At 27.3% G+C, this 72,089-nt stretch overlaps 10 protein-coding genes and 1 non-coding gene across 12 annotated transcripts in view; 6 read left to right on the forward strand and 5 right to left on the reverse strand.

Moving 5' to 3' along the window:
• Positions 1-4,700: 4,700 nt before the first annotated feature.
• Positions 4,701-6,133, reverse strand: LOC128953480 (uncharacterized). Its single transcript, XM_054298962.1, has 5 exons — positions 5,976-6,133; positions 5,584-5,652; positions 5,311-5,463; positions 4,986-5,177; positions 4,701-4,887 (listed from the first exon to the last, which is right to left on the reverse strand). Exons 1-5 carry the CDS (start codon positions 6,104-6,106, stop codon positions 4,701-4,703), a joined length of 732 nt encoding a protein of 243 aa, XP_054154937.1. The 5' UTR covers positions 6,107-6,133.
• Positions 6,134-6,892: 759 nt separating this feature from the next.
• Positions 6,893-11,675, reverse strand: LOC128953567 (serine/threonine-protein kinase ULK1-like). Its single transcript, XM_054299056.1, has 7 exons — positions 11,544-11,675; positions 9,483-10,431; positions 9,236-9,386; positions 8,965-9,118; positions 8,219-8,496; positions 7,981-8,134; positions 6,893-7,544 (listed from the first exon to the last, which is right to left on the reverse strand). Exons 2-7 carry the CDS (start codon positions 9,921-9,923, stop codon positions 7,049-7,051), a joined length of 1,674 nt encoding a protein of 557 aa, XP_054155031.1. The 5' UTR covers positions 9,924-10,431; positions 11,544-11,675; the 3' UTR covers positions 6,893-7,048.
• A 3,153-nt stretch (positions 11,676-14,828) lies between these two features.
• LOC128953565 (uncharacterized) lies at positions 14,829-21,482 on the reverse strand. The gene is made up of 7 exons (XM_054299055.1): positions 21,429-21,482; positions 21,189-21,260; positions 19,880-20,056; positions 18,444-18,614; positions 16,006-16,865; positions 15,783-15,936; positions 14,829-15,392 (listed from the first exon to the last, which is right to left on the reverse strand). Exons 3-7 carry the CDS (start codon positions 20,032-20,034, stop codon positions 14,831-14,833), a joined length of 1,902 nt encoding a protein of 633 aa, XP_054155030.1. The 5' UTR covers positions 20,035-20,056; positions 21,189-21,260; positions 21,429-21,482; the 3' UTR covers positions 14,829-14,830.
• A 1,876-nt stretch (positions 21,483-23,358) lies between these two features.
• On the forward strand, positions 23,359-29,491 carry LOC128953553 (serine/threonine-protein kinase ULK2-like). The gene is made up of 7 exons (XM_054299042.1): positions 23,359-24,543; positions 25,979-26,129; positions 26,230-26,380; positions 26,795-28,358; positions 28,465-28,603; positions 28,887-29,077; positions 29,159-29,491. Exons 1-7 carry the CDS (start codon positions 24,130-24,132, stop codon positions 29,330-29,332), a joined length of 2,784 nt encoding a protein of 927 aa, XP_054155017.1. The 5' UTR covers positions 23,359-24,129; the 3' UTR covers positions 29,333-29,491.
• An 11,248-nt stretch (positions 29,492-40,739) lies between these two features.
• LOC128953540 (uncharacterized) lies at positions 40,740-42,662 on the forward strand. Its single transcript, XM_054299028.1, has 2 exons — positions 40,740-41,335; positions 41,964-42,662. Exons 1-2 carry the CDS (start codon positions 40,781-40,783, stop codon positions 42,630-42,632), a joined length of 1,224 nt encoding a protein of 407 aa, XP_054155003.1. The 5' UTR covers positions 40,740-40,780; the 3' UTR covers positions 42,633-42,662.
• Positions 42,663-45,621: 2,959 nt separating this feature from the next.
• Positions 45,622-50,010, forward strand: LOC128953529 (serine-rich adhesin for platelets-like). 2 transcript variants are annotated; one of them, XM_054299015.1, is made up of 4 exons: positions 45,622-45,668; positions 45,796-45,920; positions 47,187-48,879; positions 49,492-50,010. In XM_054299015.1, exons 3-4 carry the CDS (start codon positions 47,220-47,222, stop codon positions 49,959-49,961), a joined length of 2,130 nt encoding a protein of 709 aa, XP_054154990.1. In that variant the 5' UTR covers positions 45,622-45,668; positions 45,796-45,920; positions 47,187-47,219; the 3' UTR covers positions 49,962-50,010. The 2 variants fall into 2 exon arrangements, with proteins under 2 accessions (XP_054154990.1, XP_054154991.1); XM_054299016.1 differs by lacking the exon at positions 49,492-50,010 and adding an exon at positions 49,183-49,260.
• Positions 50,011-55,485: 5,475 nt separating this feature from the next.
• LOC128953481 (uncharacterized) lies at positions 55,486-56,408 on the reverse strand. The gene is made up of 3 exons (XM_054298963.1): positions 56,024-56,408; positions 55,644-55,956; positions 55,486-55,565 (listed from the first exon to the last, which is right to left on the reverse strand). The coding sequence occupies exons 1-3, from the start codon at positions 56,159-56,161 to the stop codon at positions 55,486-55,488; spliced, it is 531 nt and encodes a 176-aa protein (XP_054154938.1). The 5' UTR covers positions 56,162-56,408.
• Positions 56,409-56,491: 83 nt separating this feature from the next.
• LOC128953532 (tRNA (guanine-N(7)-)-methyltransferase-like) lies at positions 56,492-57,658 on the forward strand. Its single transcript, XM_054299019.1, has one exon. It carries the CDS (start codon positions 56,709-56,711, stop codon positions 57,630-57,632), a length of 924 nt encoding a protein of 307 aa, XP_054154994.1. The 5' UTR covers positions 56,492-56,708; the 3' UTR covers positions 57,633-57,658.
• Positions 57,659-58,041: 383 nt separating this feature from the next.
• Positions 58,042-58,113, forward strand: Trnaa-ugc (transfer RNA alanine (anticodon UGC)). Its single transcript has one exon. It is a non-coding gene; the product is annotated as a tRNA-Ala (tRNA).
• Positions 58,114-58,642: 529 nt separating this feature from the next.
• Positions 58,643-59,367, reverse strand: LOC128953533 (ubiquitin-40S ribosomal protein S27a). The gene has a single exon (XM_054299020.1). The coding sequence runs from the start codon at positions 59,233-59,235 to the stop codon at positions 58,765-58,767; it is 471 nt and encodes a 156-aa protein (XP_054154995.1). The 5' UTR covers positions 59,236-59,367; the 3' UTR covers positions 58,643-58,764.
• Positions 59,368-59,453: 86 nt separating this feature from the next.
• Positions 59,454-72,089, forward strand: part of LOC128953527 (serine-rich adhesin for platelets-like) — a 13,410-nt gene continuing 774 nt past the window's right edge. Inside the window, exons 1-4 of the mRNA XM_054299012.1 lie at positions 59,454-60,173; positions 64,717-64,865; positions 65,456-65,670; positions 67,314-72,089. The exon at positions 67,314-72,089 is cut by the window's right edge and continues 774 nt beyond it. Coding sequence (XP_054154987.1) covers positions 59,833-60,173; positions 64,717-64,865; positions 65,456-65,670; positions 67,314-72,089 — 5,481 coding nt within the window. The 5' untranslated portion in view covers positions 59,454-59,832. The remainder of the gene's footprint in view (positions 60,174-64,716; positions 64,866-65,455; positions 65,671-67,313) is intronic.

Consider the following 72,089-nt stretch of genomic DNA (forward strand, 5'->3'; position numbering starts at 1 on the left):
TGTGTGTGTGTGTGTGTGTGTGTGTGTGTGTGTGTATGTGGACCAGGATTTATGCCTAATATCGTATCCATATCACTATACAAGATAGATAGCCAGGTCCCCAGATATACACACTGTATATATATATATACACATTTACATACATATTCATAGACTATATACAGTATATATATATACTGTACAGTATTGTGTCTATGATTATTATATGCGCTACTAATGATGGGACGACTGTTTTAGATGGTCATCAAATAGTCAACAGTTTGCCAACAAAAATAATAATAATAATAATAAAAATATAAATATAAAGTTACCAAAAAAAAGTCACTAAAAAAGTGAAATATTTCATTGCTATACATATTTATTTTTTTGGATACATTTATCATCTCTCTCTCTCTCTCTCTCTCTCTCTCTCTCTCTCTCTCTCTCTCTCTCTCTCTCTCTCTCTCTCTCTCTCTCTCTCTCTCTCTCTCTCTCTATTTAACTCATTAATCGCTAACTAACTAAATCACTAAAAAACATCATTATATCATTTATATATAGTAGTATATATATACACATATACATTATGTGTATGATTAGCACTAATTAGCAATTAATTTAATAATATTTATGGCTAAATATTAATTTTTTAATGTTATTATCATTACTATATAATATTATTATTAAATAACAGTAAATAATAATATTTTTAAATTGCATTTTTTGTTTGTTTGTTTGGTTATAATATGTTTTCAAATATTATATATATATATATACAGTATATATAATTTATATACAGAATATTTTTTTGTACTAATATTACTAGCTATAGGTAAACATATTTTATTTTTATTTTATTTTTATTTTATTTTTATTATTAATTACATATTAATATGATATATATATATATAAGATTATTATTTTTAACTAGTTAAATTATATTAAATTATAAAATCAATTAGTTGTATAAATTATATTGAAACAAAACAAAAAACAATAATAATACTATAGTTTATATAATACAATATATACTGTATATATATTATATGCATAATAATTAAATGAATCCGAAATTTAGCAAATAATTTAATTTTTTCTCATAAAATAAATTATGAAATTTATATTTATTTATTTAATTAATTTAATTAATTCAACATTATTAATAATATTGAAAACAAAATACAAATATTTAAACAAAATAAAAACTTTATTATATATATATAATTAAAAAATTTTTATATAAATTAATTTAAATAAATTATAACCACAAAAAAAACTTGATATACAGTTTATATAATATAATACTAAGTCTAGTGCGCCGACTGTTGGCCTGATATGCAAATGTTTGGCCCAATTCATAGCATTTAGTTAGTATAGCAATCGGGGGGTTGGGGGTTGGGTTTGGACGTACTGTTTGATTTGATCCAATGATTTTAATGATCAATTGTTGTCCCAATCAAATTGATCACTCATTTTGTTTGTTTGTTAGTTTTTAAACAAAAAAAATATATTATACATTTATTTTTATTTATTTTTTGCAAAATTTGTATAAATTTATTTAATATTTATTTAAGTATCAAATAGTTTATCTGTTTATAATTTTTACAATCAATCAACAAAAAATAATTAAATCAAAATTATATATATATATATATATATATATACAGTAATAAAAAAATATATATATAATTATATCAAACTTAATCATTATTTTAAAATTTATTCATTAATTGTTTTCAAAAAATTTGTATTTTTTGAGTATTTTTTTATATTGTCTTTAATGGGGTTGGGGTTGTAGTTATGGTTGTAGTTGTGGTTGGGGTGGGTTAGGTTAGGTTGGAGGTAAACTTGGACACAGGGATGTTATGTTGTTCAGGGAAATTATCTTGATTGAGGTTATGTTAGGTTAGGGTGGGTTAAGCTGTTGGGTGGGGGGTTTAACTGTTGGGTTGGGAGGGGGGTTCAGAGGTTGTAAATAACGTAATATTTGATTGAGAAACATATGTGGATAGAAATGTTGCAATTCTTCCATAATATTTCTAAAATTATTGATTATGACTAACATTTTATTCTGTAAGTCAATCAATTGTTGTGACTGTTGTTGTTGTTGTTGTTGTTGTGACTGTTGTTCCTGTATTGACAGCACTAGTAGTCTATCGATTTGAGATAATAGTGCTCCAGTTAGTAGTCGCATATTAGCAACTCTATTATATATATAATATATAAAAAAAATTGATATATTTTTTTTTAAAAATAATAATATAATATAAAATTACCAAAAAAAAGTAACTAAAAAAATGAGATATTTCATTGCTATACATATTTTTTTGTATACATTTATCATCTCTCTCTCTCTCTCTCTCTCTCTCTCTCTCTCTCTCTCTCTCTCTCTCTCTCTCTCTCTCTATTTAACTCATTAATCGCTAACTAACTAAATCACTAAAACATCATTATATCATTTATATATAGTAGTAGTAGTATATATATACACATATACATTATGTGTATGATTAGCACTAATTAGCAATTAATTTAATAATATTTATGGCTAATATTTTTAAGGTTATTATCATTACTATATAATATTATTATTAAATAACAGTAAATAATAATATTTTTAAATTGCATTTTTGTTTGTTTGTTTGTTTGGTTATACTATGTTTTCAAATATTATATATAATTTATATACAGAATATTTTTTACTATTACTATTAATCATCTCTCTCTCTCTCTCTCTCTCTCTATCTCTCTCTTTCTCTCTCTCTCTCTTTCTCTCTAAAAAGTTAACTCTAATAAATATTAAAATATATATATTATTCTAATTTACCTTGACGCTAAATAACCAGGAAAATCGACAATTAAACGTCGAAATTTAATATCAAACACACACACACACACACACACACGTGCACGTGCCTCTTGAACACACACACACACACACACACACACACACACACACACACACACACACACACACACACACACACACACACACACACACACACACACACACACACACACACACACACACACACACACACACACACACACACACACACACACACACACACACACACACACACACACACACACACACACACACACACACACACACACACACACACACACACACACACACACACACACACACACACACACACACACACACACACACACACACACACACACACACACACACACACACACACACACACACACACACACACAGCGGCCATAGTATTTAGTCTTCAACTTTAATACTATAATTAATAATAATATTTTAATAAAAATAAATAAATAATACATTAATTTACATACAGTGGTAATAACTTGATCACTAAATTTATTATTGTTATTATTATTACTATTAGTTTCTTTCATATCATTCGTAATTATATAATATATATATATATATATATTGAAGTTTAAAATACAAATACAAAGTTTAAAATTATTATCAATATTACACAACAAATATACAGTAATAGTTTATTTAGTAAACAAATGTGTGATTTTTGTTTGTATGCAATACTATGTGTCAAACAATCTGAATCACTCTCTCTCTCTCAGTAGATGTCGTACACTATTATAAGTGAGTCTCTCTCTCTCTTTCTCTGTCTCTATCTGTCTGTCTATCTATCTGTCTATCTGTCTGTCTATCTGTCTGTCTATCTGTCTGTTTATCTGTCTGTCTATCTGTCTGTCTATCTGTCTGTCTATCTGTCTGTCTATCTGTCTGTCTATCTGTCTGTCTATCTGTCTCTCTATCTGTCTCTCTCTCTGTCTCTCTATCTGTCTCTCTATCTGTCTCTCTCTCTGTCTCTCTCTCTGTCTCTCTATCTCTCTCTCTCTCTCTCTCTCTCTATCTGTCTCTCTCTCTCTGTCTCTCTATCTGTCTCTCTCTCTCTGTTTCTGTCTCTCTCTCTCTTTCTTTCTCTTTCCCTCTTTCTGTCTCTCTTTCTGTCTCTCTTTCTATGGGGCCTCGGTGGCCGAAAGGCTAAGTTGTCGGCTTTCGAGTCGATAACCCGAGATCGATACCCGGACTCTCTCTCTCTCTCTCCTAAGTATGTTGGGATTTTTAACGCGAGGAAACAGATAATATGTGTACGAAGAACTGTCCGCATATATAATGCTGTCCTATCGTTAATAGGTACTCCTCTCTCTCACTCTCGGCGGTTATCTCTATACACAGTATAACCAACAATACTGGAGAGAAACATAGTTTAAGGGTTCTCAAAACCCCGTGCATGCAATCATTGTAAAAACGGGGGATACAAATCCTGGATATTGTCTCTCTTTCTGTCTCTTTCTATCTCTCTCTGTCTCTCTCTGTCTCTCTCTCTCTCTCTCTCTCTCTGTCTCTCTCTCTCTCTGTCTCTCTCTCTCTGTCTCTCTATCTGTCTCTCTCTCTGTCTCTCTATCTGTCTCTCTATCTGTCTCTCTCTCTCTATCTGTCTCTCTCTCTCTTTCTTTCTCTCTTTCTGTCTCTCTCTCTCTCTCTCTCTCTCTCTGTCTCTCTCTCTACCACTCATTCATTCATTTAATTGGTAATAGTTTTTAATAAATAATTTAAATGCAAAAAATATTATTTATAATTTTATGCAATTGATGGACCAAAAAAAATTACAGTTAAATGTTATATATATTTTTACGGTAATAATAATTTTATCAATTAATTAATTATTAATAAAAAATAAATGATTGATTGGAAAAAAATAATATCAATGTTGTTGTTGTTGTAATTGTTGTTCATTTTGTTGAATCAATTGGTAATTCAATTGCATCTCTTGTCGTACGTCTAGTAATCGTCGATAGCGTTGACCGCCAACTGTCGGCACCAATGATACGCCAATCAGTTTGCAGACATCGTCGACAACGAAACGAGTTTTATCTATCAATATATTTATACTTCAAAAGTAAAAAAAAAAACAAACAAAAAACAAAACAATTATTAATAAATAATTTTTTGTAATTAAAGTTATAACTATTGGGTGCAATAGATTTACCGATTTCTGGCCATCGGTTCGCACATATGGCCAATCAGTCTGTACTGATCGATCATTTGCCGTACTTTTTGGGCGCATCGTTGTGACCGACGTTCGGCTAATTGTACCGATAGTTTTGGATCCCATATCTCAATGAATTGTACTTTCAATTGGCATAATGTTAGCAATAGTTTTGACCATTTAAGACAATCGCTGGTTATTATAATTGAATTATTAATTGTTGATATAAACCAAACAAAAAAAATTATAATTATTAGTAAATATTGTTTTTTTAAGTATTTTTTTATATATATAAAATAGTTTTAATTATTATTATTATTATTACGCAATCAGAGTAGTGTTTGATGTGAACGAACAGGCAATCTGTTGACAATAGACATGAAGATTGTCTATCGGTGTCCAACCAAATGGTAGATCCGTTTGAGATATAAGATAATTGGCGACCAATTGTTGCCAACTAAGCGTCGATATTAATGTACTGTTTATATACAGTACACACAAAAAAAATAACAATTGAAAAATTAATATTTAATTTTTTTAAATATATATATATATATTATAATTGATTTTTTTTAGTTTTCAATTATTAAAAAAAAACCTTTCATTAGTTGTATCATTAATAGTCAAATCTTGAAACTCTTGTTTGATTTGTTGGACCAATTGGTGACTATCGATAAAAGTATCGGTAAATAATAATAATAATAATATTTATTAATATATATAGAAATGAAAAAAAAATTATTGTTAAAAAAAAGTTTATATCATARACTTGATATAAACTTTTTGTATTTTAACCATAAATTTTTTATATATCATAAAATGATATCTTKGAAAATATTTAATTTTAATTATATATGTTATGATATAGTAGTATATCTATCAATAGTAGTAGTGATTAATATTTTAATTTTTTTTTAATATTATAATAATATCATTTATGATATGATATACTGTTATAATAATAATAATAATATTAATATCATAGCAAACCTATTACTACTAGTAGTACTACTACTATCAGTGATACGGCAGTGATCATTGATTGTTAGATTTTGGACGTCCTGTTTGATTTGATCCAATGATATTAATGATAATTGTTGTCCAATTAATTGTTCACTCATTTTGTTTATTGTTTTTTACTTATTGATTGATTGAAAACAAACAATAACTTGAATTAAAATTTGTTTGTTTGATTTTTTTTTTATTATTTGATAATTTAATGATAAATACAGGTATAAAAACACACAAAAAATTTATTTTTTTATTTTTTTAAAAATCAAATTGTTTTAAATTGTTTAATGATATGAAAATATGTTTACAGTTTTATTATGTGTGTGTGTTATTAAACAATAACAAACAATGCATTTATATTTTATTAACATTTTATTTTAGATTAATAGATGTCTCTCTCTCTCTCTCTCTCTCTCTATATATATATATATATATATCTATATATATATATATCTATATATATATATATCTCTCTCTCTATATATATATATCTCTATCTCTCTCTCTCTCTCACTCTCTCTCTCTCTCACTCTCTCTCTCTCTCTCACTCTCTCACTCTCTCTCTCTCTCTCTCTCTCTCTCTCTCTCTCTTTATATAAGATAAACTCTCTAATATAAAAAACAATTTTATAATTAAACATAAAATTAAATTTACATACATTTAATTGTATTGTATTTAATTTTTTTTTAAAAAAACATAAAGTTATTATTATATCTCTGATACAAACAAAATATTATTATTATTATTATTATTATTCAATAGAAATAAGTATTAAACCGATAACTAATAAATATATAGTACAAAATGTTAGTAATAATAATATATATTGATATAATTTTTTTTTTAAAAACAATTTAGTAAAAAAATAATTTTAAGCTAATTTCAAGTACCGGTAGTTAATAATAATAATAATAATAATAAAACAATAGATTTGTGTTTAGGATTTGAGGAATTTAGGAATTAAGAGAACCCGTAGTACACTGTAATAATGTTAAACATATTGTCGGACTACCGCCGGTGCCGTCCATATAGGCTACCAACAGCCGGTGTGTCACATATGGCCGGTAACAGTGGCGACTATGTACTGTTGGCATAACCGGTCATCAACGGTTCTTGTTGTTGTCTTATGTTTCGGTGACGGTGTTCGGGCCATAACTGTATTACTATTTGGATCGGCGGTAACCATAACAAAGTCTTCGTCCATTTGTTTGCATGAGTTATCCGATGATGATTGAGTCGATAAAGAATCGTCGCCATCAACACCACCGCCAGCTTTGACTAGCGGTTGTCGGTTCTGCTGTGAAGCCATCAGTGTTGTTGTTGTTGTTTCCGACGAACCATACGATACGGGCGACTGTAGCGGCGATGCCGACGCCTCCGCTGTCCACTGTTGATGATGTCCGCCGGACGGCTGTCGGACGGGCATAGCTTTACTGGGAACTAATCGGAAGAATGAGTGATTAAAAAACTCGTGGAAATCTTTGGCATTGCGGCGCAACAGTCGGGTCAGGAAATCACGTAATTCGGGTGACGTTCCGCTCGGAATCCTTTGTTGTGGTTATTATTATCCATCGAATGAGTGAATCATTTGAAGTGAAAAAAAGAAAGAATTTTTTTAGTTATTTATTTTTTGATGTCATTATTCATTATAATAGAGTAATGTATTATTTAATAATAGATATTAAAATTATTTATATTATTATATAATCTAATAGAAAGATAGAGAGAGAGAGAGAGAGAGAGAGAGAGAGAGAGAGAGAGAGAGAGAGAGAGAGAGAGAGAGAGAGAGAGAGAGAGAAATATAGCAGAAGCGGTTGACTGAATCGAAAACTAAATACACAAAAATAAAGTTTTTATTTATTTTTTTCATTTATTTTTTAGAGTAATAACCATTAAATCAAAAGAAGTAGAAGAATATGAATAATAATTATATTATAATTATATTATAATATAATTCAAAAAAAATAATTCAAAAAATCATACTTTGGTTTCAAATCGGGATTCTTTTCGTAAAAATTTTTCAACGCCTGCGGTGTCGACGCTTGAAACGGAAAAGCCTTTCCAGTGAGACATTGAAAGACAATTGTCGCTATCGACCAGAGATCAGCTTTGGCGTCATATTTCAATGACATTATCACTAAATAAATGCACAAAAAAAATCAATCAATCAATCAATTGTCAATTATTTAATAATAATAGGTCTAAACAGTGATTTGGTTACCTTCCGGTGCCATATACATGGGTGAACCGCACAGTGTGGCCGCCATAACGCCGTCCTCGAGAAATCGGGCGAAACCAAAGTCGGCAATCTTCAGGCGTATGTCGGCCGGCACTGGACTACCTCTAGGGTTGTCATAACGTACGGGCATTGCTTTACTGGGAACTAATCGGAAGAATGCGTGATTGAAAAACTCTTCGAATTCCATCCGGTCTTTGGCATTGCGGCGCAACAGTCGGGTCAGGAAATCACGTAATTCGGGTGACGTTCCGCTCGGAATCCTTTGTTGATATAGTTGTTGTTGTGGTTATTATTATCCGAATGAGTCATTCATTTGAATTGAAGAAAAATATTTTTTTTTTTTAAAGAAAGAAAAGATACAAAAATTTTTTTAGTTATTTTTTTTGATGTCATTATTCATTATAATAGTAATGTATTATTTAATAATAGATATTAAAATTATTTATATTATTATTATATAATCTAATAGAGAGATGAGTACAAAGAGAGAGAGAGAGAGAGAGAGAGAGAGAGAGAGAGAGAGAGAGAGAGAGAGAGAGAGAGAGAGAGAGAGAGAGAGAGAGAGAGAGAGAGAGAAAAATATCAGAAGCAGTTGACTGAACCGAAAACTAAAGACACGAAAATCAAGTTTTTATTTAATTTTTCATTTATTTTTTAGAGTAATAACCATTCAATCAAAAGAAGAAGAAGTAGTAGAAGATTATAATAAAAAATAATTCAAATCATACTTTGGTTTCAAATCGGGATTTTTTTCGTAAAAATTTTTCAACGCCTGCGGTGTCGACGCTTGAAACGGAAAAGCCTTTCCAGTGAGACATTGAAAGACAATTGTCGCTATCGACCAGAGATCAGCTTTGGCGTCATATTTCAATGACATTATCACTGTATTGAACACAACAACAACAACAAAAATCAATTGTCAATTATATAATAAATGGTCTAAACATTTAGTATCAATTATAACAACAATAAAACGGTTATATATATATATATATATACCTTCCGGTGCCATATACATGGGTAAACCGCACAGTGTGGCCGCCATAACGCCGTCATCGAGAAATCGGGCGAAACCAAAGTCGGCAATCTTCAGACGTATGTCGGCCGGCACTGGTCTACCTCTAGTGTTGTCATAACAGAGCAGAATATTCTGTAAAAGATAGATAAAAAAATTAATAAAATGTTTTATTAATTATAACTATAAATCAAAACAAAACCAAACAACGAAAAAAAATCAATGACTAACCTCTTTGTTGTTATCATTATTACTATTCGTATTGTTGTTGTTAACCGATTCGGTTAATACCGATAGTGGCGACGCTTTAGTATCGGCCAAATCCTGTATACAATCGACCAGTGCTAACACAAAATTCAATTTGGCTAACGTTTCGTTGTGTTCGCGATCGAGTAGTGTTTCTTCTGGCAGTTCCGGTGCCGTAAACATTATCGGTTCGGTCGGCGACTGAGCCATCGATGACAGTAACGGTACTGTTATTGTTGTTGTCGGCGAATGTGGTCCATAAGCGCAGTGAAAGGGAAACATCTGAGGATATGGATTGGCCCGATGGCTGCGCTGTTGACTATGCTGTCCACCCGGGCCGCCGCCATGCATATCACTGTAGGTGATCGCACGGGGAGGCGATACAAATCCACCCAACGGCCTTTTAGGCGACGACATGTTAGCCATCGATGGTTCCGTTTTACTCGATCTGAGTATCCGGTGTGGTGTTTGTTGAGGATAGTATGGATATTCAGCCGGAGCAACGTATGGATAATTATAACCGCCAACCCATCCGGCTTGATGTCCGCCTACAGGTATCTGATTATAACAGCCACCGGCCGCGCCTCCGTGATAACCGCCTAAGCCTCCTTGAACGTAAGCGCCTGCATCATCATCACCTCAACCGCCATCACCATCACCATCACCATCACCTGCACCTCCTCCACCATCACCAGCAGCACCTCCGCAATGAGGTTGGTTAGCTATAAGTTGATTATAGAACATGAGTGGTTGGTCAGGATATAGTTCCCGAAAATTAGCTAATCCTATAAGAAATTGGTTTGCAGTATAACTGATATTATGGTAAATAATAACTGCTTCTCCATCTCTCAGATTTGCCTCTCTTTGCGATACATCAATCAAATTCATTAATTCATTTATCATTATTATTGCATTTAAATTGACGCTAAGTATACTAAAATAGAAGGAATAATTAATATTTATATTAATTAATTATTACTAATTTATTACTAATTTATTACTAATTTATTACTAATTTATTACTAATTTATTACTAATTTATTACTAATTTATTACTAATTTATTACTAATTTATTACTAAATTATTAAATTATTACTAAAATTATTAAATTATTATTAATTTATTACTAATTTATTACTAAATTATTATTAAATTATTACTAAAATTATTAAATTATTATTAATTTATTACTAATTTATTACTAATTTATTACTAAATTATTATTAAATTATTACTAAAATTATTAAATTATTATTAATTTATTACTAATTTATTACTAAATTATTATTAAATTATTACTAAAATTATTATTAAATTATTACTAAAATTATTATTAAATTATTACTAAAATTATTATTAAATTATTACTAAAATTATTACTAAAATTATTATTAAATTATTACTAAAATTATTATTAAATTATTACTAAAATTATTATTAAATTATTACTAAAATTATTACTAAAATTATTACTAAAATTATTACTAAAATTATTACTAAAATTATTACTAAAATTATTACTAAAATTATTATTAAATTATTACTAAAATTATTATTAAATTATTACTAAAATTATTACTAAAATTATTATTAAATTATTACTAAAATTATTACTAAAATTATTACTAAAATTATTACTAAAATTATTATTAAATTATTACTAAAATTATTACTAAAATTATTACTAAAATTATTATTAAATTATTACTAAAATTATTATTAAATTATTACTAAAATTATTATTAAATTATTACTAAAATTATTACTAAAATTATTATTAAATTATTACTAAAATTATTATTAAATTATTACTAAAATTATTACTAAAATTATTACTAAAATTATTACTAAAATTATTACTAAAATTATTATTAAATTATTACTAAAATTATTACTAAAATTATTATTAAATTATTACTAAAATTATTACTAAAATTATTACTAAAATTATTATTAAATTATTACTAAAATTATTACTAAAATTATTACTAAAATTATTACTAAAATTATTACTAAAATTATTATTAAATTATTACTAAAATTACCATGTTAATCTATCGATTGGAAATTTAGTGGACAATAAATCACTTAAAGATTTGCCAAAAGATCTTAGTTTTGCCGCACACTTGGCTAACATAGCACGTGCCCGAAATGCGGCCTGTTGTTGCCACGTGTCCAGCAACAATAATTTGGCCTGGGATAGTGAGACCAACAGATTGGCCAGTTTAACGGCACTCGAATAACTAAAAAAATATTATAATTATAATTATTTTTAATATTTAAAAAATATATTATATATATATATATATATGTTTTGTTTTTGTTGTTATCGCCACCACTTGAGCTACAATTAAGATGAAACGGAACCGATAGTTAATCGACACACACACACACACACAAAGGTATGGCCGCCACGAAACCGTAAGTATAGTACTAATTGTTTAGCTTTTCGATAGGACTCACTTAACACCTGTAGTTTGAAAACATACAAACATAAAAAAACATTTTTAACTATATTGTAAAGTCTATTAAAAACAAAACCAAATAAAGAGGTTAGTCATTGATTTTTTTGTGTTATTTGGTTTTGTTTTTAATAGACTACAATATAGTTAAAAGTTTTTTTTATGTTTGTATGTTTTCAAACTACAGGTGTTAAGTGAGTCCTATCGAAAAGCTAAACAATTAGTACTATACTTACGGTTTCGTGGCGGCCATACCTTTGTGTGTGTGTGTGTGTGTCGAATATATAAATTTTAAAAACAAAAACACTAAAATAGTTTTAATTAAACTTAAAATTTTAAAAATTTCAATTTTATAATTAGTATTCAGTCAGTATTTATATAAAAATGATTTGATTTGAAAGATTTGATTTGATTTGAAAAATAACAATAAAAAATAAAAATATCTAAAAAACTATAAATATTAAGTATTATTTAAAAATATAATTATTTTTAGTTAAAAATTACTAAAATAATAAAAAAAAACTCATAGTGTATCATTAATGCTTTTATCAACTATTTTTAAGTATTAAATTCATTATTATTTTATTTTTTGTTAAAATTTACGTTTTATTCATTTTTAAATTTTTTTGTATTTTTGGAATTTTTCCCTATTTTCATGGGAATTTATACAATAACTTATGGGAACTTTATCAAATTTACATGGGAATATTCGGGAATTTAAGGGAATATTAGAGAATATTAGGGAATTTTTTCTTGACCCCCCCTTGATTTTGAATTTTTGAAAAAATTACCGTTTAAAAATGCAATAAAAATCTTACCCCACCCAATACACCCTCCTAAGATTTTTCGAGATTTTTGCAAATTTTACCCCGGTCTACCCCCCCCCCTAAAAACCAAAACCTTGCTTAACCCTGATATATATATATATACTATTGCAAACATTGACATTAGGGGCCTAAATATTTTTATACATTATTTATTGATATTTTTTTTTAGTATTTATTATAATCCAATAAAATGTTTTTTATACACTACTTAATGATAATACTGTATTAATTTTATTCAAGTATTAATTTAATTTATTTATATAAACATATATATATATATATATATACAGTTTATTCAAGTTTAGAAATTATTTTTTTTTAAAAGGAATTTTAGTATAAAAATATATTAATAATTGATTTTTTTTTTAAATTTTCATATCATATCTAACTATTTATAGTTACAAACAAGCCTTTCATTATTAGTATAAGTATTATTAGGTGTTTTTTGAACCAATTGTTGGCTATATTTATATAATAATAATAATAGAAATTAGAAATTTTGTTAATAAAAACTTTTTTTATAAACAAAAATAAAGTTTATATTCAGTAGTATTATATTCATTATGTTTTATATGAGTTATTAACTGTAAAAATAATAATAATTTTATAGCAAACCTATTATTATTATTATTACTATTAATACGGCAATCATTGATTGTTAGATTTTGGACGTCCTGTTTGATTTGATCCAATGATATTAATTGTTGTCCAATTAATTGGTCACTCATTTTGTTATTATTTATATATATATATATATATATATATATATTATTCTGACAATTGATTAAACAATAACTTAATTAAATTAATTGTTTGTTTTTTTTGGATGAATTATTTGACAATTTAATGATTGATTTATTTTATTTTTGTTTTAAAAAACAATTACAAAACAAATTTGATTTTTTTTATCTAATCATATGATATATAATAAATGTTTACAGTTTTATATGTGAATAACAATACTGTATATAATAAACAAACAAACAATACATTTATATTTTTGAAAATAATTTTTAGGTTAATAGATGTCTCTCTCTCTCTCTCTCTCTCTCTCTCTCTCTCTGTTTCTCTGTCTGTCTGTCTGTCTCTCTCTCTCTCTCTCTCTTTATTGTATTTAATAGTAAATAAATTGTATTAATTTAATACAGTATTACTACACACTGTACTGATAGGTATATAAAATATATAAAATATAATTATTATTTATATGATATTTAAAATCAACAAAAAAAGTTTATAATAATAATTACTTTTACTCTCTCTCTCTCTCTCTCTCTCTCTCTCTCTCTCTCTCTCTCTCTCTCTCTCTCTCTCTCTCTCTCTCTCTCTCTATCTCTCTCTCTCTCTCTTTAATATATATAATATAAAAAACAATTTTATAATTAAACATAAAATTAAATTTACATACATTTAATTGTATTGTATTTAATTTTTTTTTAAAAGCATTATAAAGTTATTATCATATCTCTGATACAAACAAAATATTATTATTATTATTCAATAGAAATAAGTATTAAACCGATAACTAATAAATATATAGTACAAAATGTTAGTAATAATAATATATATTGATATAATTTTTTTTTTTTTTTATAAACAATTTAGTAAAAAAAAATAATTTTAAGCTAATTTCAAATACCGGTACTTAGATAGATGTCACATATGGCCGGTAACAGTGGCGACTGTCCACTGTTAGCGTAACCGGTCATCAACAGTGGTGTCAATTGTCGGAGAAATGGATTGACATTAAGTGCCGGTGCACTGCATCGGCGCGAACCGGGCGACAAATATCCCGAATTAGCGCCACCACTACCACCACCGCCAGCAGCACCGGGCGATGTATTCGTACCGATCATAAACTGGTGTATGTTTGGTGGCGACAGTTGACTAATATCGGCCACAAAACGACTACTTTTTGTGGTACTATTTGCACTACCAGTCGATACCAAACGAACTGTATTTGATTCGTATCGCTGGAGAGCTTTATGAATGGCATTCGGTGTAGTCGGCGGACTGGTAGCCATCAGACCGTTGTTATTATTGTTACCACTGTTGCTGTCGCCGCCACTTAAGACTACAATTAGATCCAATACTTCGTTGAATTAGTGCAGTAAATGCTTCCTTTTGTGTGGGAACTGGTAGTGGTTCGCCGGGACAGACAAATGGTGAACCTTTGTGTTTAAATGCATTTCTTGTTGTTGTTGTTGTTGTTGTTGTCTTATGTTTCGGTGACTGAGTTCGGGCCATAACTGTATTACTATTCGGGTCGGCCGTAACCATAACAAAGTCTTCGTCCATTTGTTTGCACGAGTTATCCGATGATGATTGAGTCGATACTGAATCGACGTCATCAACACAACCGCCGCCAGCTTTGACCAGCGGTTGTCGGTTCTGTTGTGAAGCTAACAGTGTTGTTGTAGTCGTTTCCGACGAACCGTACGATACGGGCGACTGTAGCGGCTGTCGGACGGCCATTGCTTTACTGGGAACTAACCGGAAGAATGAGTGATTGAAAAACTCGTCGAATTCCATCCGGTCTTTGGCATTGCGGCGCAACAGTCGGGTCAGGAAATCGCGTAATTCGGGTGACGTTCCGCTCGGAATCCTTTGTTGTGGTTATTATTATCCATCGAATTAGTCATTCATTTGAATTGAAAAAAGAAAAAAAAAATTTAGTTATTTTTTTTGTTGATGTCATTATTCATTATAATAGAGTAATGTATTATTTAATAATAGATATTAAAATTATTTATATTATTATTATATAATCTAATAGAGAGATGAATACAAAGAGAGAGAGAGAGAGAGAGAGAGAGAGAGAGAGAGAGCGAGAGAGAGAAATAAATATCAGAAGCAGTTGACTGAACCGAAAACTAAAGACACGAAAATCAAGTTTTTATTTAATTTTTCATTTATTTTTTTAGAGTAATAACCATTCAATCAAAAGAAGAAGAAGTAGTAGAAGATTATAATAAAAAAATAATTCAAATCATACTTTGGTTTCAAATCGGGATTTTTTTCGTAAAAATTTTTCAACGCTTGAGGTGTCGACGCTTGAAACGGAAAAGCCTTTCCAGTGAGACATTGAAAGACAATTGTCGCTATCGACCAGAGATCAGCTTTGGCGTCATATTTCAATGACATTATCACTGTATTGAACACAAAATCAATTGTCAATTATATAATAAAACTTTTTTTTGTGGTACTATTTGCACTACCAGTCGATCCCAAACGAACTGTATTTGAATCGTATCGCTGGAGAGCTTTATGAATGGCATTCGGTGTAGTCGGCGGACTGGTAGCCATCAAACCGTTGTTGTTATTGTTACCACTGTTTTCGCCACCAATTAAACTACAATTAGATCCAGTACTTCGTTGAATTAGTGCAGTAAATGCTTCCTTTTGTGTGGGAACTGGTAGTGGTTCGCCGGGACAGACAAATGGTGAACCTTTGTGTTTAAATGCATGTCTTGTTGTTGCTGTCGTCTTATGTTTCGGTGACGGAGTTCGGGCCATAACTGTATTACTATTCGGGTCGGCCGTATCCATAACAAAGTCTTCGTCCATTTGTTTGCACGAGTTATCCGATGATGATTGAGTCGATACTGAATCGACGCCATCAACACAACCGCCGCCAGCTTTGACCAGCGGTTGTCGGTTCTGTTGTGGAGCCATCAGTGTTGCCGTTGTTGTTGATGTTTCCGACAAACCATACGATACGGGCGACTGTAGCGGCGATGCCGACGTAGCCGCTATCGACCGATGATGATGTCCGCCGGCCGGGATATGATGTGCGCCATCAGCTATACCTCCTCCCCCAACGCCATATTCATAGCCATAGATAGCGCCATAACCGCCGCCTCCTCCATAGCCGCCGCCGCCATAGCCGCCGCCGCCATAGCCGCCGCCTCCTCCATAGCCGCCGCCGCCATAGCCGCCGCCTCCTCCATAGCCGCCGCCGCCATAGCCGCCGCCGCCATAGCCGCCGCCGCCATAGCCGCCGCCTCCTCCATAGCCGCCGCCGCCATAGCCGCCGCCTCCTCCATAGCCGCCGCCGCCGCCACCGATTGCACCATTTCTTTGTTGTTGATAATAATATAAATTAGGATAACCTTGAGGTACATTTTCAACTAAAATTTGATTAAATTTTAGACAAATATATCTCAATCTTAAAATTATATCAATTGGTTGTCTTTGTCTTTCGGGTCCATCAATAGTTGATGCCGTTATCAATGATTTCATAAATGTTAACATTTTGTATGTGTTATCAGTCGTCAAAGTTACACTATATTAATAAACAAATATATATATATATATATCAGGGTTAATCAAGGTTTTGAATTTTATGGGGGGGGGGTAGACCGGGGTAAAATTTACATAATTCTCGAAAATCTTAGGGGGGTATTGGTTGGGTTAAGATTTTGTGCATTTTTAAACGGCAATTTTTTTCAAAAATCCAAAATCAAAGGGGAGGTTAAGTGAAAATTCCCTAATATTCCCTTAAATTACCGAATATTCCCATATAAATTCGAACTAGTTCCCATAAGTTCCCGTATAATTTTCCAAGAAAATAGGTAAAATTTCTAAAATTAATAAAAACTTAAATTTTAACAAAAAATAAAATAATAATGTATTTAATACTTAAAAATAGTTGATAAAAGCATTAATGTTACAATTAGTTTTTTTAGTATTTTAATAATTTTATAAATAATACTTAATGTTTATAGTTTATAGATATATATTTTTATTTTTTAATGTTATTTTAATATAAATACTGACTGAATACTAATTATAAAATTGAAAATATTTTTAATTTTTTAGTTAAAATTTTATAAATTATTTATAAAAACTTTGTAATATAAGTATTTATTGTTTTATTAACTTCTTAAACTATCTTAAACTTATATTTAAATTGTAATATGATTACTCTATTCAACAAATAAAGAATTTTTAATATTTTTGTTTAATATTTTAATTAAAATTATGTTATTTTTAGTTAAAATAAAGTTGCAACTCATCTAAAAATAACTTAATTTTAATTAAAATATTAAACAGAAAAATTAAAAATTACCTATTTGTTGAAAAGACTAATCATATTACTATTTAAATATAAGTTTCAGATAGTTTAAAAAGTTAATAAAACAATAAATACTTATATTACAAGTTTTTTATTAATAATTTAAAATATTTTTCAAAATTTTAGTCGAATAACTTAAATTAAAGGGGGAGTCAGGGAGGTCTGTTCTACAAAAAACCTATGCGGTAATTTTATTTTATCATAAATTTTTATGCCTGTCATAGCTCTACCAACCCTTAATATTTTGTATTAGGCGTGGTTCACATATTACGTTCGCACTTGAGGGGAGGGTTGGTTGGTCAAAGCGAACTTTTGCGAACGAGGGGGAGGGGAGGGGTATAGTCTTTAAGAACGTTTGCATTTAAATAATATTTTATTTCTTGTGGTGGGGGGGGGGGGTAGCGGTTAGTGACATGCGAACGTAATTTTTTTAAATGACTACATGCGAACAATTGCGAACATAGGGGAGGGAGGGGGTCTAAATTTCTTAAAAAGTGCGAACGTAATATGTGAACGACGCTTTATTTAAAAAAAAATATTTTGTTTTTTAAAACAATCAACAACCAAAATAATAGTTACCGTTCAAACTCTGGCAGAAAAATTAATGTTTCGCCAAACTCTTTTAGCCTATTTTGACATTTGGTTAACATTGTTAATGCCTGACCAGGTAACGGTTGAATCCAAGCATCCATAAGCCACATTTTAGCCTGTGCCAACGGTACCAATGATTTGGCATAATATGCGGCAAACCTGGATAAATTTATTTATATATTTATACAGTATATATATATATATGTAATTTGATTGATTTATGGTGTTATAAGTGTGTTAATATAATAATAATAATAATTTCAATTGTTTTTTTTGTGTGTGTAATTATCTAACAATACATTAATATCGACGCTTAGTTGGCAACAATTGGTCGCCAATTATCTTATATCTCAAACGGATCTACCATTTGGTTGGACACCGATAGACAATCTTCATGTCTATTGTCAACAGATTGCCTGTTCATTCACATCAAACACTACTCTGATTGCGTAATAATAATAATTAAAAGTATTTATAAAAAAAAACTTAAAAAACAATATTTACTAATAACTATAATTTGTTTTTTGTTGGTTTATCTCAAAAATTAATAACACAATTATAATTACAGCGATTGTCTCAAATGGTCAAAACTATTGCTAACATTATGCCAATTGAAAGTACAATTCATTGAGATATATATATATATATATATATATATATATAGAGAGAGAGAGAGAGAGAGAGAGAGAGAGAAAGAAAGAGAGATCTATTAATCTAAAATAAAATGTTAATAAAATATAAATACATTGTTTGTTATTGTTATTCACACATAAAACTGTAAACATTTTTTATATAATATTATATCATTAAAAAAATAGTATTTTAAAAATATCTATTTTTGTGTTTTTTTATATTTATCATTAAATTATCAAAAAAAAATAATTAATAAATTAATAATTAAACAAAAAAATCAAACAAACAATAAATTTTTCATAAAGTTATTGTTGTTTTCAATAATTTTCAATCAATAAGTAAAACAAAAACAAAATGAGCGATCAATTAATTGGACAACAATTATCATTATCATTGAATCAAATCAAACAGGACGTCCAAAATTTAACAATCAATGATTGCCATATCAGTGATAGTAGTAGTAGTAGTAGTAGTAGTAGTAGTAGTAGTAATAGGTTTGCTATATAATAATATAATATTCATTCACATCAAACACTACTCTGATTGCGTAATAATAATAATTATTATAATAAAAATAATTTTAAAAAAAAATTAAAAAACTATATTTACTAATAATTTTAATTATTATTTTTTGTTTGTTTGGTTAATCTCAACAATTAATTCAATATTTAAACAGCGATTGTCTTAAATGGTCAAAACTATTGCTAACATTATGCCAATTGAAAGTACAATTCATTGAGATATCGATAGATATGATATTTTTTAAATATTCAACAAAATAATATACAAACCTATTAGATGTTTGCTGTGAGGACATGTCATTAATTTTCCATCTGAAAAACATATCTATTTCGTCGATGGCTGTCCATCGACGGGGAAAGTCGGGAAAAAGAGGTCCGGCATGTTGGGCGAAAAAATGTTGCCAATCCCCGACGGCAGCGGCCATTGTTTGCTGATCTTTACTACAACTTTATAAAATTATTATTATTATTATTATTATTATTATTATTATATTTTGTAATAAATTTTGTAATAAACACAAATAATTTGATTTATAGTAATAAAAATTTTGTAATTGACTACAATATACAGTATATAGTAAACAGTATAATACTGTATTAATTGAATTCAAGTATAAATTTTATAATATATATATATATATATATATATATATCAGGGTTAAGCAAGGTTTTGGATTCCTATAAGTTCCAGTATAAATTCCTCTAAAATAAGTAAATATTCACAATATAAAAAAATTAATAAAAACTTAATTTTAACAAAATAATAAAGTATTTAAAATTTAAAAATAGTTGATAAAAGCATTAATGATACACTATGAGTTATTTTTAATATTTTAATAATTTTTAACTTAACATAATTAATTTTTTAAATAATACTTAATGTTTATAGTTTGTTATATATTTTTATTTTTTAAATGTTATCTTTATACAATACTGACTAAATACTACTTATTTAACTCAATTTTCGTTAAAGTTTTAGTAATATTAAGTATAAAGTTGAAAATATTTTTAAATTTGTTATTTAAAATTCAAAAATTATTAATAAATAATTTATAATATAAGTATTTATTGTTTTATTAACTTCTTAAGCTATCTTAAACTTCTATTTAAGTTGTAATATGATTACTCTTTTCAACAAATAAGTAATTTTAAATTTTTTAATAAATTAATGTTATTTTTAGATGAGTTTTAACGTTATTTTAATAATTTTTAATCAATAATTAGATTCTTATAAATATTAAAAACATAAAAACACTTACTAAAATAGTATCAACTAAAATTAAAATTGTTATAAAAATTTTTATAGGGGGGGGGTCATTTCTCATAGTTTTTAAGCAACAATTTTTCCAATTTGGTCAAAAAGTCTGGGTTGGGTAAAATCACAAAATCTCGATCTTAGGAGGGTATTTTGGCTTTACCCTCCCCTACCCCCCCCCCCACCTTACTTAACCCTGATATATATATATATTGTTTATTCAAGTTTTAATTTTAAGTAAAGTTCCAATAAATAAAAATATTAATAATTGATTTTTTTTAATTTTCATATCATATATATATAGTTAGTATATATTAAACAAACCTTTCATTATTAGTATTATTATTAAGTGTTAAGTCTTTAAACTCTTGTTTGATTTGTTGAACCAATTGTTGGCTATATTTATATAATAATAATAATAATAATAATAATAGAAATTAGAAATTTTTGTTTAATAAAAACTTTTTTATAAACAAAAAAAAAGTTTATATACAGTAGTATTATATTCATTATGTTTTATATTGAATTATTAACTGTAAAAATAATAATAATTTTATAGCAAACCTATTATTATTACTAATACTATTAATACGGCAATCATTGATTGTTAGATTTTGGACGTCCTGTTTGATTTGATCCAATGATATTAATTGTTGTCCAAACAATTCATCACTCATTTTATTTTATATATATATATATATATATATATTAATCTAACAATTGATTAAACAATAACTTAATTAAATTAATTGTTTGTTTGTTTTTTTGGATGAATTATTTGACAATTTAATGATTGATTTATGATTTTTGTTTTAAAAAACAATTTCAAAACAAATTTGTTTTTTTTATCTAATCATATGATATATAATAAATGTTTACAGTTTTATATGTGAATAACAATATTATTTAATAAACAAACAAACAATACATTTATATTTTTGAAAATAATTTTTCGGTTAATAGATGTCTCTCTCTCTCTCTCTCTCTCTCTCTGTCTCTCTCTCTCTCTGTTTCTCTCTCTCTGTGTCTCTCTCTCTCTCTCTCTCTTTATTGTATTTAATAGTAAATAAATTGTATTAATTTAATACTGTATTACTCACACTGTATTGATAGGTATATAAAATATATAACAATTTAATTAAAAGTTTATAACAATAATAATAATAATTACTTTTAAAAATATATATATAATATAATTTTTTACAGAATAGGGGGGATGATGGGGGGGGGTTAAATTGTTAACCTAGGATAGGGTTGGGACTAACAATAGGCTATTGTGTGTACACTGTATAGTATACATATATATTTGATGGTTGACCACCATTTTTTTCTAGCCACCCACCCCCCCCACCCCACTAGAATAACAAATGCTATACAACCTAACAGTATATGTATGTATAGGTATGTGGTTTTGCGCGCCTATTGATAGTAATATAGATAACAACTAAAAACGTTTTTTTTATATAAGTTTTGTGTATAGACTGTGCGCTTAAACAACAACAACAACAAAATAAAACTACTTATACTCTACTCTCACATGACTTTGAACATAGAGTTACATAACATTTAGTGATAGAGAGARAGAGAGAGAGAGAGAGAGAGAGAGAGAGAAGTTTTGATTAACAAACAAAATAAATAAATTTTTTGGAAGAAAAAAACGAGTTATATATTTATATTATATGTAGACCAAGGGTTGGCCCCCCAGGGCTCAGGGCATCACACAGTCTAGTCTCTACTTGTTATGTACAGTATGTGTATATATGTGTATGTGTATGTGTATGTGTATGTGTATGTGTATGTGTATGTGTATGTGTATGTATGTATGTATGTATGTATGTATGTGTATGTATGTGTGTATGTATGTGCGCGCAGGTATGGTATGGCAGCAGCACATCACGTGAACTTCACATATACACTGTATTGATATGCGTGTGTGTGTGTATGTATGTGTGACGTCACTCCCAACCCCACAACAACAACTATATAGTATATACTGTATTAGCGATAGGGCTGTGCTTTGTGTGTAAAATAGTGTTAATACTTTATACATAGAGAGGTGAATCAACCAGTGTATAGCTAATTGGTTTAGGGTTGAAACCGTTTTAATATATATATATAATACCTGATTTTTTTTTGTTTAGGAAAGTATAGACACACACATAAATATACAGTTTTTTTGGGGTGGGGGGGTTGGTTAGTCTCTAAACTAGATTATCCCTGGATAACCTGGATTATATTTATGTATTACCTATATATATATACAATAAATATATATATATGATATATAACGGTTTGGGTTACACACGTTATGCGGTTTTGGGGGTAATCTTAAAAACACTAAAAAAAAAAGTTTCTGATTCTCTACTCTAGTACTCTCTCTCTCTCTCTCTCTCTCTCTCTCTCTCTCTCTCTCTCTTTCTCTCTCTCTCTCTCTCTCTCTCTCTCTGTTGTTATGTTTTTGTTATTTGGTTGGGAGAGTCAGCTGAGAGAGAGAGAGAGAGGGCATAAAAGGGAGTCATATATACAGTATATATTAAAAGGCATACATGTATTGAATGAGTGGTTCAATACAACTAGTATTCAGTATATAACCAGTGATTCAAGTGATACACACATAGAGAAAAACATTTAATACTACTATAAATACTGTATAATAATAATAATAAATAAATAGTAAATAGCATTGAAATATACAGCAGTTTTTAAAGCCATTGCTATCCTAACAGTGCTATTGTGTGTAAACATTAGAGGATATTATTATTATTATTATTATTATTATTATTATTATTATTGACTGACAAATGAATGGCGTCTTTTGAAATGCCAAACAAACCAAACACTAGAACCAATTGGTGATAATGTCATCAAACAATTGATTCATTTTTAATTAAGTGATAGTGTCATCAACACTGCAGTGTCTTCATCATCAATACTGCAGTCATCATCAGCAGTGGTGTCGTCGTCGTCGTCAACCTAACCCATCATCAGTGGTGTCGTCCAATCCTAACCATCAGCAGTGGTGTCGTCGTCAACCCTACCTAACCATCATCAGTGGTGTCGTCGTCAACCCTACCTAACCATCATCAGTGGTGTCGTCGTCAACCCTACCTAACCATCATCAATCAGTGGTGGTCATCAATCATAATCATCAGCAGTGGTGGTCATTAATCCTAACCATCAGCAGTGGTGGTCATCAATCCTAACCCATCATCAGCAGTGGTGGTGGTGTCGCCGTCAACCCATTGACATCATCGACATCCAAGCCATGGAAGTGGTCGGTCAGTACGAGTACTGTCACAAAGACCTTATAGGTCACGGAGCCTTTGCTGTGGTATTCAAAGGTCGTCATCGACAGCAACCTAACCGATCGGTTGCCATTAAGTCGATAACCAAGAAAAACTTGCAACGATCGCACAACCTATTGGGCAAAGAGATCAAAATACTATCCGAGTTGACACAACTACACCATCACAATGTGGTGGCACTGTTGGACTGTAAGGAGACACAGACTCATGTGTTTCTGGTGATGGAGTACTGCAATGGCGGCGATTTGGCCGACTATTTGCAGACCAAAGGAACGCTATCGGAGGACACGATTCGGGTGTTTTTCAAACAGATTGCCGAAGCTATGAAGGCATTGAAGGCCAAAGATATTGTTCATCGGGATCTCAAACCGCAGGTAAGGCAAAGACATTTCAAAGACAATGACATCGACACAGACAACACAAAGACATTGATTTATATAGTGTTTAGTCAGCTGTAGATCCACTCATTCAATACCACCAATGCTTAAGACTGTTGTTGTTGTCGATTGATTGATATTATTCATGGCTTATGTATGTTATAATGTATGTGTTGTTGTTGTTTACCACAAACCTCGTGAGTGTTATAAATATATAGGATATACAGTATATTATAAATGATATCTCATTGCAAACAATATAAAAATTGTTTGTTTTTTGAAAAAAAATTAAATTTTTTTTAAAGGTATCAATGATTAGGTAGTATTAATGATAGAGAAAAATACTTAACTTTTTAATTACTTTTTTATTATATATAAATATTTTGTTTGTTTGTTTGCTAACAACAAAAAGTCATGTGAAATATATAAATATGCGTTAAATTATTAAATGATATCATAATAATAATAATAATAATAATAATAAACCTTCAAAAAATAATTAAACAGTGATATACTTGTACTGTAATTATATATTAAAAAAAAGGTTTGCCTTAAAAAAAATTATATTATATTTTTTTTTATAATACAACTGTGCAATGAATTTACTAAAATATTATTAGTTTATTATTATTATTATTCATTCAATTTAATTTAATTTATCGTACAATTTGTTAACCAATTGTTAGGTGCATTTTTAGTGCATTATATTTATATTTATTTTTAATATATATATATATATTTAATTTGTGTGTTAATATGTTTTGCTTATATATTACTCACAATTTCCATATTTAATAATAATTATTAGTATTTAATTATATTATATATGTATTAAAATAATAATTAAGTAATTTTTAACGCATATCTAACGTTTTTTTAGCATTTACCTAAAAATAACTTTTTTATTATTATAAATAAATTATATTGAAATGTTAATAGGATTACTGTATTATTATTAATAATATAATATATAATTTTTATATATTAAAAGTGAGTGAGAAATAGCAATAAACTTAGTAATACTAATAATAATAATAATAAAAATTATTGACTCATTGCTTATATGATAATAAGTTATTTGAAAAAAAATATTGACGCAAACATTATGTTATTTTATATATACAAAAACGTTTAAATATTATTTTTCTTATGTAATACTTATGATATATTGAAAGAGAGAGAGAGAGAAAGAGAGAGAGAGAGAGAGAGAGTCATATTAAATGTGGTAATCGTTATCTTATAAAAAAACATACATATCCTATGTATACAGTGTTATGTATACCGTATATGTTATGCAATTATTTTTTGTTTTCAAAACACAGTTGTTTTTATTTATATATATATATATATATATACCAAACATTATTGATATTAATATTAATTAACTTTAATTAATTAATTTTTATTTTATTTATATCTATCGTATTACCAGAATATTCTGCTCTGTTATGACAACCCTAGAGGTAGTCCAGTGCCGGCCGACATACGCCTGAAGATTGCCGACTTTGGTTTCGCCCGATTTCTCGAGGACGGCGTTATGGCGGCCACACTGTGCGGTTCACCCATGTATATGGCACCGGAAGGTATATATATATATATATATATAACCGTTTTATTATTGATTTACCTATTATTATATAATTGACAATTGATTTTTGTTGTTGTTTTTGTGTTCAATATTAGTGATAATGTCATTGAAATATGACGCCAAAGCTGATCTCTGGTCGATAGCGACGATTGTCTTTCAATGTCTCACTGGAAAGGCTCCGTTTCAAGCGTCGACACCGCAGGCGTTGAAAAATTTTTACGAAAAAAATCCCGATTTGAAACCAAAGTATGATTTTTTGAATTATTATTATAATTATAATAATTATTATTCATATTCTTCTACTTCTTTTGATTCAATGGTTATTCCCCTAAAAAAATAAATAAATGAAAAAAAACTTGATTTTCGTGTCTTTAGTTTTCGGTTCAGTCAACCGCTTCTGCTCTCTCTCTCTCTCTCTCTCTCTCTCTCTCTCTCTCTCTCTCTCTGTACTCATCTCTCTATTAGATTATATAATAATATAAATAATTTTAATATCTATTATTAAATAATACTATTCTAATGAATAATGACATCAAAAAAAATATAACTAAAAAAAATTTTTGTTTCTTTTCTTTCTTTTTAAAAAAAAAAAATATTTTTCTTCAATTCAAATGAATGACTCATCCGATGGGATAATAATAACCACAACAACAACAACAGGATTCCGAGCGGAACGTCACCCGAATTACGTGATTTCCTGACCCGACTGTTGCGCCGCAATGCCAAAGACCGGATGGAATTCGACGAGTTTTTCAATCACGCATTCTTCCGGTTAGTTCCCAGTAAAGCAATGCCCGTCCGACAGCCGGCCGGCGGACATCATCAGCGGTCGACAGCGGCGGCGTCGGCATCGCCGCTACAGTCGCCCGTATCGTATGGTTCGCCGGCAACGACAACAACAACGGCAACACTGATGACTCCACAACAGAACCGACAACCGCTGGTCAAAGCTGGCGGCGGCGGCGGTGGTGGTGTTGATGGCGACGATTCTGTATCAACTCAGTCATCATCTGATAACTCATGCGAACAAATGGACGACTTTGTTATGGTTACGGCCGATCCGAATAGTAATACAGTTATGGCCCGAACTCCGTCACCGAAACATAAGACAACAACAACAGCAACGACAAGACATGCATTTAAACACAAAGGTTCACCATTTGTCTGTCCCGGCGAACCACTACCAGTTCCCACACAAAAGGAAGCATTTACTGCACTAATTCAACGAAGTACTGGATCTAATTGTAGTCTAAGTGGCGGCGACAGCAACAGTGGTAACAATAATAACAACGGTTTGATGGCTACCAGTCCGCCGACTACACCGAATGCCATTCATAAAGCTCTGCAGCGATACGATTCAAATAGTTCGTTGGGATCAACTGGCAGTGGAAATAGTACCACAAAAAGTAGTCGTTTTGTGGCAGATATTAGTCAACTCTCGCCACCAAACATACAGTTTATGATCGGTTCGAATACACCGCCCGGTGCTGGCGGTGGTAGTGGCGGCGGCGCTAATTCGGGATACTTGTCGCCCGGTTCGCGCCGATGCAGTGCACCGGCACTTAATGTCAATCCATTTCTCCGGCAATTGACACCACCGTTGATGACCGGTTACGCCAACAGTGCACAGTCGCCACTGTTACCGGCCATATGTGACACACCGTTGATGGGGGCGTATGTGGGCGGCGGCACCGGTAGTGGTGGCGGTCCGGCTGAATATCCATACTATCCTCAACAAACACATCACTGGATACTCAGATCGAGTAAAACCGAGCCATCGATGGCTAATATGTCGTCGCCTAATAGGCCATCGTTGGGTGGATTTGCATCGCCTCCCCGTGCGATCACCTACAGTGATATGCATGGCGGCGGCCCGGGTGGACAACATAGTCAGCAGCGCAGCCATCGGGCCAATCCATATCCTCAGATGTTTCCCTTTCACGGCGCTTATGGACCACATTCGCCGACAACAACAACAACCGCAGCACCGTTACCGTCATCGATGGCTCAGTCGCCGACCGAACCGATAATGTTTACGGCACCCGAACTACCAGAAGAAACACTACTCGATCGCGAACACAACGAAACGTTAGCCAAATTGAATTTTGTGTTAGCACTGGTCGATTGTATACAGGATTTGGCCGATACTAAAGCGTCGCCACTATCGGTATTAACCGAATCGGTTAACAACAATACGAATAGTAATAATGAAAACAACAAAGAGGTTAGTCATTGATTTTTTTTGTGTTATTTGTTTAGTTTTGTTTTATAGTTAAATATATATATATATATATATTTTTGTGTTATATGTTTACCCATACAAACTACAGGTGCAAAGCGAGTCCTATCGAAAAGCTGAACAATTAGTACTATACGTACGGTGTTTACAGCTATTGTCATCGGCTCTACAATTGTCGCGTAAGGAGATTAACTCGGGACGACTGAGAGCATCGACATCAGTGCGCACAGGTATGTACATGTAGTGTGTGTGTGTATGTATGTATGCATGTGTTTGTATCAGTTATTATCAAATTGACTGATTAATGTAGTAATGACTACTACTATATAGTGTGTGTGTGTGTGTAGTGATTATGCAATTTTTTTCAATTATTGGGTCAAAAAACTTGAGGAAAAAACTAACATTTTATTTATATATATATTTTATTTATTTATTTTTATGTTTGCATTTCCATATCATAACCTCCCCATATCATCATCGGATCCGATATATATGATATACTATACTATACAGTGTTGTGTACAATGAAAGACAGTTTTCACGAGTGTCTGTCCACTTGTAAATCGTTGAACAATACGGTACTAATCAATAGTACTAATGAAAGGGCCATCGAAAGTATATCTGCAGATAAATTGCTGTATAATTACTCGATAGAGATGTGCCAATCGGCAGCTCTCGAGGAACTATTTGGACGACCAGCTGAGGTATGTATATATATATATAAAAACTTGATATGATATATGATATGATTATTATTAATACTAATTAATTAAATAAACTACCAGTGCTTTCGACGCTATCAGACGGCACAGATACTGTTGCACTCGCTATCCCAACAGTCCTATATTAATGAAAACGATAAGAAACTATTGAATCGCTATAAGGAAGCGGTCGAAAAAAGGCTGTTTGTTTTGCAAAGTCACGGCTTTGTCAGGGCCTACGATAGTACACCTACTTGACAGTCCTGTCGACGACACCAACAACAACACAGACAGACATCTCCACCAACAACAACAACATAAACACCAATACCTGAATACCTTTTTTTCTGATGGATGTCTCGATATCGATATATGTGTGTCGGATCTCACACTTATGTAATATAATATTATTAATAATAATTATTATTCAAACGTTTATATATTGTGAAACAAACAAACGTTAAGTTTTTTTTTTGCATATCTTATTATTTTTCTCAATTTTTTTTTATAATTATATTAATTATAATTATTATTTTCATTTAAAAATTTCATTAATAATAATAATAATAATAGTTATAATTACACATTATTTATATACATATATTACTACTACTATTACTACTGCTAATACTGTATCTATCATTTTATTTACATTGAAATTAATTTAATCGTATAATTGCATATTGTTTGTAATTATTTAATTTAAATTCTAGTTAGTTAGTATATATATATATAGTATATAATTAATTAATTAATTGAATAAATATATATTGAATAATAATAATAATAACGATAATAATAATTTATATCTCATATGAAACTGTGGTCGCAATTGAATAATAATTATTATATATATATATTTTTTTTAAAAATCAAACAAACAAATAATATTTACTCAAACTTTTTTTTTTAATTACTATTATTATATAAATATTTTGCACAAAATAGCCATTTGTTTTTTTATTTGTTAAATTGATTATTATTTTTTGTTTATATTATTATTATTATTATTTGATTGATTGATTGATTAACTGATAATAATAATAATAACAATTAGTTAGTTAGTTGTTAACCAATAGTGAGATAAAGTCATTTGTTTTTTTATTTGTTTGTTTTGTATTATATATATATATATATATTTTTCTCCCATTTGTTTTCTATGATATTATTTGTTTCAAAAAAATAGTTATTAGTTATATAGTTATATCAAACAAACAAAAAAAATTATTATTAATAATTAAGAAAAAAATTTGAGTGATATTTGTACGTATATTACGCTTTAAATATAATTTGAAAAAAACACAAATTTTTTAGTCGATTTAAATATCAAAAAACAATTTTTTTCACTTTAGTATTTAGATATTATTTTTCCAGACATTGTTTACAATAATAATAATAATATTATTATTATTGATAGTTGTTTTGATAGATTATATATATAATTATATATTAAATTAACAAAAAAATATATATATATTATTTTTTCATCTCATGTTATGACTAGAAGTTTTCAGTTTTTTTTGTATAAATAATTTTATTTTAATTTAATTTTTTTTTATATACAATTAGTTGTTATTATTTATGTGTTTATATATATATATATACACACAGTGTATGTGATGATTGCACACAATATGTTGTATATATATATATATAGTTAACAAACAAACAAAAATATGCACAAAAAAAGCCACACATTTTCAAACACTCATTGAAACAAAATAATAATAACAAAATAATACCCCCAAAAAAAATATTGGTTTTTTTTTTGGAGAGACTATCCGAAAAAAATACAACAAAAAAATAGTTAAAACAAACAAAAATTAAAAATATAAATAAATAAAAATACGATATAAATGTCATGTCACTCAATATATATATATATACAAAAATAATTAATAATAATAATAATAAAATATGACATTCCCTTAGCTAAAATTATATACCAATTTTAATATATATATATATATATAGATTATATATATATATATATATATATATTTAAGTTATATATATATATATCTAATGCACATCATTGACAAATATATATATAGATATTAATCACACAAATGTATTATATAAATAGTATATAAAAATGTAAATTTACGTGTGTTTTACAACAAAAAAATAAAAATTGTTAGACGACTATAGTTATTATATGTAGAGATATGAATCATATTGAATATATACAGTATATATAAAACATGTTTTATTTTAATTTAATTTATTATCTATATATATATATAAATTATATATCCTATTGAAGTTTGAAATCTATTGTATAATATATATATATACATAAAAAATAATAATAATAATAATAATAAATAAAAATTTCCCTCTCAAAACTATTACCATTAAATATAAATTATATATATATATATATAATTATTATTATTATTATTAAATATATAACTCATTGTATACTTGAGTTTATTGACAGTGATTTTTGTTGTCACAAACAGAAACATAAAGATAAGACATTTTATTTATAATTTAATAATAATAATAATAATTATTATTATTATTATTATTAAATTATGATAAACAAAATATATGTATACATATATCTACTGTGAGTATAAATATTTAATTATTTATATATATAAAAATATATTTATTATATTATATATATAATTGTTGCACAAGTCATAACCCCCGCCCACCCCTCCTCCCCGACAATTCATTATATATATATATATTTAATTTTTTTTATATAAATTTAATTTAATTATTATGAAAAAATGTGTATATTTAAATAATTTGTATTTTTTAATTTTAATTAATTAATTAATTAATTAATAGAAACACTTAAAGAAATTGAATTTTCATTATAAATATATTTGTTGTAATTTATCATAACATTTGTGATTTCATTTATTATTTTCATTTGTATTATTAATTATCATTATTATTATTACTGTACTATTTTAATAATAGATAATAATAATAATAAAATAAATTTAGTAATAATTTTAATTATAATAATAATATTTCTAAATGTTTTTTCTTACATATTTAATAAAAATTAAAACAACAACAAAATAATTATTATATTTAATTTATAAGAAACCTAATAATAATATTAATAATAATTTAAAATTAAAAATTAATTAAAAAAAATTGTAACAAATTGATTTGACATTCAAAAAAGTTGGAATAAATTGAATGAAAATTATAAAAATAAATAATAATAATAAAAATAAATTTACAAAAATAAATAATTTAATATTTACGACTAAAATTTATTTATTTTTTATTGTAACATTATTTTCATTTATTAATAAATTATTATTATTATTAATAATAAATTATTATTATTATATATATATATAAATTATATGAACATATGTTAGCAATTATTATATGATTATTATTATTATTATTGGTAATACTTTTTGAAAATCATATGATTTTATTTTTTTATTTTTTTTTCAGACAAATCAAATATGTGTTTAGTAATAAAATCTTAATTTATTATTATTGGTTAAGAGTGAGTGAGTGAGTGAGTGAGTGAGAGAGAGAGAGAGAGAGAGAGAGAGATAAATGTTTAAATATCTAATCAAACAAACCGTATGATTGATTGCCACTCATAAATATTGAGTGATATATATATTGTATATATAATAAAGTAAAAATATATATATATATATTATGGAAATATCTCTATAAATATCAATATATATATATATATATATCTACACAAAAAAATGTATATAAAAATACATACATTTTTTTAGCTCTAATTCCTAGTTCTAGTTGTTGTTGTATTTATTTTATTTGCCAAAAAAAATTAGAGTTGCGATAAATATATGAACAAAAAAAATTTATATATAGATTTTTTTGTGTATTTAAGTTTTTAGACTTTAGATTTGAGTGTAATATTTATTTTTATTTTATTTTTAATAATTTTTTGAAAATTCAAGAGACAACCAGTTTTGTTGGTTTTGTTTGTTTTTTTAGACCAGAAGTGTCTAATCTCACCATTAATAGCAATATTAATAGAAAAAAATATTATTATTACTGTATATTACAGATATTTTAAGAGAGAGAGAGAGAGAGAGAGAGAGAGAGAGAGAGAGAGAGATTATATAAACAATATAAGTTTTACTGTATATTATTATTATTATTATACAGTAATAATTATTTTATTTTCTTTTAATTTATTTTATTACATATATTTGGTTAACCAGTTTGTTGTTAGTTTTTAAACATTATATTTATATTATACTACAAGTTATACAAAAACAACAACAATAAAACTAATTTATTTATTTTTTGTATATATTAAAATTTATTTTAATTACCACATTATTAGCTATACTGTTATATACCATATAATATACTATATATATATACTGTATAGTTATAATAATAATAATAATAATAATAATAATAATAATAATAACAATACAGTATTTATATATATAATAGTTTTAGTCATATGGTTTTTTTGAAGAGTAATTTTTCAAAAAACAAAAAATAAAATTTTTATAAAAGTATATATATATATATATATATATAATATAATAAATTCAGTACTAAATAATAAAATTATTAAAAAAAATAATGGATTTATATACATATGATATTTATTTTGCAATGGATTTTAATGTCAAACAAAACAATAGATAAACTTTTTTTCTCTCTCTTTCTCTCTCTCTTTCTCTCTCTCTTTCTCTCTCTCTTTCTCTCTCTCTTTCTCTCTCTCTCTCTCTCTATCTGATGGCAATATCCAGTATAATATAATATAATAAATATAATTGTCTTTATTGGATATATATATATATAAAGGATCGGTAATTTAGTAGTTACTCACTCACTCACTCATACAATAAATTACTCACTCACTCACTCACTCAGTCACTTACTCACACACACACACTCGCATGTGATTACAAATATAATTAGCGTTTTGTTATAAAAAAAATGTTTAAAAATTTTTTTTTGTTGTTAGCTAAACATTAGGCATTCAAGGCTATGGATCACAAGGTTTGGTATATATTTATATATATTATACAAATAAATATTATATATAAGGTGTGTATGTATTTATGTATGAGTGTGTGTGTGTGTGTGTGTGTGTGTGTGTTGTCGGGGATGAAAAAAATTTGTGGTATAATTACATTTAAAAAAATATTTATAATATTATAGCAACAGTGTACTAAAATTTTTATTTTATTTATATATACTGTATATTTAGATATTATAAACTTGCATAACATTAGAGGATATTAATATAGTGTATATACTGTATATAAATATATATAAATATATTTATTTATCTGATTGTAAATGTTTCAAACAAATTAAAAATAGTTATATATATATATACTGTATATTATAAATATATGTTTTGAAATATATAATTTATATATATATATATATATATTTGATTGCAATTTTAGGGAGTCATCATCATTATCATCTAAAATAAACGCAAAATTATAATTTATTATTTAGTTTCAATCAAACAAAATAAAATTAATAATAATATATTAATAATAATTTTCTATATATTTAAAAAACAAAATTATGTCATATATTATTTATTGCCAACTAAACCGTATTTGAAATAATTATTTGACTTTCATATTATCTAATTTCTATATCTATCTATCTATATATATACATACATATATATATAAGAAAAATTTATTTTATATTTTATTATCAACTTTTTTTTTTGTTTTATTAAATACACATTTATTATAATAATAATTATTATTACTATTACTAAACCCTATTAAAAAGTACTCAATCCATAGACAATGATATCTAAACTTATAGTTTTTTGTTGTTGTTGATTATACAGTATTTTTTTATATATAAATTAATATAAATAAAGTAAAAGTTGTGTAATAGATATAAATAAATAAAAAAAAAGTTTTTATATTTAATATCTATTTAATATTTAATATATATCATGATATGATTGTATTGTATAGTAGTATAAAGTTTGAAAGTACAACAACAAAAAAATATACATAATTTATTTGTTTAATGTATTATTTATTTTATATATTATTGTAATAATAAATATGTATAAAATAATACTAAACAACAAAAAAATCCTAAAAATTTATTACTATAAAAAAAACTATTTCAACTATTAAAAGCAATGATTATTCATTATTTTTTTTAACCAATAATAACAACAATAAATATTTATAATATAATACATAAAAAATATTTTATTTATTTCATTAAATATATGTATAAAATGTGATTTAAAATTTATTTTTTTTTAAAATGCAATTTCAAGTTAAATCGTGATTTTTTTATTTTAAAAAAAATAAAGAGGATATATTAATATATCATATATTAAAAATACATATTGAATAAAATTAATATTAATAAAAATAATAAGTCAACAAAATTTTATATTTTATAAGTAATATAATATAATTGATACTGAAATTATTATTATTATTATTATTATTATTATTATTATTATTATTATTATTATTATTATTATTATTATTTAATGAAAAGGTCACTAAATTAAATAATAATAATAATAATGACAACAACAAAATAAATAAAAATTATTATTATTATTATATTATTTATCCCATAATTAAATCACAACAACAATAATAATTGTTAATACTATTACTGTATTAATATTATAATAATTATAATTATATATACAGTATTTATTATTTTATTTATAAAGGATTATACATTTATTTTCAAAAAAAATAAAATAAAATTAAGTCAATTAAGTGCTATTACTAGTATTATATTCATATATAAATTATTATTATTATTATTTAGTCCTTAAAAATCATTAGTACTTAACAGTAATTTTATCAAAAAAAAAAGCTAATTATTATTATTATTACAATTTTGATTGTATTTAATAAATTAAATAATAAAATGATTTTTTTAAAAAAAGAGTTCAAATGAAAAAATAAATAAAAGTAAAAATAATTTAAATATTTATTTCATTCAATTGGATGTATTATTATTATTAATTAATTATTAATTCATGTTAATTACATTAAATGTATTTAATTTCATATATTTATATAATTATATATATTTTTTTTAAAATTGTTTGTAAACAACATTATATATATATATGATTGACGTAAATTGACTTTCTCTGAATTTTCATAAAAATAATTTAATAATAATTATTATTTAATTTATTTAAACATTAATAGGATGTCATAATCTAAATGTTACGTAGATTTTATTATTAATATACATATATATTAATTTATTTAGTTTTTTTTACAAAAATAATAAATATCAAATTTCATCAATATTGTATCATATTTATGTTTTTTAATATTATGGGAAAAAAATTTAATACAAATTAATATTTTTTTAACAAAATTTAAATATACAAACTAAATAAAAATAATAATAACAAATTATTACATTTAAAACATGCAATATTATGTTATATAATTACAATTTGTAGTGTAATTTACAATTATTAAATAATATTTAATTATTTTATATGTGTTTAGATAGCTAATAGCTAATTTTTTTAATTTTTTTTTAATAATAAATATTATTTTTTTTTAAAAATTGTTATTAATATTAAATTATTGCCTCCAAATAGTTTGGATATAATTTAGTACTAAGTATTATATATATATATATATATATATATATATATATATATTAAATATAATATATTAAATATTTATTACTGTACTTAATAGCCATGTCTAGCAGCTATTAATTGATTATTTAGTTTTTTTTGAAAATAATAAATAATAATTTTTTAAAAAAATATAAGTGTGATTCTAGAGATTCAATAAAATAAATTATCAATAAAAACCATAAAAAAAATTATGCAATGATTTTGTTAATTTTGAAGGTCTAATAATTTTTTAAAAATATATATTTTTAATGTATTACTACTGTTATATACAATGTTAATAAATTATAAACTTTTTTTGTTTTGTTTATTGTACGCCAACACACATATTGTATAATAATAATGTTTTTTTTTGTTAATGAAATATGTGATAATTTAATAATAGTTATCATAAATTAAGTTAAATTATCATAAAAAATAAAAACAATAAAACAAATAATAATAATATTCATTGTAAATAAATTTTAATCTTAATATATTTAATAAATATATGATTTAATTATAATTAATATATATATATATTTAATTTAATCTCTCCACTAAATCAATTGGCAGCAAAAAATAACACTTTAAAAATTCATATGTAATTTAGATTAAACTATTTTATATTATGATTATAATGATGAGATAAGGGTTAACACTACTAAATCTACCCGGGTGTGTTTTTAGCTACAGGTGCTCAACAACAACAACAAAACTAATTGATAGATAATAGTCTATTATTAATAGGATCTGTTTGGTCGATGGTATGAGTAGTCTCCGGGGTATTTAGTTGACCATCACTTGTATCACTATTTTTTTTTATATATATAACTAAATTTATTTCAAAATGTTTATGTAATAAGTAGATCATATATATATATATAATTATACATTAATAAATCAAAGTCACACTATTTTAATATATATACATAAAAAAATTTCAATTGAGTATAATTTGAGATAAACCATACAATTTCAATGAACCATATGATTGAAATTATTGATAATTGATAAATTAATACACAATTAATACGAAAATTGGTTTATATTAAACTAATTAAATAGCATATATTAACATATAATTGAAAATATATTGTACATATATAGATATATATTAATTAAATATTTTTTAGCTTAAATGTATAAAAATATTTAAAAAAATAATATTATATTACTACTACTACTACTACTACTACTAAATAATAATAATAATAATCAGTATAACTTACTTAGTTATCACATATAAATATTTGATATAAATATTTAAAAATATATACTGATATTATTTATATACCAGTATATATACATTTTTGGTATTACGATTAAAAATATTTATTTTAGGAAATATTTATATATATTAAAAATCTAATCATTAAAACAAAAATTTTATCAAATATTTTACTTTCTATAACACTGTATTTCGCAATAATAATAATAATAATCACATCATAATTATCTAAAAAATTATATAATGATATATTATGACCATTAAAATTATATACATGTATATAATAAATTGATAGCCTCAAAAACTAGACAAACAGTTTTATTATATATATATTATCTAAAACTAGTATATACTGTATATATTTTGAAAATTTTTAAACATAATATTTTATTGATATAATACAGTATACTATCATTTCATACCTAATGTGTAAATTCATGTGATTTTTTTGTTGTTGTTGAAAAAATCAAATAATAATTATAAATATAAGTAAACAATTAATTTTGAATTTACAGTATTTTTTTTAAATATATACATTTATTTTTAAATATTTAAAAAAATCAATTCTAATAATATTGTATTAAATTTATGTATAAATATATATATTTCATAATTATAATTATTTTATTTTTTTGTGATAATTGAGGAAATGTTCATTAAAAATCATTAAAAAATTATTTTATTATTATATTTTACTAAAAAATTTTTTTTTTTATTTCTATTTGTTTTTATTTAAAATAAAAAAATTATTATTTTATTAGTTGATGTCTAAGACAACAACAACAACATTTGGTTACAATATTTTGTTATTATTATTATTATTATAATAAACAAAAAAAAATCTTTAAAAAATATTATTTTTAATTATATATAATTATATACTATACATATTTTTTATAAAATAATTTTTTGTTTTAATATTTAAATTCATTGCATTCATCAACCACTTTACACAGTATATAATAAATAAATAATAATAATATTTTTGTTTTTATTTTTTTGTTGTTGGTTGAATACATTGAGAGTTGAATAACTAACTAATTATTATTTGGTGTGTTTTAGTATAATATTTTATACACACGTTATATAACATATATATATATATATATATATATATATATATATATATATATATATAAAAATTAAAAAAAATATATAACTAAATATATATAATTTTATAATCATCATTATTATTGTATATTGTTATCATTAAAATTTACACTTTTATATACGATAATGTCATTGACATAAAGTCTAATGTGATTTTTTTTATTATTATAAAATAAAATAATTTATTTTTTCCACTCACACATACACAAAAAAATTAAGTTTATTGGACACAAAATGTTATATTTAAAAGTTTTTTTTTAAAAAAAAAACAAAAATTATATTACAATTGTTTGTCACGATTTATTTTGTTAATTATTATTATTATTATTATATAAAAATATTAAATAAAAATATTTTAATATTAATGATTTTGCATTTATTATAGTATACCATATGTATAGTGTATCCGGACTTCCGATTGATAACCAAATAATCAACAAATAACTAAACATTTTAATTATAGATACCGTATATATACCTATTCAACAACAAAAAATCATATCTTTATATATATATATATATAGATAACAGTATATCATATTATATTTTATTATAATATATATATATTATAAGTTTTGATTTCATATACTTATATGAAATTAACTAAAAAATAAAGATTATATATATATATATTATATATGTTATTATTCATTACCATTACAATTAAATGATTAAAACCATAGAAATATATAATACCTGTAAAATAAAAAGGCTTATTATATTTTCAATATACTTATAAATTAATATATATAATAATAAAGATATAACTAAAATAAAATAATTGCTAACACACTAACAATGAAATACATGATTACTATAGATATTATTATTAACAATAATAATAATAATAAAACACAACAACAAAAAAAATACTTTATTAGTATCAGTTATATTCATACTATTGGTAACATTGACTTAAATTTGTTAATTTATTTTTTGTTTGTTGTTTGTTTTGTTTTATTTTAATAATTTATTTAAATATTTAAATATATATATTACAAGTTCATATTTTTTTTTATTAATTTTTGAATTTTTTTTGTTGAAAAATTTTTTGGTACATTTAATCCATTGATCAATATATTATATCTATATATGATATTTCAAGCAAATAAATCATCCAATTTTTGTTTGGTTGTAATTTTGTTTTTGTTTGTTGTTTTATTTTTTGAAAAAAAATTAATTCATTAGCAAAAGTTTATCACAAATAAAATTTTTTCAACAAAAAATAAAAACAACTAAACTCTTCATATATTTATACAAATTATTTGTTTTGTTTGTTTTGTTTCATTGATAACTAATATAATATTGTTTTTATTTATTATTTTGTTAAAATTTGATAAAAAAAGTAAGTCATTAATTAAAATTTTAAAATATATATATTTTTTATGTATTTCAATACAAAATTATGGATAATTTTTTATTATTATAATAAATTACTTTAAAATAATAATATATAAGTAGAAAAATGAGAGATAATTTTGTTGTTATTATTATTAATAATTTTGTTGTTGTTGTTGTTGAAGAAAATAAGGTTAAAACCATTTTCAACAACAATAAAAAACTAAACTAAAATAACAAAAAATAAGTTAATTTTAGTGATAAGTAATAACAGATAAATAAATATATTATAATACAGTAATAACTATAATAATAATAAAAATAAATGTATTTTTTTATTATAATTTCCAATAATATGGGAATATATTATAGAAAAAAGTGGGGAACAGTAGTAGTTAAAGGAACGGGAGGTGAGATAGAGTAGGAAATGGGTTACGATTTAACCCGATTTGAGGGTCCGGTCGACGATGAGCTGATCTGTTCGATATGCGATGGCGTACTCCAGAAGCCGACACAAGTGGTCACTTGTGAACACGTATTTTGTGGCCAATGTCTCGATGATTGGCTACGGGAAGGCAAACAAACGTGTCCGCTGGACAGGGAGTTTATTGCCCGCGAAAACGGTATGAAATCGCCCCGAATTGTTACCAATTTGTTGGCCAAACTCAATATTAAATGCGATTTCGAGTCGTACGGATGTCGGGTAGTGGTCAAACTGGAAAGCCTGGGTAAACATTCCGGTCAGTGTCCGTATAATCCCGAAAAGCCGCTGCGATGCGAAAAAGGTTGCGGCCAAGTACTGGCCAATCGTACCGAATTTGATGAACATAATTGTATGGAAAAGTTACATAATCTGGTCCGCGACCAAAGCGACCAATTGGATGGACAGCAGCAACAAATCGATGAACTAAAAGCCGAATTGTTGACCTATAGGAACAACTATCAGAAATTGGACGATGAGTTTCGGCAGACCCGACACTCGGTAAATATAATACTATAATAATAATAATAATAATAATATTTATTTAATTAGTTTTTTTGTTTGTTAATAAAGTTTCTGTAATATAATAATAATAGATTTTTAGCATTTATTTACTATGAGATCTAAATAATAATAATTATTATTTTAATAATATATTAGTGTTTTTTATTTAAGGAAATATTATAATAGAAATTTAATTAACATTTTTATAGATAATTATTTTTTTGTTAATTAATAACAGAAAATAATAGTAAAAATTAAAAAATATTTACAGTAATTAAGTGATAATTATGTTTATAAAATTAAATATAAATTATAATAATATTGACTATAATATAAGGTAATAAAACATAGACACCAAAAATTAACATGCTGATTTTTAATTTCTAATAATTAAAAAATTAATTGTCATTTTTTATTACCATTACTACTACTACTACTACTACTACTACTACTACTACTACTACTACTACTACTACTACTACTACTACTACTACTACTACTACTACTACTACTACTACTACTACTACTACTACTACTACTACTACTACTACTACTACTACTACTACTACTACTACTACTACTACTACCTCTACTACTACTACTACTACTACTACTACTACTATAGATAAATAGCATTGAATTTAAGCTGGCGGTAGAACAGACCAAATCGGCCAAACTGTTGGACTGTATGTCCAAATGTGCCCACGAAATGACCACTTGTCACAGTCTATTCAAAGAACATTCATCAGCATCACAACAGCAGATCCGTCGGCTGAAGAGTGTGTCCGTCCGATACAATGGTACGGCCATTGATGTCGATCCGTACGAACGATTGGGTAAAGTCAAGACAAATTTGATGAAAATCTTGAACATTAGATCCGGTAAATTGAAACTATTCAATGGTCCGGACGAATTGGATAACGATATGAAATCGTTGATCGACTACGGTATACAAGATATCATAGCAGCTGATCCCATGTCCACCACCACTAGACTATCGATGGTCCAGTGCGACGAAATCCAAGTTTTCGTTAAGATACGGGTAATGAACTCCCGGGACAATATCCGTCATCCGTATTTGAGTTCAGATTTTCTACCGAAAACCGTTGCCCTCCGTTGCGACCGAAAGGGATCTATTGGTCAATTGAAAACCGAGATCCGTCTGATCCATCACAGTATCGACAGTGAAGATGTTTTGCTGACCTACGGTACGGTTACACTGGAAGATCAGTTTGATTTGAGCTATTATAACATTACCGATGGATCGTTTATCAATTATTATGCGCACCTGTAGCCGATCAACAATAACACCAAAAAAAATACTACCGTTTTTTWYCAAAATTACTATATAATTAKTATTAATATTAATAGCTATTTATTTATTAGAAATTATTTAATAATATGCATTTAAATTTTATTATTATTATTATTTTATTTATTATATATAAATTAATTTATTGATTATAATTTTGAATAAAATAATTAAATATTCAATATTAAGTATTACTTTATAGTTATAAACTATTGAATTATATATATATATATATATATATATATATATATATATATATATTGAAATCAATTGCATAAAAATTATTTTTAGTTATTAAAAATTTATTATTTATTTATTTATCTAACTATTATTAAATTATCATATATTTTCATGTTATAACAACAAAATTATTTTTAAATGTTAAACGAGTTATAATTAAATGTTTATATTATTTTTAAAAATGCATTTTAAACTAAATCCCTAAAAATATGTTTGTTTAAAATATTCAAAATTTTTCAAATATGCTAATTTAATTGAAGATTTAAATTATATATTTATATATTCAAAAAATTTCTATAAAATTACATATATTTGGATATTACTGTATGAAAAAAAATAAATTAATATTATTATTAATATCCTGTAACTTAAACTAATTATCAAAATTGGGCAAATAATTTGAATAACAAATAATAACAAACAAACAAAAAATAAATTTTAAAACAAATTTGATATTCAAAAAAAATTAAAAATAAAATAAATGTCGCAATTACTTTAGCAAAAAAAACAAAATGTTAAAAAAATATTTTTATATTTTTTAAAATTACATAATAATAATAATAATAATACATGTTTCAAGTGTACTTAAATTTTTTTTGGTACTAATAATTAACTAAAATAAATAAACTTGATAGTTTAATAATAATAATAAATAATAATAAGTTATAATTAATAAATTATTATTATATTAGCTTTAAATACAAARAAATATAATTTCAAAAAATTAATTGATTTATTCTGTATATTGAAAAATCTATATATATTTTAAAATCAGTAAAAATAATAATAAAAAAAATAAATTGTTTACTGTTTATGATTATGTATTTATTTATTTTTGTTTTATTTTGTATTCAATAGATTAAAATAAACATCACATGAATTTACATAAGGTATCATATATACAATATATATTGATAACTACTGTATCATAAAAATGTTTATATCTATATATATATAGTTAAAATAAAATATATGATATTATTTATTAAGGCTATCAATTTTGTTGTTGTTGTTGTTGTTGTTGTTAATTTAATGGTCATAATATATATAATTATATATCATCTGATATTTTTGTTGTGATTATTATGATTATTATTATTAAGTTATTGCGAAAATGCTCGTGAATTGTATGATACAATTACATACATACACACACATACATAATATAAGCCATATATATATATATATATGATATGATATATATGTGATAACATTTTCAACGATAATGTTTCCTAAAATACATATTTTTTAGTTTAAAATAATATCAGTATATATATTGCTATCTAATATACTGTATATATCTATATGATAGCTAACTTGTTAAATGATAAGTATTATCATATTATTATTATTATTATCATTATTACTGTTTCACATGTTTGGCGAAATGTAGGCCAAAACAGTTTAATTTATATAACTATTTTTATTTTTTACATTTTTTATTATAAATATATATATAATTTTTATATTATTGTTGTTGTTGTTGGGTATCATTTGACCATAAATATAATTTTGATAATAATGTAGTTAATTATATCATACATATACTGTATTTATTATATATTTAAAAAAAAAATATTTTTTTTCCAACATTATACTGTATAATAAAAATATTATCAACAAAAATAAAATAAATCATATGGTTTAATAGTAAATGGTTTGTCTCAAATATATATATATATATTTATATTGAATTTATTTTTTTTTTGAATATTATATATGTTATGACTTTGATTTATGATTGATTTTTTAATACTTATTACATAAACATTAAGATAGAGTTAAAAATGTATCTCAAGTTCTCTCTCTCTCTCTCTCTCTCTCTCTCTCTCTCTCTCTCTCTCTCTCTCTCTCTCTCTCTCTCTCTCTCTCTCTCTCTCTTGATGTGCATAACTATTGATAAATGGTTTTATATTATATATTAATTTTATTATTATTATTAATATAATAATAATTATAATAATATTCAATAAATTGCTAACTTGTTTAACAGGATATATATATAAGCATTTATAAGAGAGAGAGAGAGAGAGAGAGAGAGAGAGAGAGAGAGAGAGAGAGAGAGAGAGAGAGAGAGAGAGAGAGAGAGGATAGACTAAAAAACATATAAAAAAATAAACAAAATAAAAGCTAATTATAATATAATAGGATTTTCTAATAACTAACTATTAATAATATATATATATATATAATAAAAATAACAACAAAATTCTTGTTTATTATTATTAAATACTATATTAATGTAATTTCCAGAATAATATATTATATATATATATATATATATATATATATATATATATATATACAGAAAAATAAGTTATTAATAATATATATATATATATAATAATAATAATAAATCGTATAACCATTAGTGAGAATATTATCAAACATCAAACTTAAGTGTTATATACAACACATAGAAACAGTACATAACATAAACTAAAAAAAAAAATAAGAAAATATTTTTCTGTAATATTTACATAAATTACTAAATAATTAACTAAAGAAAAAAATAAAATAAAAATTTTTATACATATATATCATTATTCTAAATATATATATATATATTTAAACAAAAAATTTTTTTTTTAATACACTTCCATATACTGTGTCTCCCAATGTTAGCGTATATGGTGTCTAACAGTGTACTACTGGATAAGCCTACTTCACAGGAGTTAGAGACTACTAACTACTACTGTATATACTGGCACTGGTAGGGTTTTACAGCACTGGTAGTGTAGCACAGTGTCAAACACTGTAGACAATGGCTGAAAAACTGTAAGCACACTGTATATTATTATTATTATTATTATACATAGTATTATTATTTATTGTCAATTTTTTTACACATATATATACATACATATAATCACCGCCACTACCACCACCATCATCATCATTCAAGAGCACTGGTAGTTATTTTTTTGGGGACAACCATTTAATATCTATCAACCAAATTGATTGGCTATTTTGTGTGTGTATGTGTGTGTGTGTGACCACTGTTTACTATATATATTAAATTATTAAAAGGTAATTGATTTTTCATTATAATATATATATATGATATTATATAAGTAATTCATTGTATAGTTATTTACATGTATAGCATATATGTACTGTAGATATATTGTACTTATATATATATAGCACACTGTAATGTAATTATTATTATTATTATTATCATTATCATTGACAGTGAATTTTTTCCATACAATTATTATGATATAATAATATTAATAATACTTATTATATAATTTTTTTTTATAGTTTTATTTGCTTATTATTATTATTAACTAATATCTATATAATCATATTTAGTGTGAATTAGGATATATATCATATATAATAACAAATTAAATGTTTGTTACCAACTATTTAATGTAATTATATATATATATATATTTAAATTCAATAACAATTTTTTTTATTATCTTAAATATCAGTATATATATTATACTGTATATACTGTAATATATATCATATATTTATCGTGTTATATATGTAAGTAAATACAATGTATATCATATATATATATATATAGATTGTATATTTAAAATTAATTTTAAGTTTGATTATTATTATTATTATAATCTATTTAATTGCAATTATAGTATGTTTTTTAAAATATACAGTAAATCTATTTATTTATTGTAAAAAATATTTATATAAAATAATTTTTTTTAACAAATTAAGTATCTATAAAACAATTAATTTAATTAATAGGGAATAATAAAATTAATTTTTATTTTTTTTAAAAAAACATATATAATTGGAAATTAGATATTTATAGAAAAAAGTCAAAAAATTTTACTTTTTATAAAAACACATTATAATTAAATTATACTGTATATGTGGCAATATTTATTTTTTTTATATTTTTTAAAAAAAATAATAATATAATAAGTTTAACTATATGACTAAGATAGTAAAAAAATTATTTTATAAATAAATTATTTGACAATAAGTTTAATAGTATACTATTCATCAAAATAATAATTATATTAATAATAATACTAATAGTATTGACAAATAAAAAAATTAATTAAATTTATCATTAAATTTATTTATTTTTTTTATATATATCATATAAATAATTATATTTTAATTAATTTAGATATTTTATTATTGATTATTCAATTAAACAAAATAATTGCATAATTTTTTTTGGTTTAGTTTGTTATATAACTACTAATTAATTATTAATATAAATAATTTTTCTAATTTTCTCCTATTATATAATTATTATATAATATAAAATAATAATTATTTTTATACCTAAATAATTATCATATATAGAGAGAGAGAGAGAGATCAATATAGTGGTCAACTATGTCCACAATTACCGACAATAACGGCGGCAGTACTGATGGTCACAACAACAACAACAACGACAGCAATAATCTGCAACTTCTTCGGGTAAATCATAGCCTAAAGATGTCCGAAGCTTTCGAGTCGATGTTTACCGACGAAAGCCTAACGGATATTACCATCTTTTGCGACGGTACTACTGTTAAGGCTCATCGGGTAATACTGGCCGCTTCGTCATCGTATTTCAAGAACATATTGGCCACAATCAACTGCAACCAACAGTATCCGATGGTCTATCCGGTAGTGTTTGTCCCGGGTATCAAACTAACCGATATGTTAGCAATGCTGGAGTTTATCTATCGGGGCGAGGTTACCATTCCCAATGGTCAGCTGTCATCGCTGGTCAAAAGTGCCGAAATATTAGGCATCAGCGGTCTCTGTCAGTTGGATCCGAACGCACAGAATCTGAGCTCAGATGGCGGCGGCGGTGGCGACGGCGGTACTAATGATGCCAAACAATCGCCACCAGTGGACACAAACAAAAGCCGTACATCCAGTCCTACAGTCGACAACAGCAGCACCGGTACCGCTGCTGCTGCTGCTGCTAGTAGTACAGGACCGGCCAAAAGGGGTCGCAAACGAAAGAAGTTGTCGACAACAACAACAACAACGGCTACGCCAAAGATCGACAATGAAATAACATCCGACTCGGAAATGATGACGACATCCAAGAAAATGGACGATACATGCGATGATAATGAAGATCTGGATTCGTCGACGACGACTAGTGGTGGTGGTGGTAAGGCAGGTCCGACATCGGAAAAGTTGGCCAAATCAAAGCTCCGATCGTGGACTCAACAGATTGCACTGAAAGCCAATCACAAGGACTCTGCCGCCGCCGCCGCTGCCGATGAATCTCAGGAATTATCCGAAAGTGATAGTCAATCGAAAGACATGGACATTGATGGTCACAACAACACCACCACCACTACCAGTGGTAGTCAACAACAGACGAAGAGACAACAACAACAACAACAGCAACAACTGAAGCATTCCAGAGCCCGAAGAGTTCCTCTTAAGTACAGTGAATATACTCTACCGAAAGGTATTCAAGACTCGCAAAAGGAAACCGACGGCGAAACTGATGACTCAACCAGTCTGTCGTTGAGACCGCCAACACCCAGACTGACACGCGGCCGAAGTCGTGTCCATTCAGTGGATTCTATGGCAGCGGATCAGCCAAACCAGGAAACAATGGCAACAACTTCATTGACAGCTGACGGTAGCGGCGGTGGCTCTCAATCGACAACAGCACTGTTGACACCAAATACTCGGAGCCGAAAGACAACTACAACTACAACAACAGCATTGACAGCCAAAGAAACTGTGGTCAAGACTGAGCCCAATGTCGATGTCGTTGTCGGCGACAACAACAACAGTGATACTAATAATAATCAGTCGACGATTGGCAGCGATAGCAACAATAGTAAACTGGACGACAATGATAGTGATGAAAGACCAACAGATACTACAACAACAACAACACTGACAACATCACCGCAGACTACATCATCTATGATGATGTCGACCACTACTACTACTACTACCGCCGCCGCCACCACATCGTCGTCGTCGTCATCTACGGTACGAAACAAGACTCAGACACCCGTCAAGTCTCAGAGTAAGTGATATTTATTTTATTTATTTATTTTTTTTGGTGTAAATTATTTTATTTTTATGTTTGACTTTACTATCAATTGATTTTTTCCGTTCAAAATACTTACCACAAAAAAATTATATAATAAATAATTGATAACTAATTGAAAATCTTTTTTTAATATACAAAAAATATTATTATTTTTCCTATAATTTTCTTCCGATTTTTTGTTTTATGTGTTTGTTTTTTTAAAATAAAATAATTTTAATTATTATATATAATTATTTTTTGATTTTATTTTTCTTTTTTTTTCTCTCACACATTCAGAGATTTGATTTAATAATAATTACATGAAATTTTTAAATTTATAAAAAAAATGTTGTTTAAAACGTCCACAAAATAAAACCAATCCATTCCCACATAAAATTAAAAATAAATCAAACAAAAAATTATTATTTTATTTTTTTATTTATAAAAAAAAGTGATAATAAATAAAAAATATTTTCAATTAGTATTCAATTCAATTAATTAAATAATAAAAAATTAATAAAACTCTCGTTAAGTTTGGGTTTTAAAAACAAAAATCTTTTCGTGTTTTTCTGTATATAAATATATATTCAATAAATCCCTCAACAGTTCCGCTACAATCGTCTTCATCATCAGTGCCATCATCGCCAATGAAATGGCGACCAAAGTCTTCAACAACAACACCATCGGCATCGGCAGCAAAGTATACAAGAGTTCGTTCATCTACGACATCGATGGCCAACAACAACGCGACCACCTCTGCAACCGCCGCCACATCACCGCCGCCGCCGCAACAATCGCTTGACTATCAATACGAATCGATTCAGGCGGACGGCCCGCCAGTCTACCGGTGCCAACAATGCCGCCATTGTTTCCGTAGCAAACAAAATATCATTGACCACATCCGCAGCGTTCACAACAAAAGCGATGAACGATATGTCTGTCCTCTTTGTCACAAACAATTCAAATGGAAGACCAGTCTTAACAATCATTTGAATCAATTGCATCCGTTGTCGAGGCCGACACCGCTCAGACATTTCGATAAACCAAGAAAATCGGTGTCCAATCGGTATGAATGATTGAAAAACCCCGATAACAACCAACCGTTTTGATTGGATTGGATTGGATTCAGTGATCAATCAATCAATTAATTGATTTTATTTTAATTTTGTGATGATTTTTGAAACTTTTTTTTTTGATTTTTTTTGGCTAAAAATTTATTTTTCTTTCAGTTTATTATCAAATAAAAAAAAATTTTTGTTGTTATTATTATTAATGTTTTGTTCATTCAATTTGATTGTTTGTATAAAAGTTTTTTTTATATAAAAATTAATTTTATTATTATTGATTGATTTTTGTTTGAAAAAGTAATGATAATTAATTGATGTTTTTTCAAACATACAGTACATTAAATTAATTGTTTATTATTATTAGTTTACTAATTATACTATAATTAATTATTGCAAACCAATGTATATAACTTATATATATATATATATATGTATTTATTATATAATAACTTATATGATATAATAATATTTTATATATAACAGTAATAATACTAATTATATTATTTATGATATTAATTAATTTTTTTGTTTGTTTGTTTAAAACATTTAATTTTTGATGTATAATTTTTGTTTAATGTTTAAAAATTAAAAATAATTTCTCTATTATTACCGTATTTACTTGCATTTTTTTAACTACCCCCTCCCCCCTAGTAAATTAAACGAGGGTGTGGGGGGAAAAGCAAAAATAGGGGGTGGGGTGGGGGAATAGGGGACACTGTAATAACTGATATTTAACAGTTATTTAATTAATAGAAAAATAGTGGTATATTTAAAATTTACATTACTTATTAATCATCGGGGGGGGGGGGATGGAGGTGTGGGAAATTAAAATTTAAAGTTACAAAATTTATCATATTATTATTAATAAATTAAGCAATGTTTAACAAGGTAAATGTGTTTATTAAAAATAAAATAATTAATATTATTATTTATACTATTTATATTTCAAAAAGTTTATAAATTAAACAAAAAATTAATTTTTTAAAGAAAAAAAAGTTTATGTAAAACAAATTATATATTAATAAAATAAACTAGTTAATTATTTGTTTGTTTTTTAAAAATAGTTATATATATAAGCTATAAATTTTAATTTTTAAAATATTCAAAAATTTCTAATTATTTAAAATACTGTATATAAGCTTGGTTATTTTTTGTAATAGTGAGACATCTATAGGAATTTTGTTTAGTAATAATATCATGCTCATTGTTGATATAATATCAACAATGAGCATGATAATATTACTAAAAATAATATATCAATGATACTGTATATTATATAATTTTTGAAATATTATTTGTAAACATTTTTTTTGAAATAAAATTAATAATTACTATAAAATCTATATAATATATAATAAATTTTTTAAAAAAAATAAAATGAGTAATATTGATCATAATGACCATGATAATAAATTAGTTGAAATAAAACATGAATTACTTGAATTGAATTTGAATGGCAATCCAACTAATGAGTGGTAAGTTTTATTTTTATAAAAAATTAAATAATTAATAATTAATTAATAACTACTATAGTTTATACTGTAATTACAAATAATTATTGTTTAAAATTTAAGATAAAAATATTGTTTAAATATATAAAATATTTTATATATAATTTATTTTTTTAATATAATTTATTTTTATTTAATTTATTTTTATTTAATTTATTTTTTATTTAATTTATTTTTAATTTAATTTATTTTTAATTTAATTTAATAGTACTATTACTACTAATAATAATAGGAAAACTTTATGGTCTAACCATTTGGGAGAGCCTACCCATGTATTTAACTGGCTGATTACTAATTGCCAGAACCAACTAGACAATCGTCAATCACCAGGGTATGAAAATGCTATAAAATTAAATAATTATATAATTAAATGTCAATCAACAACAACAACAACAACAAAAAAGTTTCAATTAATTTATTTGACAACTAATCCCTATCCCTATGACTATTACATACACATACACACAGAGACAGACACTACCGGTTCTTGTAGCGTTTACCGGTCCTGAGAATCCCGTATAGTGATGGTAGCCCAGACCTCCCTGAGTACCCCCATAGCACTTTCATACCTGTCCGACCTCCGCAATTTGAGATATTCGACTTTAAAGTCGATTTTTTTAATGGACGTTATTTATGTATATGAGACATTATTTCAATGTACTTTTTAATGCTACTAATATATCTGAAAACAAAATTTCAATACGATTTCTAGTATTCGAGATATTTGACTAAATCGAAAGTCGAAATTTTTAAATTACGTTATTTATACATATGATATATGATTTCAATGTATTTTTTAATAATAACTATCATAATAAAATCAACATTTCTATAAGTTATATAGTATTCGAGATATTCGACTATAGTCGATTTTTTTGTATATTGCATTTAATTATTATTTTTACTGTATATTATTTATTTTATTAAATGTATAAATTTATTATTGTTAATTGTGTGTAAAATTAATATGCAATTTGATAATATTTTTGGCAATGCTAGACTTGAATGATAAGTTTGTTAAATCATGATAGTATTTTATAGTACTATCAACAAATAATACTTTTATCACGAACTCCTAAAAAAGTACGTATGGAAATGCTTTCTAGCATTCTCAACTGGTTTATACTGCAAATAATTTTTACTCGATTTAAAGTCGAATATCTCGAATACTAGAAATCGTATTGAAATTTTGTTTTCAGATATATTAGTAGCATTAAAAAGTACATTGAAATAATGTCTCATATACATAAATAACGTCCATTAAAAAATCGACTTTAAAGTCGAATATCTCGAATTGCGGAGGTCGGACAGGTATGAGAGTGCTATGGGGGTACTCAGGGAGGTCTGGGTTACCATCACTATTCGGGATTCCCAGGACCGGTAAACGCTACAAGAACCGACACTACCTAATCGATTGGTGCCATAGAGTAGTCCTTTTATTTTTTTAAAATTATTTTCAATACAATAATTATTTAAAATATATATATATATATATATATAGTTATTATTAGTTAATCTATTGATTTATCTATTAATCGTTCAATGAAATTGACAAAAAACAATTTGAAAACAATATATAGAAAAAACAAACAAAACAAAAAGTTTTTCATATATATATATATATATATATAACAATCAAATAAATATAATATTTAAAAAAATAATATTAAATATTAAAATACAATAAAAATATTTTTTTAATTTTTTTATAGTCTATAGTATAAGGTATAGTTAGAAATACATATTATTGGCGACTACAGGAAAAGTGACTATTAATAACATTATTATTATAGTATTATAACAATATATATATATATATATATATATACAGTACTGTATATATACATGTATTCAAGTTTTAGCAAATAGAGAATAATATATATATATATAATTATTTAAATTTTATGATTTCATTAAAAAAAAAATAATTATATTTTATAATTATTTAATTTAAATATCAAATAGCATTCAATCGGAAAAGGATGAGCTGATACTGGCGTTGGCTATAATTAATAAGGAAATCAACTTATTTTATTATAGCTATTACAACGGTAACCATTGTATGGGAGACAGACAACTGGTATCCATATTGAAAAAGTCGACAAAATTATTGGACAAATTGATTGGATTTAGACATCTTTCCTATGAATTCATCCAAACGTTTAGTATTTTGTTTTTTAAAAATATATTTTTTAATAGACCCACATATAGCCGCCCCCCCCGACCCTGGCAATCATGGGCTATATGTGAAACTGTGGGGGGGCTATGTGAGATATAGCCCTATACCCCCTCCCCTCCCGACCAAATGGGGGTATCAAATACCCCCCCATCCACTATTCAAACAATTGAAGTTTTTTTTTTTGATTGCCTGTAATTGATTTGTTATTATTATTACTATTATTTCTACTGTATTATCATATATTTATTTTTAAAATAACAACTATTTTAACACTTAATTGCTACTTATTAATGGTTTACTGATTGCAATATTACATATACACCCTATCCTCCCCCCCCAACAACCCAATCGTTCCCTACCCCGACCCCCACAACTTCATATATAGTTCCAGTAGGGGGTTGTGGGTGGGGTAAAAAATTGTCAGTAGGGGTAGGGGGCTATATGCGGGTGTCTAAACGGTAATCAAAAATATAAAGTTTTTTTTTAATAATTTTTTGTTTTATTTTATTTTATTTTTTTTTAAAGGACACTATCGCTTGTTCACAGAGGATACCAGTCATTACATCAACATTTGTATAATCTTCGTGTCCATCCATATCTACCTATCATTAATCAACAACAACAGCGACAACAACGGCAACAAAATTTAAAAATTAATTAAATAATAATTAAAAAAAAATAATGCATAAAAACAATATATAATTTATTAAAAAATATAAAAAATACAGTATATATATATATATATAAATTTAAAAACTTATTATAATATTATAATACCGTCCGTACGCGCATATAGCCCCCCCTCCAACCATCCCATAGACATCAGGGGCTATATGTGAGTTACAGCCTCCCCCCCCCCATACAAGAAAGTTTGATTTAATATAAATTTTAACAAATAGCCCCATTATTGTAGTCTTTTTTTTATGAATGTGTGATTACACACACCCGCACCCACCCCTCCCTTAAAAAATTAAATCTATTTATTGCCAAATAATGGCCTATAAATCATTGAAAATCATTATTGTATTTAATCAAATATTTAATTGCTATATTAACTGGCTGCTTTAATGGTCTTTAATGTTAACCCACCCCCACCCCCATCCCCAATCGTTTCTTGCCCCACAACTTCACATATAGCCCCAGTAGGGTTGGGGGGGGGTAAATGTGTGTTACAGCCCCATATCAGGGGGGACTATATGTGCGTACAGTACAGTAATGATAATTAATTCAATGATATTTTTTTGTTCAAACATACAGTACAATACATTTAAATTAATTGTTTATTATTATTATTATTAGTTTACTAATTATATTAATATTTTAATTATTATTACAAACCAATGTACAGTATATAACAATTTGTATAACTAATTAACAAAATTATTATTTAAAAAAAAATATGTCATCAAATATATCATATTTATAAGCAATTTATTTATTTAAAAAAACTCATTTAATCACTTATTTAATCACATTTTATACATACATTATAAACAGTAATAATAATAATAATAATAGATAAAATAAAATTATAAAATATTTATATGATAATGATTATAAATAAATTTTAAAAAAAATACACATTCATTAATTATATTTTTTTTGAAAAAAAAATAAAAAACAAAAATAACAATCAATTTTGTCAATTGTTTTGGTTTTGTGTTGATGTCTAAGATTTTAAAGATCACCACAAAAAACATCAAACAATATCTACAGTATATATATATATATATATATCTAAAACAATACATTTCAACAACAATAGGTATTATAATATACAGTATATATATATATATATATATATAAACTTATAAACTATTATTACAAACAAACAATCAATTAATTAATAGCCATTTGAGGCCAACAGCCACTCCATGTGCTCTCTGTCGCGCCTATCGAGTAGGTCTTCCCAATAGTTGCCCTCTAAGACAGACAAACAATAAGATATAACAATAATTTCATGGATTGATTGATTGATTGAAGACAACAAACAACTAATACCTTCGATGAGCAACTCTTGTCGTATTTGTTCCATTAGATCGCTCATCATATCTAGCGATTGGTGGCCAACAACTGATGGCAACAACTCCTCAGCAGCCGTTGATTGTCTGGTAAACTGTTGCCAAACGTCGCGCATTACTTCATCGACCATTGATTGGCGTTCATTGGCCACCGCCTCCGCCAGCTTTAGGTCATTATTATCATCGGCGGCGGCAGTAGTCGTCAACTTATCGTTGATGTCTATGTTGCGGAACCGTTCGACAAGTCGCGAACGGCTAGCCATACGGCGGTCATTCAATTGTGACAAACATTGCTATCAAAACAAATCAAATTAATCACTTAATTAGATCCAAAGTTTTTAAACAATTTTTTTTAAATACCTTTTTATACATTAGTTGCCAATTGGGAGACGTTTTGTACAGATCTTTATGCGACCGTCGCTGAGAAAAGTCTTGAATCGGTGGCGGCGGCGGAGCCATCGGTGAACACTTCGGTGATCGCATGTTTGTCGGCAACATTATTGGTCGGGCGCCGCTTCCGGCGGGAATCGCTGGCCAATAGATAAAACAATTGTCTAAACAATTTAATGGATCAACTCTTTTGGTTGTCTCTCATCAAAGACAGAGAGAGAGAGAGAGAGAGAGAGAGAGAGAGAGAGAGATGTGATGACCAACTGATTGATGTGAATGTCTTTGAAGACCAAAAAAATAAATAAATTTTTAAAAAAAAAGTTTTGTTTTTGTTTTGTTATGATTGTTATGATTGTGTGTTTGAACTGTACATTGAAAGCGCCATAAATAACGTCAAGCATTACAGTATTAAACTATAGAAATAGTTTATACATAAATATTGTCGTAATTTATGGCTAATACAGTATTATAGTCCATGTGATTGATATCATCAGTGAAAAAGTGTGGTTAAAAAAAGTTTTTTTTGCCATCAAATACAAGATATTTTTCGGGCTTAAGATTTTTGATAAGCAAATTATTAGTGGATTTAATTCATAGGACACGACATCGCAGGACATCACAAAACATCACAAGACATCACAAGACATCACAAGACATGGAAGAAGCGATTGTCGCCGCCGACGATGAAAGCAATGGCGAAGACAACGCCGTTAACGGCGATGAAAGTCAAGACAACAACAACTTGTTGTCGATGTCGTCGACAACACTGAAGAGATCGCATTCAATATTATCGTCGGCGTCATCGGCAGCGGTGGCGTTACCGCAGAAACGTTTCTATCGGCAGAGAGCCCACTCGAATCCGATTGCCGACCATTGTTTCGACTATCCAACCGATCCCATGGCCATGGATTGGCGCCAACACTATCCGACAGTCGTCGACCCGGAAATCTTCGACCGTGGTGTCCAGTTTGCCGACATTGGTTGCGGTTACGGCGGACTACTCATAGCATTGTCACCGATGTTTCCGACAACACTGATGCTTGGTCTGGAAATACGGGTCAAAGTTTGCGATTTTGTTGTCGACCGGATCGCCGCTTTGCGCCAACAACACGCCGACGATGCGGACAGCGGTGATGATGGCAACTGTGGTAGCGGTGGTGGCGGCAAATACGCTAACATATCGTGTCTGAGAACTAATGCAATGAAATATTTGCCGAATATGTTTCCGAAAGGACAGCTCAGGAAAATGTTTTTCCTGTTTCCCGATCCGCACTTCAAAAAACAGAAACACAAATGGCGTATAATATCCCAGCAATTGCTCAGCGAATATGCCTACTGTTTGGCCATCGATGGCCGAGTTTATGTGGCCACTGATGTCCGCGAATTGTACGAATGGATGACCGAACATCTGGATAGACATCAGTTGTTTGAAAGTTTAAGGCCTGAAGAGATTGACGACGACCAATGTGTACCGAAATTGTTTGATTCGACCGAAGAAGGTCAGAAAGTTAGCCGTAATGGTGGCCAGAAATTTGTGGCCGTTTATCGGCGAATTAAGGATCCGTTTGATGGCCAATGATATTCATTTATACAATATATATATATATATATACAAAAAAAATATCTATCATTATATATATATATATACAGTATATATATCTATCGCATTATTTGTTTGTTTGTTTCATAATAATAATAATTGTTATATTTATTCATAAAAAAAACTATACGATAATAACTAAAGTATTATTAATTAATTTTAGTTGTTTTGAAAAAAAAATTTTAACTTAAAAAAATACATATTTAAAAAAAACTGTTATTATTTTTAAAAATTAATAATTTAACCCAAAAAAAATGTTTATATAATTCATATATATATATATTAAATTATATTACAAGTAAATTAAATCATTTAATAATTTTTGCATTAATAATTTTTTTAGGATTATTAAATTGTACATGATACAATTGTTTAGTTAAATATATTAGGGGATGTAGCTCAGTGGTAGAGCGTTCGCTTTGCATGTGAAAGGCCCGGGGTTCGATCCCCCGCATCTCCACTTATTTTTTTTTTTAAATAATTACAACAATTTTATCGATTAGTTTTTAAATAATATATTTTTTATATAACTTAATTGTCGCTATAATTAAATACCAATTAAATCACTAATAATACTAATAACATATATGGAAAAAATAATTGGTTTCATTCAATGATAAAAAATATTTTTTTAATTTAAAAAACAATTCAATTATATTAGAGATCCAAACAAACAAATCAATTAAACTATGGATCAGTTTAGATGTCCGGGTGATAGTGTCCGCCTCAGCCGAGGCCACCGATAGTGTTGGTCAACACAACCGATAGATTACCGACAATTTAAAAACTTTGTATTTCTTTACAAACATTTTTTTGTTTAATTAATGTCTTATTAAATCAATTATATTAGAGAGACAAACAAACAAACAAATCAATTAAACTATGGATCAGTTTAGATGTACGGGTGATAGTGTCCGTCGATAGTGTTGGTCAACACAACCGAGATTACCGACAATTAAAAAAAACAAAACTTCGTATTTCTTTCCAAACATTTTTTGTTTAATGTCTTATTAAATCAATAATACATTTAATAATAATAATTATAATAATAATATCAATGTGTGTGAAAAAAACGGATCTTCAAAAACTCTTCATCAATCGGCGGCTTTTATTATTTGTCTTCGGGTTTGTTGAAGACAAACGTTAGGCCACATTTGCCGCAATATTGCCGATCAAAGTGGGAGGCCATGAATACGCCGGCACCGCATTCATCGTTAGTACACTCCCGACGCAAACGTGTAATCTTTCCGTTTTCATCGACTTTATAAAACCGCAGAACCGATAGCTTCACTTTCTTCTTCTTGTGGCTATTCTTCTTCGGTGTCGTATAGTTCTTCTTCTTGCGTTTCTTGGCACCACCTCTTAGGCGAAGAACCAGATGCAGTGTCGACTCTTTCTGGATGTTATAGTCGGACAGTGTTCGGCCATCTTCTAGTTGTTTGCCGGCAAATATCAGCCGTTGTTGATCCGGTGGTATACCTTCCTTGTCCTGGATCTTGGCTTTGACATTCTCGATGGTATCCGACGGTTCAACTTCTAAGGTGATGGTCTTACCCGTCAACGTCTTGACAAATATCTGCATCCTTTTTGTTTGTTTGTTGGATCCAATTGGCTGTTGTATCGGATGATGACTATCACTGTTAAGAGACTACTCGACAGACATCACATGTAAAAAGGAAAAGGAAGTGTCAGTTGTGTTGTCAGTCAGTGTGTGTGGAAAATGTCTGCACCAGAAAAAACTTACTGTCCGTACCGTCCGGTGCTGTCATCTGACGGCGCTATCGACTCCACTGACTGACTGACTGACTGTCTGTTTGTTAAGAGTCGTTACATTTCAGAGTAAGAGTTGACTGTCTGTCTGTCTGATTGACTGTTTGTATGGTTATGTGTTTCACCTCCTCTTATACTAGTAGTTCAAACAGTGATTGTCAACAACGACAACAACAACATTATTAGTTATTAGTAGTGAACCAAATCAAAGAAGTCAAACAACAAACAACAGAAAAACTTCAACCAAACAAAACAACAGTCCTTTGCTTTTGTGTGAAGAAATCCATTGCCATTGGAAAAGACACGGTGTGTCTGTGTCTGGGGATTCATTTGATTATTGACTTGTTGTCTATTGTTTTACTATATGATCACATCACCGATTACCTGATCCATCACACCAACAGCAACAATGTCTAACAACACGCCCACCACTACCACCATCGATGGTGGCGGCGGAGGCGGTGGTGTCGGTGTCAACGAACAAATGCTGAACGTATTCAAGAGTTTCCTACAGACATATGTACCGAAACCGGTTGCCGATCAGCAACAACAGTCAAGAGTGTCTTCCGGAGGAGGTATTGGTGGCCACCATCACCATCAAGACCTATCCAAATGTGATAATCCATTGGAAACTGTAGTCTTACGCAATCGTCAATCAACTGATACCTGTCTGTTCTCTGAACATACCATCAGTCCCAATGATGTCGAACCCGAAGTTTTCGATTGGATCTATTATAACTTGGACTACAAGTATGTCTTTTATTTTTTATTTACCAATTAATTAATTAATTAATTGATTTTATCTTTGATTTTTTGATGATAATGTGTGTCTCTCTCTCTCTCTCATGTGTCTCATGATGTCTATGTACTGCTCTGTGTCTGTAAAATATCTTAACACTACTGTATATGTGGTGTTTGATTGGGTGTTTGATCCCAACCCATACCATCCCTATCCCTATGACTATTACATACACATACACACAGAGACAGACACTACCTAATCGATTGGTGCCATAGAGTAGTCCTTTTTTGATTATCATTAATACAATCATTATATATATTAATAGTTGTATTGTTTTTTTTATTACTATTATTATTAGTATTATTAGTTAATCTATTGATTTATCGTTCAATGAAATTGACAAAAAAATTTTGAAAACAATATAAAAACAAACAAAAAAAAGTTTTTTTTATTATCATTTAATATAATTATTTTGATATTATATAATATCATAGGTTTTCCAAATGAGTCATTCAATTGATGTCAATTAGGGGATTGTATGGACACACCAACCATTATAACCAACCGGTTGCTGTGTCAACACATTATAGGCTATTAAAAAAAAGTTTTTCATATATATATATATATATAACAAATATAATATTAAAAAAAAAAATTATTATTATATATTAAATATTAATATACAATAAAATATTATTTTTTATTAGTCTACTCCTCTAGTATAAGGTATAGTTAGAAATATATATATTATTGGCGACTACAGGAAAAGTGACTATTAATAACTTATTATTAGTATTCAAATATAATATTTTTATATATATATATATACTGTACATGCATTCAAGTTATTATATAAGTACTGGTGTATAGAGAAAAATATATATATAATTTTTATTTTATGATTGTTATTTCAACACTCAAATGACTGTCAAATGTGTATATCATTTAAATGACTTATGAAAATAAACAGAGACAACAGCACAGCACACCACTACTACCTAACTCTCCCCATAACATACTGTATTTTACACATACAAGTGCATGAATTTTTGCTGACTATAACCCTACTGTATGTATGTATGTATGTGTTTATGTATAACTTATAAACTTATAGATTATTATTATTATTATATATATATATAGTATATACAGTAACATAGGATTATTCAACTAATATATATAACTTATATTATATATACAGAGAGAGAGAGAGAGAGAGAGAGACAATATATTTATAGCCATTATTTGACTCATTTTGTGTGTAATCGCATCAACTATTTTATGTTATATATGTGATGATGTTTTAGTAGTCTCTCTCTCTCTCTCTCTCTCTCTCTCATTGAAAATAAAACATTTTGTATAAAAGTTTAGTAGTTTACTAACTAAAGTGAAACTAATTATGATTATTATGTGAACATTTTTTTTTCTCTCTCTCTCTTAAAAAAATTACATTACATAACATTAGTAGTAGTAGTAGTAGTACTGGTATATCCATAGACTCTTAATGTCAAATAATAATTTACTGTAAAAAAACTACTTATGTTAAGCAATATCTCTACTTGTTTTTTAAAACTATTGTATTAATATTACTATTTTATAATATTGTATACAAAAAAAAAATTACAATTTTTTTTAATGAAGTTTTTTATTATATTAACTTTCCATTCATTCATTCATACATTTATTCATTGATGGTTTAAATTATATATATATATTATGTTATATACAATAATAATAATCATTATTAACGCCGATATTGTTTTATATTAATTAGTTACTGAAAAAAATAACGATTAGCTATAATACAGGTATTATTAAATTTTATAAAAAAAAATTATTGAAAAATTGAAAGATTTTACTTTTTATTTTATTTTATCGTTATTTTATTTCCCCCTTTAATTTTGTACTGTTTTAATAGTATTATTATTATTACTACTATATTATTGTTATATTATTATTATTATTATTACTGTATTTTATTATCATTATTATATTATTATTTTTATAAAATAGTTTTCGGTTTAATTGATTTGTTTTTTGAAGTAAAAAATTATTTTCGTTTTGTTTCAAACAAACAAAACAAAACAATTTTTTTAAGACAAACAAACAAAAAGAAATAATATTTAATTAATGCTTTAATAATTTAATAATAATTGTGTTTTTTAATATATATATATATATATATAAATAAAAATTTATATACATTTTATATACACGATATTTGTTATAATAGTTTTTAATGTTTTTTAAACACACACTGTATATAACAATAATAATATAATATTAAAATAAAATTTATAAAATAATAAAAAGCTAAACAAGAAAAACCTAACACAGAAACTATCGGTGCATTTAATATAATAATAATAATAATAATAATAAACGAGTTATGACTCATACCTAAAATATGACAGCTTTTTTAAAGCTACCCTCACCTGTGTATATACAAAATAGTTTACTATAGTTTTATACTATATATACTGTATTTTATATTTATTTTATTTAAATATTATACATTTAGTTTTTTAATATTATTATTATTTTCATTAATGTTAATTTTTATTTATTTAGATTTTTTTTTCTCGTTGAAATTTTTTTTTATTCAATATATCTAAATATACTTGTATTGTGTTTGTATGTGTTTAATATTGTTGTTTAAAGTATATAATTAGTCAATAATTTTTTTGTTGTTTTTCTAGCCATGTCCTAGATTTTATGCAAATAGATATTTATTGAACGATAATATTGTTATTATTGTTGAAATATATATATATATATATAGAAATAGATAATTTTAATATACATATTTAAATATAGATGATTTATATCTTGATTTTATTTTTTTATTTTTAATAAATTAAATATACAGTATTGTTATATATATATATCTATATATAAGTTGCCAATCAGTTAATGTATATATGAAACTAATGGATAGCAGACACACACACACATACATACATAAACTTTTAACAAAAGTATAGTTCAATTACATAACATTATATATATATATATATATATATTGAGTGTCTGTAACTCATTGATGCGTTTACTAACTAATAATAATACCATATATATATATATATATATATATATACTGTATGTRTATATATATAACTTATATAATATTGTATAATGTATGGTGTGTTTCACTTTTTATCGACACTCATGTATAAGCAATTTAGTCGTGAAAATAAACTTTATATATAAGTTATATATACTGTACGTACAGTCTGTATGTATATGTATTAACTTTATATACAGCTTATATATATATACATACAAAATAAATTGCATAACATTTAGACATATATGCACTCTTTTTTGTGTATGTCCCAGACATCCCAAAAACCATATTATATATTATATATATATATAATAGACAGCAACCAATAGTTGGCTGTCTTGTAGTTTGTTGTATATATATGTTTGGATGTATTATATATTAGAGTTTTCACTTGTAGTGTAGTAGTGTTCACTTACCTCTCTATCTACTATATCTTTCAATACACCTGTCCATACCATCCATACCATACCATACCATTCCTCTCACTCACTCACTAACACTCTGGTATGTGTGCCTAGTCTTGCATTTGATTTTATTTTTAAAAGATTTTATATGTATACTGTATATTAAAGTGCTTAAGTGTTAACCCAACTGAGCTCTCTATTGTGTAATATAACGAAACGTCAGGAGAGAGAGACAACAAAATATAACTTTTTTGAATAACTATTATATATTTTATTTTGATTTTTTTTATTGTATTGAATTGATTTGATTGGGGAAAAAATATATAATTTTTTTAAACACATTTTTATTTTGTTTGTTTGTTGAAAGAAACAACTTTTTGAAACTTTAATTTTTATGTGTTTTGTTAGTATATGAGAGGATAGACATACATACCATTATCGCCAACAAAAAAAAACTAACTAAATATAATTTAATAATTTTTATGTTATATTTTTTTATTATTAAAGTTTTATTCAATTGATTTATTATTTTAATAATAATAATTTCCTTTTTGTTTTATTAATAATTACTAATTAGTAAATTAAATCAAAATTATTTATGATTAACAACATTATTGTTATTATTTTTTTTAATTGTGTGTCTATACATAAATCATAAATAGTTTATATATATATTTAATATATATATAAATATTTATAGATTTTTTTCTGCTTGAAACATATTTTGTAAGTTTCTAATAATAATAATAATTAATTATTTATAAAATAATTAACACTTTTTCTTTAATTATAATTTAATTAATTATTTATATATAAAGTATATATATATATATATATATATGATATTAAATATTGCAACATATTTATAGTGATAATAAAAATTGAATGATTAATGAAAATATTGTTTGACTAATCAATTGTGTATTGTTTTCTCATATTTTTTTGTTGTTTTATTTATATTTTTTGTTAAAAATTTTATGTCGATTTTATTATTATTATTATTTTTATTATTATTGGCTGCCGGTGCCCATTAAAATATTATTAATAAAATTATTATTATTATTATTATTATTATTGAAGGAAGTGTCCCTATCCGTTGGCCTTTGCATTGGCCTCAATAGTGTCCCGAAAGTTAGGTTTGGCCGAAACGACCCGAGAATCTCAAGAGGAGTCGTCGTCATCATCATCATCGGTGACAGCAATCAAAAACATCGATAACTCTAAGCCAGGTATTTATATATATATATATTATAAAAAAAAATTACTAAATAATAATCATTGAAATATTGAAAACTTTTTTTATTTATTTATTTATTAATATTTTATTTATTAATATATAAATAAATAAATATGAAAAAAAAGTTTTTATAACTTTTCACTGACTCTTATAGTGTATTGTATGGTATGAGCGCTGTTTATAATGTTTTCCTTATTTCTTACGAAACAATTAATTATTATTATTATTACATATATTATTGTTATTATTATTATTATTGTTGATTATAATAATAATGCCATTAAAAAAGCCCTGAGCGCTTAGGTATGTATGTATAGTAAGTTGAATGAGTCATACCTTACAGAACTAGTATATTCACACACAGATAGATAGGGATAGATAGAGAAAAGTGTGTTATTTTAAATATATATATAATATATAAAGTTTTTTAATAAACCCTATCTGTATGTATGTCTGTGTGTGTGTGTGTGTGTGTGTATAGTAATACCCCTCTAACCCATCCCAGTGCTCGAGTCTAACTATCTAATGATTTAATTATTATCCAAACCTCTCTCTCTCTCTTTCAAACACAACAACCAACAGCTCTCTCATCAAATGACTTATACTCGCAATCGTTGGAATACTTAACCGAATACATCAATCTCTGGAAGGATAAGCCCGAGTTGGCCGTCGAAATAGCCGAAGAATATTCCAAACAGCCGTTCCCACTGTCCATCTGCGCCATCAAAAATACCAGACGAAAGATGGAGGACAGACATGTCATATTGCATGACCTGAACAAAGCACTTAATCTAAAGGTTTGTATTATCTGTTTTGTTTGTATTTTTTTGGGTGATGTTTGATATGTAATGTAATGGTTGTGTTGTGTTTGATGTGCCAATAAATTTTCGATAGATTTGTTTTTATATATATATATATATATATATATAATTTTTTTTGATAGCATTTTATTTGTTAAATTGAATGAATGATTGAAAAACTAAAATTTTGTTTTTTTTTGATTTAAATTTCTGGCTCTCAAAATGTATTTTATAATAAAAATTTTCACTTATAGTGTTTGTTGCTATGTATTGAATATATATTGCTTTTAATTTTTTTTTTATATTAAAAGTTTAGTTGTTTTTTTATTTTGTTTAGTTTGGTTGGAAAATATATTTTTTTCGGTTTAAAAAATTTTTTTTGGAGCTTAAACTTGAAATTTGACTTTAGTTTTGTTTTTTTTTGTGTGTGTTTTGTTTTCTCAATAAATTTCTCAAATCTAAGGGAATTACAAAAAATATATATTTTTATTTATTTTTTAAAATTTTCATTTAAATATATTTGTGTGACAAATAAGTAAATATAAATCTACTTATATATATATAATCTCTATGTATATCAACTACAAAATAAAAAATTTTAAATTTATATATATCTTTTAAACATAATTTAAACTATTAATTAGTATTTAAATTATTTATAGTAAAATTATACTTAATTATAATTATAATTTATAGTAATGTATAGATTTATTATATTACTGCCATATAAATAGTTAATATTTCTAAAAAAAAATTAAATTTATTAATGAATAATTTTATTAATTAATTAAAAAATTTATATATCTATTAGTATTTAAATGCAGATTAGATACTTCAACAACAAAAAATTATAATATTTAACATACAAATCATAATGTTTTTTATCGAAATATATTTTTTTTAAAAACCAGAAAAAATTTGTAGTCAACAACTAAAAAAAATTAACACACATTTTGATGACGAAATACAATATTTTTTTTGTTAAAAAATTATTTATTATTTTGTTGACAACAATAACAAAAAAAATATGAATTATTAAAAACTTCTAATTAAGCTAATTAGTAATTAAAATTAATTAACATTATGTTATCACATGTAGAAAATTATTAGTATTATTAGTAGTAGTAGTATATTTAAAAAACTATTTTTAACATAAATTTTGTTGTTGTTTGTTTTTCCTATTTCTAAATACCTTAGTTATTAATATTCACTACTAAATTATACAGTATATGTATATATATATATATATATATATATATATATATATATATATACAGGTAGTTGTACTCTATATACTGTATATATATATGTACTTTACTGTAAATATTTAAAATAACTTAAGATTTAATGATCGATATATAAATTATTATTATTTTTTTTTAAAAAACATTATATTTTAATGATCTGTTACTTTAAAAATAATTTTTTTTATACATGTAATTAGGTCTATACAGCAATTATCTCACATTTACCAATACTACTACTACTACTAACTAATTGATTTATAAATAAATAAATAATTATTTTCTCATATCTAAAAGTTTAAAGACATCTATCTATCTATAAGTCAATTATTATTTACAACTAAAAAATGTATTTATAATTTAATTATAATTATTTTTACGACTATAAACCTATAGGTTTCCAAACTATACAGTTATTATGCAATATTCGATGGTCACGCCGGTGTGGACGCGGCCAGCTATCTGTCCGCTCATTTGCACCATAACCTGGTCAATACACAGGCCTTTGCCGACGGCGATATTGTCGGCGCCTTCAAAGAAGCCTTTTCCCTAACCGATCTATACTATTTGGAACGATCGGCCCGGGAGTCCCGAAAAGCCGGTTCGACCGCCCTGTGCGCCCTATTGGAAGATCGGCGCAAACTATACGTTACCTGGCTGGGCGACTCCCAAGCCTTGCTGGTCAAGGATGGTCGACCCATCGACATAATGGTACCGCACAAACCCGAACACGACATCGAACGCAAACGTATCGAAGAGTTGGGCGGTTTTGTAGCCTATGTCGACACTTGGCGTGTGAACGGAACGCTAGCCGTTTCCCGGGCTATCGGCGATCCCGAACACAAACCGTATGTAAGCTCGGAACCCGATGTCGTCGAATTGGACATTACCGATGGGGCCGCCGACTTTCTGATACTGGCCTGCGATGGATTATGGGATCAGCTAACCCCAGAAGAAGCGACAACCATTGTCTACCAATATGTCTGCCAGAATGCCGACCAAAATACCGAAGAAATTGCCGAAAATATTTCCACATATTTATCGAAAGCGGCCAAAGATGACGGTTCCAGTGATAACATAACAACAATTGTCATATTTTTCAAAGATGTCGAACAATTGCGAGCCACACCATTCGAGCCGTTATCGCCGCGCGAAAAATTGGCCACTAATGGCGACGGTGGTCTGTATACGGGTAATGGATTTCAGTTTAACGATTCCCAATACGAACAGATGATTAAAAATAATGGTAACAACAATCCGTTTGATGGCATTAATGCAAATCTAGGCGACAGTGGTATCAGTTGGTCGACCAATAATTCGCAGGACATGAACACTGCCCGTATCGACGACTTTGATCTAACCGGCAGTACTACTACTGACTCGTTTGAAAACAATTTGAATAATAATAATAATTTTATTAATAATGAATTGTCTAATGGAGACCAACAACACCTGAACTCTGATCCCAACTCAAGCCTTAATATCAATCCGTTTACTACTAATACTAGTAATAATAGTAATACTATAACTCATGACGACTCCTACGCCCACTTGGATTTCAATGCCAATACTACTACTACTACTGCTATTGCAGACAAAGTTGACTTAGATTTGTTTGAAACTACTTCAGCCAACAATACTAATACTAATAATACTAATAATGACTTATTGTTATTATCGAGAAATGATGAGTCAAACAACAGCACCGCCACCAGTGGTCCAAACATTATTGGTTCGTCTACTGAGACATCGCAACAGCAATCGATGGCAGCGACGATTGTTAACAACTTGTCTGACATTGACTCCTCAGAGTCGTTCAGTATATCAAAGTTATCGGACATACTATCGTCAACGTTCGATACCATACCTGAGCCATCATCCACTGTAGGCAATCTAAATAGCAATCAATTACACGCCCTTTGTTCGACACCAATAGTAGTAACAACTGGCGATTCATTAGATCTGAGTTCAATAACTGGTGATCCAAATCTGACATTTGATTCGATGGTTCATTCTGTACAAGATTTGAACGACGATATACTAGTCGTCCAGTCATCCAATGAGTCTCGAGTCTCAACTAATAGTAGTAGCGATGACCAGAAATCAAACAACGAATCCAATAACAACAATAACAACATCAGTGGTGGTGGTGGTGTGGATCAAACAGATTTTATCAATCAATCCATTAAAACAGACTATTCGTTTGTGTCGGCTCAAGAGGAACAACAAGATTTGAGCACCAGTTTCGACAAAAGCGGTTACACGACTGCCTACGAACAGGATATTGAAAAATGTCTCGAAGAACTGGACCAAGAAGAAGAAGAAGAAGGAGACATAACTCCCGTACAGACGCCGGTCAAGTCGCCCGATGTTTCACCGACAGAATTAGATGATTTCGTAGTACTCGGCAATGATGGTGACGATGATAATGTTGTCGCTGATAATCACATTAATACCAACTTTAACAACAGCAATGATAGCAACAATCAGGACCTAAACGATGTCAGTTCGGGTGCCGAAAGTGTCGATTCGTTTATCTACGAAAAGATTAGTTCGGATATGCGTGCAATTACTAACCGAATTACCAATGATGCCGAAAATGAATACCATTATCAACAACAACAACAACAACAAGATATCGAATCATTTGATGCCGAGTTTGTTCAGCAACAACAACAACAACAAATCGGTGACAATAATAATAAACAGCAAGAATTTAATGATGAGTTGGTTACGGCTGCTGCTGCTGTTGATGCTGACAATGAGATAATGATCACCAAACAGGCTCTAATGGCTGAACATATGAGTCCAGAAGCTGATGAAGTTATTAGACAATTATCTGAGTCGGCGACGACTGAAGAGTTGACAAACGATTGGACACCGACTGAAGAGTCGACGAACGATAGGACACCGACTGAGGAAATACCACAAGAAATTGGCGCCAATGAAGCAATTTCTATGACCACCACTACTGAATCTATTTTACAAGAAGAAGCTGTTGTTGAAAATCTAGAAATTGATTCGGCGTTTGTCAATAAGTTAGAAGACATTAACACAATCGCTGTCGATGTAGAAGTCGAAGAAGACAACATAATACCTATACAGACACCGATTAAGTCGCCAATAGTTTCGCCACAAGAATTTGATAAAGTTATCGATGATTTTGATGATAATGATAACAACAATCAGACGGAAAACATACATAATGTCAGCTTTGGTACCGAAAGTGTCGAACCGTTTGATGCCGAGTTTGTTCAGCAACAACAACAACAACAACAAATTGGTGACAATAATAATAAACAAGAATTTAATGATGAGTTGGTTACTGCTGCCGATGTTGACGCTGACAATGAGATGATGATCACCAAACAGGCGCTAATGGCTGAACATATGAGTCCAGAAGAAGCTGATGAAGTTATTAGACAATTATCGGAGTCGACGACTGAAGAGTCGACGAACGATTGGACACCTACTGAGGAAATACCACAAGAAATTGGCGCTAATGAAGCAATTTCTGTGACCATCACTACTGAATCTATTTTACAAGAAGAAGCTGTTGTTGAAAATCTAGAAATTGATTCGGCGTTTGTCAATAAGTTAGAAGACATTAACACAATCGCTGTCGATGTAGAAGTCGAAGATGACAACATAACACCGATACAGACACCGATTAAGTCGCCAATAGTTTCGCCACAAGAATTTGATAAAGTTATCGACGATCAGACGGAAGACATACATAATGTCAGCTTTGGTACCGAAAGTGTCGAATCGTTTATTATTAATAATAACGAAAAGTCTACCGATAATAACCAGTCTGAAGATATCGGAACAGTTATCAATGACATTGAAAATGACTACCATTTTCATCAACAACAACAGGATATCAGTGGTGGTGGTTGTGGTGGTGTATTGGATGCCAAGTTTGATGAACAAGAAATTGGTGACAATAATTTGGTGGTGACTAAACAAGAATTCAATGTTGACGATGAAGACGAGTTGGCTTCTGCTTATAATGAGATGCGATTAGTCAAAGAGGCACTTAAGGCTGAAGAAGCGATAAAACAATTATCGGCGGCGACGGCTTCGACTGTAGAGGAGACGATTAAGACTTCGGCTGTGACTGATTTCATACAAGAATTTGGTGGTAACAGTGAAGAAGCAGCAATTTCTACGATCAATGAAGACAACAACATGTTTTTACAACAACAACAACAACAAGAAGAAGAATCTGTTGTTGAAAAGCAACCAGAGATCGATACTGTAGTTGAAGTAGTCGTTGACAACATATCATTACCGTCGTTACAGATGCCCGACATGTATACTATTACTACTACTACTACTACTGAAGTATCACCACAAGAATCTACTCCCAATGTTGAGCCACAAGAAGCTCCTGTTGTTGTTGTTGTTGATGATGTTGTCGTCGCTGAAAAACCAGAAATTGAAGCTATCATTAAAGCCGAAGACATCATTGTTCCACATATAGCTCCTGTAGTCGAAAAAGTAGCCAACAAAACATCTGCGGCGTCGGCGGCACCGGTAGCCAGCAAAACGGTACCATCATCGAAAGCACCAGTAGCTGGTTCTAAGCCATCGGCAAAAACCACTGCCACTTCTCGTACCGCCACCACATCCAGTCGTACCGCTACTACTACTGCTACCAGTAAAACGTCTACAAGTCGTCTGATGACAAATGGTACGAAACCTTCGGCCACAAGTACTACTACTACTACTAGCAGATCCACTTTGACGACTAATGCACAGAAATCTTCTAAACCGTTGACCACCGCTACGGCAAAGGCTGACCCGAAACCGGCTGCCAAACCATTGTCGTCGTCGACTACTAGATCTGCTGTCACATCAAAGGTTACGCCTGTTAATGGCACGCGAACTGCTGCTTCTAAACCAACTTCAGCAACAGCAACGACACGGCCAGCGACCACATCGACGAGTAGAGTTGGACTTAAAACGACACCGTCGACTACCGCTTCGGCTAAACCGACATCGGCGAAACCTACCACTACATCGACTGTTCAAAGTAGAGTTGGCCTTAAATCTGCCGCTGCAGCGCCTAAACCGGCTTCAGCGAGACCTACGACCACAACCACATCGACTAATCAAAGTACTGTTGGCCTCAAATCATCGGCGGCTGCAACCAAAGCTAGACCAGCT

The sequence above is a fragment of the Oppia nitens genome, unplaced genomic scaffold (assembly GCF_028296485.1).
Source record: "Oppia nitens isolate AA-2021 unplaced genomic scaffold, nextdenovo-longstitch-racon4-pilon3 scaffold22_pilon_pilon_pilon, whole genome shotgun sequence".
NCBI classification, from domain to species: Eukaryota; Metazoa; Arthropoda; class Arachnida; order Sarcoptiformes; family Oppiidae; genus Oppia; species Oppia nitens.

Bases quoted from the DNA above. Each gene is read 5' to 3' on its own strand.
- LOC128953481 (XM_054298963.1), bottom strand. From the start codon at position 56,161: ATGTTGCCGACAAACATGCGATCACCGAAGTGTTCACCGATGGCTCCG. The intron at 55,957-56,023 runs GTATTTAAAAAA...TTGTTTTGATAG, and splicing joins GGCAACTAATGTATAAAAAG to CAATGTTTGTCACAATTGAA. The intron at 55,566-55,643 runs GTATTAGTTGTT...TGTCTGTCTTAG, and splicing joins ACAAGAGTTGCTCATCGAAG to AGGGCAACTATTGGGAAGAC.
- LOC128953540 (XM_054299028.1), top strand. From the start codon at position 40,781: ATGGGTTACGATTTAACCCGATTTGAGGGTCCGGTCGACGATGAGCTG. The intron at 41,336-41,963 runs GTAAATATAATA...CTACTACTATAG, and splicing joins TTCGGCAGACCCGACACTCG to ATAAATAGCATTGAATTTAA.
- LOC128953532 (XM_054299019.1), top strand. From the start codon at position 56,709: ATGGAAGAAGCGATTGTCGCCGCCGACGATGAAAGCAATGGCGAAGAC.
- LOC128953565 (XM_054299055.1), bottom strand. From the start codon at position 20,034: ATGGCCGCTGCCGTCGGGGATTGGCAACATTTTTTCGCCCAACATGCC. The intron at 18,615-19,879 runs GTTTGTATATTA...AAATTTATCCAG, and splicing joins TCACAGCAAACATCTAATAG to GTTTGCCGCATATTATGCCA. The intron at 15,393-15,782 runs GTATGATTTGAA...ACCACAACAAAG, and splicing joins AATCCCGATTTGAAACCAAA to GATTCCGAGCGGAACGTCAC.
- LOC128953567 (XM_054299056.1), bottom strand. From the start codon at position 9,923: ATGGCTAACATGTCGTCGCCTAAAAGGCCGTTGGGTGGATTTGTATCG. The intron at 8,135-8,218 runs GTAACCAAATCA...GCATTTATTTAG, and splicing joins CATGTATATGGCACCGGAAG to TGATAATGTCATTGAAATAT. The intron at 7,545-7,980 runs GTATGATTTTTT...ACCACAACAAAG, and splicing joins AATCCCGATTTGAAACCAAA to GATTCCGAGCGGAACGTCAC.
- LOC128953529 (XM_054299015.1), top strand. From the start codon at position 47,220: ATGTCCACAATTACCGACAATAACGGCGGCAGTACTGATGGTCACAAC. The intron at 48,880-49,491 runs GTAAGTGATATT...ATCCCTCAACAG, and splicing joins GACACCCGTCAAGTCTCAGA to TTCCGCTACAATCGTCTTCA.
- LOC128953553 (XM_054299042.1), top strand. From the start codon at position 24,130: ATGGAAGTGGTCGGTCAGTACGAGTACTGTCACAAAGACCTTATAGGT. The intron at 26,381-26,794 runs GTATGATTTTTT...CAACAACAACAG, and splicing joins AATCCCGATTTGAAACCAAA to GATTCCGAGCGGAACGTCAC. The intron at 29,078-29,158 runs GTATGTATATAT...ATAAACTACCAG, and splicing joins TATTTGGACGACCAGCTGAG to TGCTTTCGACGCTATCAGAC.
- LOC128953480 (XM_054298962.1), bottom strand. From the start codon at position 6,106: ATGAGTGAACAATTAATTGGACAACAATTATCATTAATATCATTGGAT. The intron at 5,178-5,310 runs GTAATAATAATA...TATAATAACCAG, and splicing joins TCAAACACTACTCTGATTGC to CGATTGTCTTAAATGGTCAA. The intron at 4,888-4,985 runs GTAAATCTATTG...TTACTTTTGAAG, and splicing joins GAACCGATGGCCAGAAATCG to TATAAATATATTGATAGATA.
- LOC128953533 (XM_054299020.1), bottom strand. From the start codon at position 59,235: ATGCAGATATTTGTCAAGACGTTGACGGGTAAGACCATCACCTTAGAA.